We start from the raw sequence: 71,272 nt of genomic DNA, 5'->3' as shown, positions 1-71,272 counted from the left end.
GGTGATCCCAAGCAAACAGGGGCAGTGGAGCAGCCCAAGCCCTTCCTTGCCTGCAAAGCAAAGCAGCCCCTGCACAGGTTCTGGAGTCCCACCTCTGCTCCCACCATGGGCGTTTGTTTGTGTCGGGCTGGCTGCCCCAGCCCCAGCCTGGGGCAGGGTGGGTGCTGGGGCTGTTGGCAGGGCCAGGAGCCCAGTCCCATTTCATCAGCACCCCAGCCCATCCCCCCAGCCCTGCCAAAAGCAGCCTGGCAGCCGACTGAAGGATCAGCTGCATCCGCCCCAGCAAAGGGGGGAACCTTTGGTTCCTGGCCAGGCTGTGCAATGCCCAAATCTGGGAGCATCCCCCTGCGTGTGGACTCATCTGCACATTCCCTGTGCAGCCTGGCTTTGGAGAAGGTGCCAGAATCAAAGTCCATCATCCTCAGCTGCCGGTGACCAGGTGGAGGAAGAGGTTGTCATCCTTGATGTCATCCTCCGTGTCCCCAGCAGCAGCAGCAGCCCCACCTGGTACAGCTTCTCCAGGGGCTCCTTCTCCTTCCCTGGGGTGAGCCCAGGCTGTCAGGGTTCTGCCCAGGGCCCCAGCTGTCAGGGAACCAGGACAAGCAAAACCAGCTTGGATGGTGGCCACCAGTGCTAGGCAGAGCAGCTGAGCTCCAGTACAAGGGCTGCGTGTTCCCATCTGATGACCCCTGGGCAGTGACACAGGCAGGACAAAATGTCTGGGTTCCTTTGCTTCTCATTGCCAAGGCATGTGTGGAGCTGTAACTTACCAGGGCCTTGCATCAAAGCGTGCCTGTGGCTCTCTCCCTTCTTCTAGGGCAGATCAATATCCTGCAGCCAGGGATCACAGAACAGCTCTTCTAAAGAGGGCCTGTCCAAGTCCAGCATGGATAAACACCGCCTGATCAGATCTTGGCACTCTGGGCAGAGAAACCAGAAACCGCCGGTCAGTTGGAGAAGGCTCCTGTTGGCTTTGCCCCACTATTCCCGTGCCCAGGCCATGCTGGATGTGCTCAGAGCTGGGCCTAAACGTCCCCATCAATTCCCTGTTTTGGAGGAGAGCAGGAGAGCAGGACATGTGCCACCTCCTCAGCAGCTGCCAGAGCGGGATGCTGACGAGCTGCTGCTGTCTCCCAGCACTGGTATTGCCCCCGTGGCCAGAGATGAGGATCCACCTTGAGAGAGCCGTTGTGGCAGCGAGAGTTGATGGTCCCAGCTGATGTTCTGGCTCCTCCTGAAAGGGTGCTCCCCGCAGACCATCTGGTGCAGCAGGATGCCCAGGGACCAGATGGTAGCTGGCTTGCCGTAGTACCAGCCAAATTGGGTCCATTCTGGTGGGCTGTATGACCGTGTTCCTATGGAATACAGATGGGGTTCATCAGGGGGACGCTGCTGCTCCCTGAGCCTGGCCCCAGCATCCCTGGGTGTGTGGGGGCTGCCCCAGTGGCACACGGGGTGACCGCTGCCCTCTCGCCAGCACCTGGGACTTGTGTACAGACTCGGGGATGGAAAAGAAGCCACTGGTGCTGGAAGAGGGCAGCAGAAGTCCTGTCAAGGCCCGACCATGACAGGAAAAAACCCACTCATTGCTTGGGAAAACCATGCCCTCATCCTCCCTGCCTGCACTGCCCCAAAAACATTATGAATCCAAACCAAACCAGGTGAGTGGAGCAGTCCAAGCCCTTTGTCACCTGCACACCAAACCGGCTGGGACACAGGTTCCGGCCCCCCTCTCTGCTACCCCCACCCACGGGTGTTTTGTCAGGCTGGCTGCCCCAGCCCCAGCCCCAGTCCTGGGCAGAGTGGTGGGCAAAGGCTGCCAGCAGGGCTGGAAGCTGGCTCCCCACCCAGCCCTGCTCAAAAGCAACTCAGCTGAAATCTCAGTGCCATGAAGGGCAGCAAAAGGGAGAATCCCCGCTGCCACACCCAGCTTGGGCTGTGAGGTGTTGGGCCATGAGATGACGGGACTGAGAGCACACCCCTGCGTGGGCTCACCTGCAAAACGAGTGTAGGCTGTGTCTTGCAGGTAGGTGCCGCAGCCAAAGTCAATCAGTTTGGCCTGCCCGGTGGCCAGGTCAACCAGGATGTTCTCTGGTTTGATGTCTCTGTGCAGGACCCCGCAGCTGGTGCAGTGCCGCACGGCCTCCAGCACCTGGCGGAACAGCTCCCGCGCCAACTCCTCAGACAGGAACCCCTGTTCCTGAATTAAATGGTGCAGGTCCTGGCAGCTCTCCGGGCGTTCCAGCACCATCAAGACGTCACTGGGGAGCTCCTTCCACTCCAGCAGCTGGACGACACCGGGGAAGCCAGTGGACACCTTGGCCAGCAGCACGACCTCCAGGGGTGCGCTGGTGCCGTCGGGCTGCAGGAGGAGCGCGATGCCGTCAGTGGGGCTGATGCCGCGCCGGGGGTCGGGAACCCCTCACCCGGCCCGGGATGCTCTGCGCCTTGCGCTGGCCCCACGCCTGCTCTCCCTCAAGGTGTCCTGGTGGCTTCCACCCTGCCGGGCCTCGGCTCATCCCCGCCCAGCTTCTGCCGCTGGCCCCGCTCACTCACCAGCTCGCCCCAGTGCCAGACGCAGTTCCTTGGCACCCTTTTGATGGCCACCTGCAAGCCAAGAGCAGCAGCGGGCTGAGCTCGCCACCTGCCCTGCCCAGCCCCATCCACCCCCTCCTTCCCTCCTCCTCCTCCACCTCCTCCTCCTCCTTCTTCGCCTCCTACCCCTCCTCCTCCTCCTCCTCCTCCTCCTCCCCCTCCTTCCCTTCCTCCTCCACCTCCTCCTCCTCCTCCTCCTCCGCCCCCTCCTCCTGTGCCCGCCGCCGGCTCGCCGCTCACCGGGGCGCCGTCCAAGAGCCGCGTGGCTGCGAAGACGCTGCCGAAGCCGCCTCTGCCCAGCAGCGAACCCAGCCGGTACCGCTCCTTCAGGCCCTGCTGCGCCTTCCCTGCGGGCGGGACGCGGCTGTCAGCGCTCGGCCCGGGGCCAGGAGCGGCCCCCGAGCACCCCCCGAGCGCCCCGGGCCGGCCCCCCCGAGGCGTTCTGTCCCTGGAACGGGACAGGGCGGCTCGGGGCCGGCGGCCGCGGTGCCGAGCGGCGGAGCTCGGGCCGGGGAAGCCGCAGCGGGGGCGGCGGGAGCGGCCGTGCCGCGTGTGTCCTCCACGGGGCCCGGGAGGAGCCGGGGCCGGGGCCGGGACTGGAGCCCACGTCGGGGCCGGGGCCGGGCTCGGGCCAGGCGGAGCCAGAGGGCGGCGATGCCGCCCCAGCCCCAGGCACTGATGCCCGCCCAGCAGCGCCACCGCCAGCACGCCCAGAGCCGGGCGGAGGCGAGACCCCGGCGGGATGGCCGGGGACGGGGACGGGAACCGGGGCGGGAACGGGGCCGGTGACGGGCTGGGGACATGGCCCAGGCCAGCAGGGGAGAGGGAGACTGGGAGAGGAGGGGACACCGTGAAAGGGAGAGCCGGAGAGGGTGCGGGACAGCGGGAGAGGGAGAGGAGATGCGAGGGGGTCGATAGACTATCTGCTTTCGATGCTGCCGCTGCTGCCGCTGCTGCTGCCGCTGCTGCTGCCGCTGCAACTGAAGCTCCGGGGACGTTTGTCCCCGTGTCCGTTTTTCCGTTGCCCGCTCGCCCCCGCGCCCAGCCCCCCGCTCCCCAGGGGCAGCCCCTGAGCCTGTCCAAACACGGGAACTTTGCCCTGTTCAGCCCAGACCCAGAGTCTGGACTCCTGCACAGGGGCATAGGTATCCCCTTGAGCGCTGCTGTTCCTTGTCCCTGCTGAGGATCAAAACCTATCGGAGCACATTCCCTGAATGCAGAATTTGTACCTTACCCAGGCACTGCACTTACCTCTCCAGCAATGATTAAAAAAACAAAAAAAAACCAAAAAAAACAAAAAAAAAAAAAACCAAAAATAAAAACCAAAAAAAACAAAACGAAAATGGGGAAGGCAAACTGTGAAACTGTGTGTAGCTCATGGTATTTTACAGGGTCTAAAATTCGCCAAGTAATGAATCTTAGTGATGAGATCTATTTGGATTAAGGGGATGGAGCAGTAGTTCAAGATGGAAAAGAGGAGCATAAAAAAAACAGAGAAAAACATCTTCAGTTGTTTCTTGCCATTTTCATTTCATTTCTTAAAAGCTGTTTCAGTTTTCCCAGAATCTTCTCCACACTCCTGTTTGCTCTTTCCAAGAACCTTTCCTGGAGAACGAGGTGCAGCTTCTGTCACAAGATGTGCCACCAGCTGCACTTTCTCTTGGCTTTCCACAACGTGTGTGCAGCTCAACTCTTGCAGCATAGCAGGGCAAATGTTTGAAGGATTTGACAGCTTGTTCTTTCTTTTCCTTGTGGGCTGGGCAGTTGTGCCATTGGTAAGGTTTTCATTGTTACTGTTTTACCCTAAGAAACCATGAGGGGCTACCAGGAATTGTCAGGGAATGCAAGCCGGACTGAATGCAGAGAAAGAATCTGCAGAGCCTGCAGCCAGAAATGGAGAGCTGTGTGATAATCATTGCAACATCCCCATGGGCATCTTGAAAGTGAGCTAGAAGATGAAAATGCTCTGACAGAGGGCATTTGTTTCTGAGTTCAGTGTAGAGGATTCCACATCTAGTGCATTGGTTCATAAATCAAGAGTTCAGTCAGTTCATGGAAAGCACCAGAACAAGCTGGACCTCTCAGCCTTAAACACTTCAGTTGTTCAGGGACCCCCCAGGACTTTGGCGTCCCCCTGACCTGTCCGTGCACCCCCAGATTTCTTCCACAACCCCCTGTGATGGTGGGGGTGGGAGCCGAGTGCTGGTGCCCCCCTGCCTGCAGCAGATCCAACGGTGAGGGGAGTTTGGGGGGGTCCCTGAGCATTTGGGGTCCCCTGGGTTTTGGGGTGACCCCCGAGCCCCCCAGGATCTCCCTGAACACGCTGACACTGCCCGTGCGCAGTGAGAAGGTTCATACCCGGCACGGGGTCCCAGCTCAGTCACCGGCATCGCCCAGGAACCCCCAAACCCTCCTGGGACCCCCAAACCCCCCGGGACACCTCGACCTCCCCGGGACCCCAAAACCATCCCTGGGCCGTCCAAAAACTCCCCAAGACCGCAAAAACCCCACACAGACACCCCCCAAACCCTCCCAGGACATCAAAATTCCCACAAGACCTCCCAGCACGCCCCAGACCCCCCTGAGAAGGTTCGGTCCTGGCAGGGGTTCCCCATCTCTGTCACCGGTAGGTACCCCAAACCAGCCTTGGGTTTGCCCTGGGATTGCCCAATCCCCCCCTTTGGGAATCCCTAAAACCCCCCTGGGAATCCCCCCAAAATCCACCAGGACCCGAAAAACCCTGGAGATAGACAAAACCCCCCCAGGAATTCTTCACGAAAGTTTATACTCAGCACGGGGTCCCCATCACCATCATTGGCATCACCCGGGTACCCCCAGATCCTCTCGGGACTCCCAAACCCTCCTGGGACCCCCAAACCCTCCCAGGTATCCCTAAATCCTCCCAGGACTCCCAACCCTCCCCGGGCTCCGCTGCCGGAATCAGCAGGAGTGGTGTTGGCCACTTCAGGGGAGTTAGAGTGGGACCCGACCAGAGCGGGGGCCCTTAAACCCCAAAAATCCACCCTGGGGGGCAAAACATCCCCTACAGCGGCTTGGAGTGAGTCCCCCAGAAAAATGTCACTTAAAGCCGTCATGATCACCCCTGAAAAGGGGCTTGTGGGGCTGTGGCCCCACAAACACCTGAAAATGGGGAGGAAAAAACACCCTTGAAGTGGTGAGGTCCCCCCAAAAATCCTTAAAAAGAGAAAAGCTCCTCTTCAGAGGGGCCTGAAGACCCTTCAGGGCCCTCGAGGAGGGACAAGATCCCCTCCTCTGCTGGGGCCTCTCTGAGCCGGGAGCTCTCCCGTTGGCTGCCCTCGGGGGAGCCCCGAACGACGGCGGCTCCTGGGCTGAGCCCCCCTCAGCCGGGGCTGCGGAGGGAACTGGGGGGCCTGGGACGGGGCCTGGGGGTCCTGGGGTGACCTGGGGAAGCCTCAGTGGGTCCCACCTCCCCCTGTGCCCCCTCTCCCACCCCCTTCCAATTGTTCCCCCCAAACCTCCGCTCCCCCAGCTGGGTTTGGGGTGCTGCTACCAACACCCTGACCCACAGCGTGTCAGGTCGTGTTCTGACTCTGTCAGCAGTTTGGTTTTTTTGTTTGTTTGTATTATTGCAGTTATCTTTTAACTTTTTCTAGTAAAGAACTGTTATTCCTATTCCCATATCTTTGCCTGAGAGCCTTTTACTTTCAAAATTATAATAATTTGGAGGGAGGGGGTTTACATTTTCCATTTCCAGGAAGGCTCCTGCCTTCCTTAGCAGACACCTGTCTTTTCAAACCAAGACAGATTTTGGTGCCCAACCTGCAGCCCGAGGGCATCGAGAGGAAAAGGGAATAACAGTTCTTGAGGAACCTAATTTTTGTGTGCTGCTATAGAAACCTCGTTAAGCGACACCATGTGGTCCAGCTTACCCTGGTTTGGGTAGCAGCACATGGTTGTGGCTGTGCCAGCGCCCCCACCGACCTCCAGCCCTGGGAACCTGGAGCAAGCGGAAACCACAACTTTGCAAATGCTACCTGTGCCTTTAGCAAATGGAAAGAGAACTGGGGTGTGAAAAATAAAGCTTGTTTATTTTCAGAAAAACAGCAAAGAAAACACAGAACACATTTACATTGTAAGAATATTTGTAACAACAACTATCTATGGAACGTATATACCCAAGAACATATCTAACAAAAGTCTATGAAACGTATTTACAGAAGCCAAAAAAAAACCCTAAAACCTATAGCCTAAAGACAACAACAAACTCTACAACGTATGTACAAAAGGGTGGCGTCTCTGTCCGGGATCTCCATCGGTCCTTGAGGAAAAGCAAGAGGCACAGTCACTCCAATCAGGCAGAGAGGGCTCTTCCATGTGCCCCCAGGCTGGCCCAGCAAGCGCAGCACAGGCTGGGGATGGCCACCAGAACCCAATGCACCGGGTCCCACATCCCTGAGCAGGGACCACCCAGCCCAGTCCCAGCCTGGCAGCAGGGGACCCGCTCTGCCTGTGGGGACCACATGCCTGTCCTGCTGCTGGTATTGGTCTTCATCCCAAGATCATGGCCTCTTCCTCATCTTTCTCATCAATGTCCATGTCCTCAAGGTACTCTTCCATTTCCACGTCCATCTCCTCTTCCACATCTACCTCCATCTCTTCTTCACCACTCTCTTCTCCATCCACTTCCATCTCCTCCTCTGTATCCATCTGCATGTCCACCTCCATCTCTTCCTCTCCACTCTCTTCTCCATCCACTTCCATCTCCTCCTCAGTATCAATCTCCATGTCCACCTCCATCTCTTCGTCTCCACTCTCTTCTCCATCCACTTCCATCTCCTCCTCAGTATCAATCTCCATGTCCACCTCCATCTCTTCGTCTCCAGTCTCTTCCCCATCCACTTCCATCTCCTCCTCGGTATCAATCTCCATGTCCACCTCCATCTCTTCGTCTCCACTCTCTTCCCCATCCACTTCCATCTCCTCCTCTCTATCAGCCTGCATGTCCACCTCCATCTCGTCCTCTCTGTCTGTGACAGCCTGCAGAGGTAGCAACACCTCAGAGTGGGGTCCCTGTCCCACCCCATCCCCACAGAACTCCAGCCCAGCCGGGCAGCTGGGGGGTGTCCACCTCCATGGAATGGCACCGTACCTTCCTCAGGACAAATGTGAGCATCCTGCAGGGACGGATGACAAAATCCAGGCAACAGAGAGCTTTCAGGACTGATGGGAGCATCAGGGCGCAGGTGACGAGAAGGGTGACAGGGAGCATGGTGAAGGGTGAGCTGGCACGAGGGCTGGCACAGGGTGGGCTGACACAAGGGCCAGTGGTTGTGTTGTGCTCTTTGCTGGACGCTGGAGGTTCCATCTGGAACATCACATCTGTGACATCACAGTGGATCTAAAGAGCATCTTGTTCCGAGCTGAGCAATCTTCCCCAGCCCATGCTGCTCACAGCCCTGTTGCCAAGGATGGGGCATGCACAGCCTGGGCCAGTGCCTCAGCAGCCTCAGTGTAAAAGAGCAGCTTCCTCAGATCCAACTTCAGTCAGCCTCCTGCAGTTGAAAGCCATCCCCCCTTGTCCTGTTGCCACGGGCCCGGCTGAACACTGTCCCCGTCTTTCCTGTGGGACCCTTCCAGTCCTGCAGAGCTGCAGTGAGGCCTCCCCAGTGTCTCCTCTTTCCAGGCTGAGCATCCCCAGCCCCACTTGGACGGCAGTCAGGTAGATCAGGGGGAGTCAAGGCTGAAGTCAAACAGCATCAGGAACTGAGAGGTGGAAGCTTTAGGCCCAGGTTTTCCTCTATAATAACAGTGGAGGGGAAGATGGTGGGACACTGGCTCTGTTCTAACCGGTGAATATTTTCTTTTTTTTTTTTTCCTTCTTTTCTGTCATGCTGATGCAGGTGTTGCTGTTTGCAAGGAAGCTTGGCACAATGTCCATTGTCTTCTCCATTTGTGAAACACCGAGCAGAGTCTGGGCAGGCTGATGATGCAGAGCAAAACCTGCAAATACACCGGTGATCCTGAGCCTGGAGGATGCAGCTAAACCTGGCCAAAAATAATTTCTGGAAAGTCAAGCCTGGTTTACATTTTCTTGAGTTTGGCTATTCCTGAACCGGGGGAGGGGGCTTTCTGGGGAGGGGGTACCACAGGGGTTCCCCTCCCCCGTTTTTGGGGGGTCTCCCATGGTGCCCCCTCCCCAAAAAGCTCCGCGGGCCCCCTGAAGCGGCTCCTGTTCCACCGGCTGGTGCCCCCTGATCCAGGACGGCCCACGGTGAGTCTGGGGGGCTCAGGGGGGATTTTGGGGGGATTTTGGCGGCATGTATGGGCTTTGGGGGATTTTGTTGGGAGATTAGGGGGAATTATTGGATTTTGGAGAGAATTACTGGGTTTGTGGGGTTATGGGGGTTTTGTGGGATTTGATGATTTTGGATTTTGGGGATTTTTTTAGGGTTTTGGGATGGTTATTTCTTGGGGGGTTTATTGAAATTTTTGGGAGGTTTTTTTTTTTTTTTTTTTTTTTAATTTTGGTGTGTTCCACTGGGATTTTGTTGGATTCTTTGGTGTTTAGGAGTTTTTTATTGGGACTTTTGGGGGATTTTGGGGGGGTTTCAGAGGAATTCTGGGGGGCTTTGGAGTTGTCCCAGGGTTTGGGGAAGGGCCGAGAGGCACCAAAATCTGCTTTAAACCCCTGAAAGTCCCAATAAACCCCATGAAATCGCAATTAAATTTCACAAATTCCCATTAGAACACCCTCGAATCCCAATAAAAGCTCACAAAATCCCAATTAAACCCCACAAATCCCCCCCCAAAAATGTCTCCAAAACCACAAGAAGCCCCACAAAATCCTCACGAGACCCAAAGAAGTCTTGGCAACACCCAAAAAAACCCACAAACCCCCCCCAAATCCCCACTAAAATTCCTAACAAACCCAAATCCCCAAAGAATCCCACTAAATGCCCCCACAATTCCAATAAAATGCCTCCAAATCCCCTAAAAATCCCAATAAACCCCAGAAATAATTCCAGAGGATCCCACAAAATCCCCACAAAATCCCAGTAAAACCTTCCAAAATTCTAAAGAAAACACAAAAAATTTCAATTAACCCCCAAATACCCCCAGGAAAACAACTTCCCACTCAAAGCACCAATAAAGCCCCTCAAAATCCAAACTCCCCAAAATCCCCCAACTCCCTCCAAACCCAATAACTCTCCCCAAAAACCCCAACAATTCCCTGTAAACTCCCAACACGATTCCCCAAAGCCCAAAAAAGCCCCAAATGCCCAAACCCCTCCCGAGCCCTCCCTGGTCCCTCCCGGTCCCGCCCAGGCCCGTCCGGGGCCGCGGCCAAAACTGCCCGGAGCGAGAGCGGAGGTCCCGGAGCGACCCCGGAGCCGATCCCGGGCTCGGCCTCGGGCTCGGCCCCTTTGGGGGATTTTGGGCCGAACCGGGCAGGTTTAGGGTGGGCTTCAGATCCCTTGCGGGGATCCCGAGCCTTTTTGGGTGGATTTTCAGCCCCTGTGGCTGATTTGAGGCCGAATCTGGTGGGGTTTAGGGGGGATTTCAGACCCCTTTGGGTGATTTTAGGCCCATGGGGGTGGGGCTGGGGCCCATTTGGGTGAGTTTAGGAAAAACTGGGCCCATATGGGTGAATCCTAATCCTGTGTGGGTGATTTTAGGTCCCTTTTTTGGGTGTTTTGGGCCCGTTTAAGTAGGGTTTTTTGCTTCTTTGGGCAATTTTAGTTTGAACCAAGCCTTTTTAGGGTGATTTTAGGTCTTCTTGTGTTGGTGTCAGGGACATTTTGGTGATTTTAGATACCTTTGGATGATTTTAGGCTGGACCAGATACTTTCAGGGTGGATTTTAGTCACATTTGAAAGATTTACGGGTGATGTTAAGCCATTTCTTGAGGGCTATAAAACACCTGGGGCAGTTTTAAGCCCCTTTGGTTGGATTTTAGAGCCCTTTGGATACTTTTAATCCCATTTGGTTGATGTCAGGCCGAACCATGTGGATGTAGGCTGCATTTGATGCCCTTTTGGGTGATTTTGGGTCAAACCGGGCTTTTTTAGGACAGCGCGTCCCCTTGGCCCCGGCCCTTTCCCCTCACGGTTCCGCCCTTTCCTCGCTCCTTTCCCCTCACGGTTCAGGATCTGGGAGCGGGGGAGGAGGAGGAGGGAGGGAGGAAGAGGCGCAGCGGCAGCAGGGAGCAGCCGGAGGAGAGGAGGGAAGGAATCGCGTGGCCCTGGCGCTGCCTGAGCTCGCAGCACCCCGGGAGCATCGCCCCCATCCCGCAGGTGCCCGGGGAGGGGGAGCTCGGCCCAACTATCCTGGGGGGTGCCTGAGTTTGGGATTTTTTTGGGGGGATGTTTGGAGCTGGCAGGGCTCCAAAGCCGAGCCGAAGATCCAGGGATCAGATCCAGGCCCTGCTGCTGCTCCCTCGGGATCAGCCCCACTTTGGGTGTTGCTGTCAGGGCCAGCAGAAGCGGTGGCTGGAGCAGCGGGTGCTGACGGTGCCCCAAGCCCCGGGGCTGGAGGGGTCCCTGGGCTGGGGCTGGCAGGGAGCTGCTCCAGCCCGGAGTGCACTGCTGAGTGCTGTGCTCTGGGGCTGGGGCTCCCCGCACAGGGGACTGGACTGGTGTGCCACAGGAGACAGAGAAGCTGCAGCTTCAGCATAACTGAGGTGGGTGCGTGGGCTGGGAAGAGTGGGGAGGCTCAAGGGGATTCACTGAGCTCATCCTCCTGCAAGGACGAGGAAAAGGGAGTGGGAACTCAGCAGTGAGGAGAGCTGAGGGCTGGAGAGCAGCTCTGAATGACACTAAAATCCCACTGGAGCTCTGAGACATTGCTGCTCCTCAGCCAGTGACAGGATGAGTCCCTAAGCCTGGGGCTCGGCCTTCCTCATGGTGAGGGGCACCAAGGAAGGCAACGGTGTGATGGAGACTGCCATGGGCTGGGAACTCACTGGGGGACAAGAGGGAGCAGTTGGGAAGTAAAAGGCAGGTGGGAGAGAGAACAGTTCAGAGAAGGGCTGAGCTACAGCTTGAGCAAGCTGCAAAATGTCATTTGGGGTCATCCCAGATTGATTTCATTTCAGAAGTTATTGAACAAGTTTAATTTTTGGGTGGTGTCATGTTTGTCCTTGGAGGTGTACACTCTGCACACTTGAGCTGTGTTGCTGAAATGCTCCAGCAGGTCTGTGCTGCAGGTCACCCCATTTCTTCTTTGGCTGATTGCGGCCCGGTGCTGAGCTCCAGCAGAGCCCTGGCAGAGCCCAGAGCAGCCTCAGCACCCGCAGAGCCCGGCTGCAAGGAGAGAAACCAGAAAGCGCCCGTCAGCTGAAGGCTCCTGTCCCCTTGTCCCAGCCGCCTGCGGTGCCCAGGCCATGCTGGCCGTGCCCAGAGCTGTGCCCAGAGCTGCCCATCCCTGCTGCCTTTGGGAGCAGAGCAGGAGGGCAGGACATGTGCCCAGCCTGCAGCCAGCCACGGCACATCCAGCCCTCAGCAGCTGCCCAGAGCAGGATGCTCCTGTGCTCGCTGCCATCTCCCCAAAGCTCTGATCCCACCATGCCAAGCAGACAAGACCCACATCACGCTGGAAGAAAAGCTGGTCCCAAACGATGTCCTCAGCCTTCTCCAAGGGCACGGCCCATCCACGCCACAGCTGCTCCCAAGCACTTCCCCATCCAGACTGGACCCCACCTGGAAAGCTTCCTCTAGAAAAACACACAACAAATTATTGAAAATAGATTACAGACAAAAAGGGGAACAAGAAAAAAGGTCAAAAATCTTGTCTCAGTCAGGGGCTTGAGGAAGGCCCAACCCCTGCATGCCAAGGAAAAACCCACCCACAGGTGAGGGAAGCCCAGGCTTGCTCCCTTCCCCCCTGCACTGCCCCCCAAAATAACGGTGATCCCAAGCAAACAGGGGCAGTGGAGCAGCCCAAGCCCTTCCTTGCCTGCAAAGTAAAGCAGCCCCTGCACAGGTTCTGGAGTCCCACCTCTGCTCCCACCATGGGGGTTTGTTTGTGTCGGGCTGGCTGCCCCAGCCCCAGCCCGGGGCAGGGTGGGTGCTGGGGCTGTTGGCAGGGCCAGGAGCCCACTCCCATTTCATCAGCACCCCAGCCCATCCCCCCAGCCCTGCCAAAAGCAGCCTGGCAGCCGACTGAAGGATCAGCTGCATCCGCCCCAGCAAAGGGGGGAACCTTTGGTTCCTGGCCAGGCTGTGCAATGCCCAAATCTGGGAGCATCCCCCTGCGTGTGGACTCATCTGCACATTCCCTGTGCAGCCTGGCTTTGGAGAAGGTGCCAGAATCAAAGTCCATCATCCTCAGCTGCCGGTGACCAGGTGGAGGAAGAGGTTGTCATCCTTGATGTCATCCTCCGTGTCCCCAGCAGCAGCAGCCCCACCTGGTACAGCTTCTCCAGGGGCTCCTTCTCCTTCCCTGGGGTGAGCCCAGGCTGTCAGGGTTCTGCCCAGGGCCCCAGCTGTCAGGGAACCAGGACAAGCAAAACCAGCTCGGATGGTGGCCACCAGTGCTAGGCAGAGCAGCTGAGCTCCAGCACAAGGGCTGCGTGTTCCCATCTGATGACCCCTGGGCAGTGACACAGGCAGGACAAAATGTCTGGGTTCCTTTGCTTCTCATTGCCAAGGCATGTGTGGAGCTGTAACTTACCAGGGCCTTGCATCAAAGCGTGCCTGTGGCTCTCTCCCTTCTTCTAGGGCAGATCAATATCCTGCAGCCAGGGATCACAGAACAGCTCTTCTAAAGAGGGCCTGTCCAAGTCCAGCATGGATAAACACCGCCTGATCAGATCTTGGCACTCTGGGCAGAGAAACCAGAAACCGCCGGTCAGTTGGAGAAGGCTCCTGTTGGCTTTGCCCCACTATTCCCGTGCCCAGGCCATGCTGGATGTGCTCAGAGCTGGGCCTAAATGTCCCCATCAATTCCCTGTTTTGGAGGAGAGCAGGAGAGCAGGACATGTGCCACCTCCTCAGCAGCTGCCAGAGCGGGATGCTGACGAGCTGCTGCTGTCTCCCAGCACTGGTATTCCCCCCGTGGCCAGAGATGAGGATCCACCTTGAGAGAGCCATTGTGGCAGCGAGAGTTGATGGTCCCAGCTGATGTTCTGGCTCCTCCTGAAAGGGTGCTCCCCGCAGACCATCTGGTGCAGCAGGATGCCCAGGGACCAGATGGTAGCTGGCTTGCCGTAGTACCAGCCAAATTGGGTCCATTCTGGTGGGCTGTATGACCGTGTTCCTATGGAATACAGATGGGGTTCATCAGGGGGACGCTGCTGCTCCCTGAGCCTGGCCCCAGCATCCCTGGGTGTGTGGGGGCTGCCCCAGTGGCACACGGGGTGACCGCTGCCCTCTCGCCAGCACCTGGGACTTGTGTACAGACTCGGGGATGGAAAAGAAGCCACTGGTGCTGGAAGAGGGCAGCAGAAGTCCTGTCAAGGCCCGACCATGACGGGAAAAAACCCACTCATTGCTTGGGAAAACCATGCCCTCATCCTCCCTGCCTGCACTGCCCCAAAAACATTATGAATCCAAACCAAACCAGGTGAGTGGAGCAGTCCAAGCCCTTTGTCACCTGCACACCAAACCGGCTGGGACACAGGTTCCGGCCCCCCTCTCTGCTACCCCCACCCACGGGTGTTTTGTCAGGCTGGCTGCCCCAGCCCCAGCCCCAGTCCTGGGCAGAGTGGTGGGCAAAGGCTGCCAGCAGGGCTGGAAGCTGGCTCCCCACCCAGCCCTGCTCAAAAGCAACGCAGCTGAAATCTCAGTGCCATGAAGGGCAGCAAAAGGGAGAATCCCCGCTGCCACACCCATCTTGGGCTGTGAGGTGTTGGGCCATGAGATGACGGGACTGAGAGCACACCCCTGCGTGGGCTCACCTGCAAAACGAGTGTAGGCTGTGTCTTGCAGGTAGGTGCCGCAGCCAAAGTCAATCAGTTTGGCCTGCCCGGTGGCCAGGTCAACCAGGATGTTCTCTGGTTTGATGTCTCTGTGCAGGACCCCGCAGCTGGTGCAGTGCCGCACGGCCTCCAGCACCTGGCGGAACAGCTCCCGCGCCAACTCCTCAGACAGGAACCCCTGTTCCTGAATTAAATGGTGCAGGTCCTGGCAGCTCTCCGGGCGTTCCAGCACCATCAAGACGTCACTGGGGAGCTCCTTCCACTCCAGCAGCTGGACGACACCGGGGAAGCCAGTGGACACCTTGGCCAGCAGCACGACCTCCAGGGGTGCGCTGGTGCCGTCGGGCTGCAGGAGGAGCGCGATGCCGTCAGTGGGGCTGATGCCGTGCCGGGGGTCGGGAACCCCTCACCCGGCCCGGGATGCTCTGCGCCTTGCGCTGGCCCCACGCCTGCTCTCCCTCGAGGTGTCCTGGTGGCTTCCACCCTGCCGGGCCTCGGCTCATCCCCGCCCAGCTTCTGCCGCTGGCCCCGCTCACTCACCAGCTCGCCCCAGTGCCGGACGCGGTTCCTTGGCACCCTTTTGATGGCCACCTGCAAGCCAAGAGCAGCAGCGGGCTGAGCTCGCCACCTGCCCTGCCCAGCCCCATCCTCCCCCTCCTTCCCTCCTCCTCCACCTCCTCCTCCTCCTTCTTCCCCTCCTACCCCTCCTCCTCCTCCTCCTTTCCTTCCTCCTTCTCCTCCTCCTCCCCCTCCTTCCCTTCCTCCTCCACCTCCTCCTCCTCCTCCTCCTCCGCCCCCTCCTCCTGTGCCCGCCGCCGGCTCGCCGCTCACCGGGGCGCCGTCTGAGAGCCGCGTGGCTGCGAAGACGCTGCCGAAGCCGCCTCTGCCCAGCAGCGAACCCAGCCGGTACCCGCTCCTTCAGGCCCTGCTGCGACTTCCCTGCGGGCGGGACGCGGCTGTCAGCGCTCGGCCCGGGGCCAGGAGCGGCCCCCGAGCACCCCCCGAGCGCCCCGGGCCGGCCCTCCTGAGGCGTTCTGTCCCTGGAACGGGACAGCGGCGGCTCGGGGCCGGCAGCCGCGGTGCCGAGCGGCGGAGCTCGGGCCGGGGAAGCCGCAGCGGGGGCGGCGGGAGCGGCCGTGCCGCGTGTGTCCTCCGCGGGGCCCGGGAGGAGCCGGGGCCGGGGCCGGGACTGGAGCCCACGTCGGGGCCGGGGCCGGGCTCGGGCCAGGCGGAGCCAGAGGGCGGCGATGCCGCCCCAGCCCCAGGCACTGATGCCCGCCCAGCAGCGCCACCGCCAGCACGCCCAGAGCCGGGCGGAGGCGAGACCCCGGCGGGATGGCCGGGGACGGGGACGGGAACCGGGGCGGGGACGGGGCCGGTGACGGGCTGGGGACATGGCCCAGGCCAGCAGGGGAGAGGGAGACTGGGAGAGGAGGGGACACCGTGAAAGGGAGAGCAGGAGAGGGTGCGGGACAGTGGGAGAGGGAGAGGAGTGCGAGGGGGTCGATAGACTATCTGCTTTCGCTGCTGCCGCTGCTGCAGCTGCTGCTGCCGCTGCTGCTGCCGCTGCAACTGAAGCTCCGGGGCCGTTTGTCCCCGTGTCCGTTTTTTCCGTTGCCCGCTCACCCCCCGCGCCCAGCCCCCCGCTCCCCAGGGGCAGCCCCTGAGCCTGTCCAAACACTGGAACTTTGCCCTGTTCAGCCCAGACCCAGAGTCTGGACTCCTGCACAGGGGCATAGGTATCCCCTTGAGCGCTGCTGTGCCTTGTCCCTGCTGAGGATCAAAACCTATCGGAGCACATTCCCTGAATGCAGAATTTGTACCTTACCCAGGCACTGCACTTACCTCTCCAGCAATGATTAAAAAAAAAAAAAAAACAAAAAAAAAAACAAAAGAAAAAAAAAACCAAAAAAAACCAAAAAAAAACCCCCAAAAAAACCAAAAAAAACAAAACGAAAATGGGGAAGGCAAACTGTGAAACTGTGTGTAGCTCATGGTATTTTACAGGGTCTAAAATTCGCCAAGTAATGAATCTTAGAGATGAGATCTATTTGGATTAAGGGGATGGAGCAGTAGTTCAAGATGGAAAAGAGGAGCATAAAAAAAACAGAGAAAAACATCTTCAGTTGTTTCTTGCCATTTTCATTTCATTTCTTAAAAGCTGTTTCAGTTTTCCCAGAATCTTCTCCACACTCCTGTTTGCTCTTTCCAAGAACCTTTCCTGGAGAACGAGGTGCAGCTTCTGTCACAAGATGTGCCACCAGCTGCACTTTCTCTTGGCTTTCCACAACGTGTGTGCAGCTCAACTCTTGCAGCATAGCAGGGCAAATGTTTGAAGGATTTGACAGCTTGTTCTTTCTTTTCCTTGTGGGCTGGGCAGTTGTGCCATTGGTAAGGTTTTCATTGTTACTGTTTTACCCTAAGAAACCATGAGGGGCTACCAGGAATTGTCAGGGAATGCAAGCCGGACTGAATGCAGAGAAAGAATCTGCAGAGCCTGCAGCCAGAAATGGAGAGCTGTGTGATAATCATTGCAACATCCCCATGGGCATCTTGAAAGTGATCTAGAAGATGAAAATGCTCTGACAGAGGGCATTTGTTTCTGAGTTCAGTGTAGAGGATTCCACATCTAGTGCATTGGTTCATAAATCAAGAGTTCAGTCAGTTCATGGAAAGCACCAGAACAAGCACTAGGACTGGGACACACTGGGAGCCACTGGAAATGTGCTGGGGGTAACTGGGACCACGCTGGGGGCAACTGGGGACAAGGGTGAGTGACTGGGGCCCTGCTGGGAGAGACTGGGGTCATACAGGACTCATACAGGGATCGTACTGGGAGTGACTGGGACTAATTTAGGGGCAACTGGGAGAACTGGGAAAACACTGGATGGCACTGGGAACAACGGGGACAGCGCTGGGGACAAATTGTATCATAATGGGGATTGACTGGCAGCAACTGGGCTCCTGCTGGGAGCAGCCCCTGGCGGGCCCCGGGAGCCCTGCACCCCTTTCCTGGCCATGCCGGCCCTCCAGGCACCCAGAGCCCCCTTTTCCTTCACCCAGAGACCCCCTGGACCCCTATTCCTGCCTTTCCTAGCGCCCAGCCCCTCCTTTCCTCAACACCGAGGACATCTGAGACCCCTATTCCCAGCCAGCCTGGGTTTTCCCACCTTTTGCTGGGAATGGGGACACCGGGGACCCTTGCAGTCCTCTTTGCTGACGATAGTGACACAATTAAGCTCGCCCAAACTCCTCCTGGATCTCCCCTAAGCCCCCAGTGGGGATTCCTGGGAGTTCCCCTGTGTTCCCCCTTTCCCAGGACTTTGGGGGTCCCCCTGACCTGTCCGTGCACCCCCAGATTTCTTCCACAGCCCCCTGTGATGGTGGGGGTGGGGGCCGAGTGCTGGTGCCCCCCTGCCTGCAGCAGATCCAACGGTGAGGGGAGTTTGGGGGGGTCCCTGAGCATTTGGGGTCCCCTGGGTTTTGGGGTGACCCCCGGGCCCCCCAGGATCTCCCTGAACACGCTGACACTGCCCGTGCGCAGTGAGAAGGTTCATACCCGGCACGGGGTCCCAGCTCAGTCACCGGCATCGCCCAGGAACGCCCAAACCCTCCTGGGACCCCCAAACCCCCCGGGACACCTCGACCTCCCCGGGACCCCAGAACCATCCCTGGGCCATCCCAAAACTCCCCAAGACCGCAAAAACCCCACACAGACACCCCCCAAACCCTCCCAGGACATCAAAATTCCCACAAGACCTCCCAGCACGCCCCAGACCCCCCTGAGAAGGTTCGGTCCTGGCAGGGGTTCCCCATCTCTGTCACCAGCAGGTACCCCAAACCAGCCTTGGGTTCGCCCTGGGATTGCACAATCCCCCCCTTTGGGAATCCTGAAAACCCCCCTGGGATCCCCCCAAAAATCCACCGGGACCCCAAAAACCCTGGAGATAGACAAACCCCCCCCAGGAATTCATAATGAAATTTATGCCAAACACGGGGTCCCCATCACCATCATCGGCATCACCCGGGTACCCCCAGATCCTCTCGGGACTCCCAAACCCTCCTGGGACCCCCAAACCCTCCCAGGTATCCCTACATCTTCCCAGGACTCCCAACCCTCCCTGGGCTCCCCTGCCAGAATCAGCAGGGGTGGTGTTGGCCTCCTCAGGGGAGTTAGCGTGGGACCCGACCACAGCGGGGGCCTTTAAACCCCAAAAATCCACCCTGGGGGGCAAAACATCCCCTACAGCGGCTTGGAGTGAGTCCCCCAGAAAAATGTCACTTAAAGCCGTCATGATCACCCCTGAAAAGGGGCTTGTGGGGCTGTGGCCCCACAAACACCTGAAAATGGGGAGGAAAAAACACCCTTGAAATAGTGAGGTCCCCCCAAAAATCCTTAAAAAGAGAAAAACTCCTCTTCAGAGGGGCCTGAAGACCCTTCAGGGCCCTCGAGGAGGGACAAGATCCCCTCCTCTGCTGGGGCCTCTCTGAGCCGGGAGCTCTCCCGTTGGCTGCCCTCGGGGGAGCCCCGAACGACGGCGGCTCCTGGGCTGAGCCCCCCTCAGCCGGGGCTGCGGAGGGAACTGGGGGGCCTGGGACGGGGCCTGAGGGTCCTGGGGTGACCTGGGGGAGCCTCAGTGGGTCCCACCTCCCCCTGTGCCCCCCCTCCCACCCCCTTCCAATTGTTCCCCCCAAACCTCCGCTCCCCCAGCTGGGTTTGGGGTGCTGCTACCAACACCCTGACCCACAGCGTGTCAGGTCGTGTTCTGACTCTGTCAGCAGTTTGGTTTTTTTGTTTGTTTGTATTATTGCAGTTATCTTTTAAGTTTTTCTAGTAAAGAACTGTTATTCCTATTCCCATATCTTTGCCTGAGAGCCTCTTACTTTCAAAATTATAATAATTTGGAGGGAGGGGGTTTACATTTTCCATTTCCAGGAAGGCTCCTGCCTTCCTTAGCAGACACCTGTCTTTTCAAACCAAGACAGATTTTGGTGCCCAACCTGCAGCCCGAGGGCATCGAAAGGAAAAGGGAATAACAGTTCTTGAGGAACCTAATTTTTGTGTGCTGCTATAGAAACCTCGTTAAGCGACACCATGTGGTCCAGCTTACCCTGTTTTGGGTAGCAGCACATGGTTGTGGCTGTGCCAGCTCCCCACCGACCTCCAGCCCTGGGAACCTGGAGCAAGCGGAAACCACAACTTTGCAAATGCTACCTGTGCCTTTAGCAAATGGAAAGAGAACTGGGGTGTGAAAAATAAAGCTTGTTTCTTTTCAGAAAAACAGCAATGAAAACACAGAACACATTTACATTGTAAGAATATTTGTAACAACAACAATCTATAGAACGTATATACCTAAGAACATATGTTATGGTTTGACGCTGGCGCGATGCCAGCACTCCCATGAAAATGCACTTTTTAAAATAATTGCTGTGAGATGTGATCAGGAACAGAGCAGAGCAGGCTCAAGCTTAATAACAAAGAAAAGAACTTTATTAAACTACTACTACTATAAAAACACAGACACTCAATCCTGGACGAAGACCTTCCAAAACACTCTTCCTCCTCCCAACTAATTCCCACCTAATTTCCAAATGGAACCACAGTGAGACACCACCCGGGATCCTGATCAAGTTGCCACCCTTCAGATATTCAAATACTCAATCTTTCAAGGGAGACAGGAGTCTCCCCTGTGCCACAGACCCCCCAGGAAACACAATTGCCACCCTTGTGTTTCCATGTCACACATGGCAACTGCCCAGAGAAAATCTGCCGTGGTGACACTCTCCTCTCCATGTCACAGTGCTCTCACCACCGTGCATGGACAGACTGCTCATAGGGCTCCTTTAAGGATGCTTTGCCATGGACCAAAAGAGACAACAGTTCAGTTTCTCATTGCGGGACTACAGTCCCCCCCATTTTCCCCTGGGGCTGAGGGTCCAAGAACAGAGGTCTTCTTCTCCTCTTCTTCTTCCTTGAAGATAGAGGGCTTCTCCACACTTTCTCCAACTCTCCTCTGTTCTCTCTAATCCTCTGCTGGTAATCACTAATACAAGTCTCTTGGCTCACCAAACCACCCCCCTAAGTGCAGCTTCTGTCAGGAGAATTTGGTTCAGTCTATGGCTAACAAGAAAAGTCCAGCCACAAGCCACTCCATCATCTCCTTCCAACTCAAGAATTTCTTCTTCCATCATCTCGGATCCCACACTGTCTCTCTTCTACTTCAAATCAAGGAGGAGTAATATTTTACAAAGCCTTCATTTCTCAGGAAAGGGTTAAAAGCTCAGACTCCCTGGACGGCTGATATCTCTGCCCAGCAGCCGATTCCCAAGGCCAAGGCTGGGTGCATTCCCCCCCCCCCCTTCTCCTCCGCGCCGGCAAAGTTACAGGTGCCATCCGCACTTTCTGCCTCTTCCCGCTGGGGGGGATGACAAAGACATCTCCACTTCTCTCCACCCTTCTGTCCACAGGAGCTGGCTCGGTTCCAGTCCTTCAGCCCCCTCGGCTCACCTCGACCAGGCCACATGGCTTCCCCTCCCCCACCCAGCCCCATGGCTGGGCAGGGGAGATCTGCACAGCACCCTGACCAGAACCAAAGAGAGCGAGCTCTTGGGAGTTCCTGCTTTTAACCCCCTGTGTTCTCAGAGGCGTATCCACACCTTTAGTGGCCACTTAAGGTGCCAATATCCAAACTTGACTACTGATTGGTTTGACCCAACTTCCTGAAAGAATTCACTTCCATGTCAAACCACAACAGCATATCCAACAAAAGTCAATGAAACATATTTACAGAAGACAAAAAGAAGCCCTGAAACCTATGGCCTAAAGACAACAACAAACTCTACAACGTATGTACAAAAGGGTGGCGTCTCTGTCCGGGATCTCCATCGGTCCTTGAGGAAAAGCAAGAGGCACAGTCACTCCAATCAGGCAGAGAGGGCTCTTCCATGTGCCCCCAGGCTGGCCCAGCAAGCGCAGCACAGGCTGGGGATGGCCACCAGAACCCAATGCACCGGGTCCCACATCCCTGAGCAGGGACCACCCAGCCCAGTCCCAGCCTGGCAGCAGGGTACCCGCTTTGCCTGTGGGGACCACATGCCTGTCCTGCTGCTGGTATTGGTCTTCATCCCAAGATCATGGCCTCTTCCTCATCTTTCTCATCAATGTCCATGTCCTCAAGGTACTCTTCCATTTCCACGTCCATCTCCTCTTCCACATCTACCTCCATCTCTTCTTCACCACTCTCTTCTCCATCCACTTCCATCTCCTCCTCTGTATCCATCTGCATGTCCACCTCCATCTCTTCCTCTCCACTCTCTTCTCCATCCACTTCCATCTCCTCCTCTGTATCAATCTCCATGTCCACTTCCATTGCATCGTCTCCAGTCTCTTCCCCATCCACTTCCATCTCCTCCTCGGTATCAATCTCCATGTCCACCTCCATCTCTTCGTCTCCACTCTCTTCCCCATCCACTTCCATCTCCTCCTCTCTATCAGCCTGCATGTCCACCTCCATCTCGTCCTCTCTGTCTGTGACAGCCTGCAGAGATAGCAACACCTCAGAGTGGGGTCCCTGTCCCACCCCATCCCCACAGAACTCCAGCCCAGCCGGGCAGCTGGAGGGTGTCCACCTCCATGGAATGGCACCGTACCTTCCTCAGGACAAATGTGAGCATCCTGCAGGGACGGATGACAAAATCCAGGCAACAGAGAGCTTTCAGGACTGATGGGAGCATCAGGGCGCAGGTGACGAGAAGGGTGACAGGGAGCATGGTGAAGGGTGAGCTGGCACGAGGGCTGGCACAGGGTGGGCTGACACAAGGGCCAGTGGTTGTGTTGTGCTCTTTGCTGGACGCTGGAGGTTCCATCTGGAACATCACATCTGTGACATCACAGTGGATCTAAAGAGCATCTTGTTCCAAGCTGAGCAATCTTCCCCAGACCAGGCTGCTCACAGCCCTGTTGCCAAGGATGGGGCATCCACAGCCTGGGCCAGTGCCTCAGCAGCCTCAGTGTAAAAGAGCAGCTTCCTCAGATCCAACTTCAATCAGCCTCCTGCAGTTGAAAGCCATCCCCCCTTGTCCTGTTGTCACGGGCTCGGCTGAACACTGTCCCCGTCTTTCCTGTGGGACCCTTCCAGTCCTGCAGAGCTGCAGTGAGGCCTCCCCAGTGTCTCCTCTTTCCAGGCTGAGCATCCCCAGCCCCACTTGGACGGCAGTCAGGTAGATCAGGGGGAGTCAAGGCTGAAGTCAAACAGCATCAGGAACTGGGAGGTGGAAGCTTTAGGCCCAGGTTTGCCTCTGTAATAACAGTGGAGGGGAAGATGGTGGGACACTGGCTCTGTTCTAACCGGTGAATATTTTCTTTTTTTTTTTTTTTCCTTCTTTTCTGTCATGCTGATGCAGGTGTTGCTGTTTGCAAGGAAGCTTGGCACAATATCCATTGTCTTCTCCATTTGTGAAACACCGAGCAGAGTCTGGGCAGGCTGATGATGCAGAGCAAAACCTGCAAATACACCGGTGATCCTGAGCCTGGAGGATGCAGCTAAACCCGGCCAAAAATAATTTCTGGAAAGTCAAGCCTGGTTTACATTTTCTTGAGTTTGGCTATTCCTGAACCGGGGGAGGGGGCTTTCTGGGGAGGGGGTACCACAGGGGTTCCCCTCCCCCGTTTTTGGGGGTTTCCCATGGTGCCCCCTCCCCAAAAAGCACCGCGGGCCCCCTGAAGCGGTTCCTGTTCCACCGGCTGGTGCCCCCTGATCCAGGACGGCCCCCGGTGAGTCTGGGGGGCTCAGGGGGGATTTTGGGGGGATTTTGGCAGCATGTATGGGCTTTGGGGGATTTTGTTGGGAGATTAGGGGGAATTATTGGATTTTGGAGAGAATTACTGGGTTTGTGGGGTTATGGGGGTTTTGTGGGTTTTGAGGATTTTGGATTTTAGGGATTTTTTTAGGGTTTTGGGGTGGTTATTTTTTGGGGGGTTTATTGAAATTTTTGAGCGGGTTTTTTTTGTTTGTTTTTTGTTTTTTGTTTTTTAAATTTTGGTGTGCTCCACTGGGATTTTGTGGGATTCTTTGGTGTTTAGGAGTTTTTTATTGGGATTTTTGGGGGATTTTGGGGGGTTTTAGTGGAATTTTGGGGGGCTTTGGAGTTGTCCCAGGATGTGGGTAAGAGCTGAGAGGCGCCAAAATCTGCTTTAAACCCCTGAAAGTCCCAATAAACCCCATGAAATCGCAATTAAATTTCACAAATTCCCATTAGAACACCCTCGAATCCCAATAAAAGCCCACAAAATCCCAATTAAACCCCACAAATCCTCCCCCAAAAATGTCTCCAAAACCACAAGAAGCCCCACAAAATACTCACGAGACCAAAGAAATCTCAACAACAACCTCAAAAAAACCTAAAAACCCCCCCCAGATCCCCACTAAAATTCCTAAAAAACCCAAATCCCCAAAGAATCCCACTAAATGCCCCCACAATTCCAATAAATTGCCTCCAAATCCCCTAAAAATCCCAATAAACCCCAGAAATAATTCCAGAGGATCCCACAAAATCCCCACAAAATCCCAGTAAAACCTTCCGAACTTCAAAAGAAAACACAAAAAATTTCAATTAACCCTCAAATACCCCCAGGAAAACAACTTCTCACTCAAAGCATCAATAAAGCCCCTCAAAATCCAAACTTCCCAAAATCCCCCAACTGCCTCCAAACCCAATAACTCTCCCCAAAAACCCCAACAATTCCCTGTAAACTCCCAACACGATTCCCCAAAGCCCAAAAAAGCCCCAAATGCCCAAACCCCTCCCGAGCCCTCCCTGGTCCCTCCCGGTCCCGCCCAGGCCCGTCCGGGGCCGCGGCCAAAACTGCCCGGAGCGAGAGCGGAGGTCCCGGAGCGACCCCGGAGCCGATCCCGGGCTCGGCCTCGGGCTCAGCCCCTTTGGGGGATTTTGGGCCGAACCGGGCAGGTTTAGGGTGGGCTTCAGATCCCTTGCGGGGATCCCGAGCCTTTTCGGGTGGATTTTCAGCCCCTGTGGCTGATTTGAGGCCGAATCTGGTGGGGTTTAGGGGGGATTTCAGACCCCTTTGGGTGATTTTAGGCCCATGGGGGTGGGGCTGGGGCCCATTTGGGTGAGTTTAGGAAAAACTGGGCCCATATTGGTGAATCCTAATCCTGTGTGGGTGATTTTAGGTCCCTTTTTTGGGTATTTTGGGCCCGTTTAAGTACAGTTTTTTGCTTCTTTGGGCAATTTTAGTTTGAACCAAGCCTTTTTAGGGTGATTTTAGGTCTTCTTGTGTTGGTGTCAGGGACATTTTGGTGATTTTAGATACCTTTGGATGATTTTAGGCTGGACCAGATACTTTCAGGGTGGATTTTAGTCACATTTGAAAGATTTACGGGTGATGTTAAGCCATTTCTTGAGGGCTATAAAACACTTGGGGCAGTTTTAAGCCCCTTTGGTTGGATTTTAGAGCCCTTTGGATACTTTTAATCCCATTTGGTTGATGTCAGGCTGAACCATGTGGATGTAGACTACATTTGATGCCCTTTTGGGTGATTTTGGGTCAAACCGGGCTTTTTTAGGACAGCGCGTCCCCTTGGCCCCGCTCCTTTCCCCTCACGGTTCCGCCCTTTCCTCGCTCCTTTCCCCTCACGGTTCCGCCCTTTCCTCGCCCCCTTTCCCCTCACGGTTCAGGATCCCGGAGCGGGGTAGGAGGAGGAGGGAGGGAGGAAGAGGCGCAGCGGCAGCAGGGAGCAGCCGGAGGAGAGGAGAGAAGGAATCGCGTGGCCCTGGCGCTGCCTGAGCTCGCAGCACCCCGGGAGCATCGCCCCCATCCCGCAGGTGCCCGGGGAGGGGGACCTCGGCCAAAATATCCCGGGGCTCCCTGGGTTTGGGGTTTTTTTTGGGGGGATGTTTGGAGCTGGCAGGGCTCCAAAGCCGAGCCGCAGCTGGCCCTCGGGGGGACATCGGTGGATCCCCGGGAGGTGTTTTCCGGGGGTCTCGGTGGGCGGTGAGGGCAGCAGAGCCCCGGCGGGGGGACACCGGTTTTGGGGAGCCCCAGGAGAGCCGCGGCTGCCCTGAGCGGGAGCCCAGAGAGAGAAGAGCCCCAGAAGCCCCAGCGGGGACCCCGAGAGGGGGGGACCCCTGGCAGTGCCGGCACCCCGGCAATGGGGGGTGCTGGGTCTGGAGGGGCGGCATGGCCGGGAAAGGGGTGCGGGGCTCCCGGGGCCGCCAGGGGCTGCTCCCAGCAGGAGCCCAGTTGCTGCCAGTCACTCCCCGTTATGATAAAATTTGCCCCCAGCACTGTCCCCGTTGTTCCCAGTGCCATCCAGTGTTTTCCCAGTTCTCCCAGCTGCCCCTAAATTAGTCCCAGTCACTCCCAGTAAGATCCCAGTATGAGTCCAGTATGATCCCAGTCTCTCCCAGCAGGGCCCCAGTCACTCACCCTTGTCCCCAGTTGCCCCCAGCGTGGTCCCAGTTGCCCCCAGCACATTCCCAGTGGCTCCATATGTGTCCCAGTCCTAGTGCTATGATGGGAAATACCAAATGCACTTGAGGCATCACCTACGGTTAACACAAAAGCTGTGGCTATGTTTGTGGTGGGGTCATAGGTAAAGTTCACTAGGTTCCACCGGGATTGGAATTCCTTTTCAAAATCAGCGGCACTGTCCCAAACTATTTTCCAAATCTCAGTAGGAAAAGTGCCTTCTTCACCTTCTCTTATAATCGAGGCAGCAACCGACTGCATCCATAATTGAGCCTGGATACAGCTGAGAGCTAAAGAAAGGTTCTTTTGTGTGGCACCGAGTGCATCAATTACCAATTTGTGATCATTTACGCTTGCTTCCTCCCAACTTGGTAATATGTTTGATAGCAAGCACTGATGTCTTCCCAAGGCCAGTAAGGACGACTGCAGTGGTTGTTGGAATTTGGTCAAATCTCTAGTGGTGGCAGCCAATGTGTTCATTAATACTTCTGAATCAATGCTATTTAGAATTCCCAATCCTGTTCCCACAGCACCGGTTATGTCTCTTAGCATCCGTCTTTTAGAAGGGTTCCGCTGTCGCAACCAGGTCGTCCAATCCTGAAAAGAAGTTTACAAAAAAGGTGAACAAGCTGGCTGATTTTCTGAGACATTTTTTTGCATCAGCAATTTTACTTGTTTGAGAGACCACGCTGGATTAAAGAATATTTGTTGTTGACCTGTTTTCCTGATTATGTATGGTCCAATTCCAAAAATTTTCAGGCCAAGCGTAACTGGTGGTTGGGTGGTAGGTGTCACAACATTAACATCAAGTTCTCCCCAGGATTTAAATCAATACTTTAAACTTAAAAAAAAAAAAAAAAAAAGCCATTCAGTATTTTTAGACCAAAGCCAAAATTCTTCTAGAGTTTGTGTTAATGTGAAATTGTGCCAGTCCTGTACGCTTGGGTGCGTAGAAACCTTTTCGTGCTTCAAAAGATCCTTTTACTTTTTTTCTGCATGCTACCACAATTATTTCAGACCACTCAGCTGGTTTCTGCCCAGGGGGTTGTGGCAGGATGCAGAAAAGTATCACCAGTTTTATCATGGTTTAGGTGGTCTTCATGTCCCTTGGAGTTCTTCTGTAAAAGTAAACACAACAGAATCCTGCCCCCGAGAGGCAGAAAAGTTAGAATGATGGAATTATCCAGCATGTATTGATCCGATGCTCTTTCCCTAGAGCACCAGAGGCTTCCCATGGATATTTATTCAGAGGGGGTTTTAGCACAAGTGGTACTAGCCCTAGAGTAAGGGAGGTCCAGCAGCACAGGTTGGCCAGGGTAATGTGCTGGATTGTTGGGATCATTTGGTGCACAGCAGAGGAGTCAGAGTAGATACAGACAAGAGAGGTATTCTGTGCCACACGCTGGGAAACACTCCAAACTGCTATCAGCTCCCCAGCCTGAGCACTGCTTTCTCCCCCAGTAATAACTAGTTCACCAGAGGAAAAGTGGGGGGCTGTTGCCCTGTATCTCCACACCTTCCCCTCTCGTTTTGCAGAGGCATCAGTGAACCAAGAATTTGCTGATTGTTCAGGGGAGAAAGGAGGGGCTACTTTGATTCCAGAGGCAGGTTTGTCATTGCTGCTATCCAAGCTCTCAGTTGCATCATCAGGAGCACACAGCAGCCTGGAGGGTGAGGAATGCTGGATCTGTACCACTGTGTGCTCATCCTTCACCTTAATGTGGAGCTGCCCCCAAAGTGGCCATGTATCACTTTTACAGTTCTCCTATTGGGTATATCTTGGAGCAGCTGTTATATGTGGCTTTCCATGGTGATCCTGTGGGAAGCAGCCATTTGCCTGCTGTGATATCCACACAACTAATACTAACTCCTCATTCTCTTTGGTTTTATTAGGTTTTTTTATCTATTTGTTTGATTGGTTTGCGTGGGTTTGTTTGTTTGGGTTTTTGTCTGTTTTGGTTTGAGCTTTATGTTTGCTTTTTTATGAATGACTGGTGAAGTTGGCATAGCCAAACTCAAGAAAATGTAAACCAGGCTTGACTTTCCAGAAATTATTTTTGGCCGGGTTTAGCTGCATCCTCCAGTCTCAGGATCACCGGTGTATTTGCAGATTTTGCTCTGCATCATCAGCCTGCCCAGACTCTGCTCGGTGTTTCACAAATGGAGAAGACAATGGACATTGTGCCAAGCTTCCTTGCAAACAGCAACACCTGCATCAGCATGACAGAAAAGAAGGAAAAAAAAAAAAAAAAAGAAAATATTCACTGGTTAGAACACAGCCAGTGTCCCACCATCTTCCCCTCCACTGTTATTATAGAGGCAAACCTGGGCCTAAAGCTTCCACCTCTCAGTTCCTGATGCTATTTGACTTCAGCCTTGACTCCCCCTGATCTACCTGACTGCTGTCCAAGTGGGGCTGGGGATGCTCAGCCTGGAAAGAGGAGACACTGGCGAGGCCTCCCTGCAGCTCTGCAGGACTGGAAGGGTCCCACAGGAAAGACGGGGACAGTGTTCAGCCAGGTCCATGGCAACAGGACAAGGGGGGATGGCTTTCAACTGCAGGAGGCTGATTGAAGTTGGATCTGAGGGAGCTGCTCTTTTACACTGAGGCTGCTGAGGCACTGGCCCAGGCTGTGGATGCCCCATCCTTGGCAACAGGGCTGTGAGCAGCATGGGCTGGGGAAGATTGCTCAGCTCGGAACAAGATGCTCTTTAGATCCACTGTGATGTCACAGATGTGATGTTCCAGATGGAACCTCCAGCGTCCAGCAAAGAGCACAACACAACCACTGGCCCTTGTGTCAGCCCACCCTGTGCCAGCCCTCGTGCCAGCTCACCCTTCATCATGCTCCCTGTCACCCTTCTCGTCACCTGCGCCCTGATGCTCCCATCAGTCCTGAAAGCTCTCTGTTGCCTGGATTTTGTCATCCGTCCCTGCAGGATGCTCACATTTGTCCTGAGGAAGGTACGGTGCCATTCCATGGAGGTGGACACCCCCCGGCTGCCCGGCTGGGCTGGAGTTCTGTGGGGATGGGGTGGGACAGGGACCCCACTCTGAGGTGTTGCTACCTCTGCAGGCTGTCACAGACAGAGAGGACGAGATGGAGGTGGACATGCAGGCTGATAGAGAGGAGAAGATGGAAGTGGATGGAGAAGAGAGTGGAGACGATGCAATGGAAGTGGACATGGAGATTGATACAGAGGAGAAGATGGAAGTGGATGGAGAAGAGAGTGGAGAGGAAGAGATGGAGGTGGACATGGAGATTGATACAGAGGAGGATATGGAAGTGGATGAAGAAGAGACTGGAGAGGAAGAGATGGAGGTAGATATGGAAGAGGAGATGGACGTGGAAATGGAAGAGTACCTTGAGGACATGGACATTGATGAGAAAGATGAGGAAGAGGCCATGATCTTGGGATGAAGACCAATACCAGCAGCAGGACAGGCATGTGGTCCCCACAGGCAGAGCGGGTCCCCTGCTGCCAGGCTGGGACTGGGCTGGGTGGTCCCTGCTCAGGGATGTGGGACCCGGTGCATTGGGTTCTGGTGGCCATCCCCAGCCTGTGCTGCGCTTGCTGGGCCAGCCTGGGGGCACATGGAAGAGCCCTCTCTGACTGATTGGAGTGACTGTGCCTCTTGCTTTTCCTCAAGGACCGATGGAGATCCCGGACAGAGACGCCACCCTTTTGTACATACGTTGTAGAGTTTGTTGTTGTCTTTAGGCCATAGGTTTCAGGGCTTCTTTTTGTCTTCTGTAAATATGTTTCATTGACTTTTGTTGGATATGCTGTTGTGGTTTGACATGGAAGTGAATTCTTTCAGGAAGTTAGGTCAAACCAATCAGTAGTCAAGTTTGGATATTGGCACCTTAAGTGGCCACTAAAGGTGTGGATACGCCTCTGAGAACACAGGGGGTTAAAAGCAGGAACTCCCAAGAGCTCGCTCTCTTTGGTTCTGGTCAGGGTGCTGTGCAGATCTCCCCTGCTCAGCCATGGGGCTGGGTGGGGGAGGGGAAGCCATGTGGCCTGGTCGAGGTGAGCCGAGGGGGCTGAAGGACTGGAACCGAGCCAGCTCCTGTGGACAGAAGGGTGGAGAGAAGTGGAGATGTCTTTGTCATCCCCCCCAGCGGGAAGAGGCAGAAAGTGCGGATGGCACCTGTAACTTTGCCGGCGCGGAGGAGAAGGAGAGGGGGGGGAATGCACCCAGCCTTGGCCTTGGGAATCGGCTGCTGGGCAGAGATATCAGCCGTCCAGGGAGTCTGAGCTTTTAACCCTTTCCTGAGAAATGAAGGCTTTGTAAAATATTACTCCTCCTTGATTTGAAGTAGAAGAGAGACAGTCTGGGATCCGAGATGATGGAAGAAGAAATTCTTGAGTTGGAAGGAGATGATGGAGTGGCTTGTGGCTGGACTTTTCTTGTTAGCCATAGACTGAACCAAATTCTCCTGACAGAAGCTGCACTTAGGGGGGTGGTTTGGTGAGCCAAGAGACTTGTATTAGTGATTACCAGCAGAGGATTAGAGAGAACAGAGGAGAGTTGGAGGAGAAAGTGTGGAGAAGCCCTCTATCTTCAAGGAAGAAGAAGAGGAGAAGAAGACCTCTGTTCTTGGACCCTCAGCCCCAGGGGAAAATGGGGGGGACTGTAGTCCCGCAATGAGAAACTGAACTGTTGTCTCTTTTGGTCCATGGCAAAGCATCCTTAAAGGAGCCCTATGAGCAGTCTGTCCATGCATGGTGGTGAGAGCACTGTGACATGGAGAGGAGAGTTTCACCACGGCAGATTTTCTCCGGGCAGTTGCCATGTGTGACATGGAAACACAAGGGTGGCAATTGTGTTTCCTGGGGGGTCTGTGGCACAGGGGAGACTCCTGTCTCCCTTGAAAGATTGAGTATTTGAATATCTGAAGGGTGGCAACTTGATCAGGATCCCGGGTGGTGTCTCACTGTGGTTCCATTTGGAAATTAGGTGGGAATTAGTTGGGAGGAGGAAGAGTGTTTTGGAAGGTCTTCGTCCAGGATTGAGTGTCTGTGTTTTTATAGTAGTAGTAGTTTAATAAAGTTCTTTTCTTTGTTATTAAGCTTGAGCCTGCTCTGCTCTGTTCCTGATCACATCTCACAGCAATTATTTTAAAAAGTGCATTTTCATGGGAGCGCTGGCATCGCGCCAGCGTCAAACCATAACATATGTTCTTAGGTATATACGTTCTATAGATTGTTGTTGTTACAAATATTCTCACAATGTAAATGTGTTCTGTGTTTTCATTGCTGTTTTTCTGAAAAGAAACAAGCTTTATTTTTCACACCCCAGTTCTCTTTCCATTTGCATCAGGCACAGGATCCCGAGAGGATCTGGGGGTACCCGGGTGATGCCGATGATGGTGATGGGGACCCCGTGCTGGGTATAAATTTCATGATTAATTCCTGGGGGGGGTTTGTCTATATCCAGGGTTTTTGGGGTCCCGGTGGATTTTTGGGGGTTCCCAAGGGAGTTTTCAGGATTCCCAAAGGGGGGGATCGGGCGATCCCAGGGGGAACCCAAGGCTGGTTTGGGGTACCTTCCGGTGACAGAGATGGGGAACCCCTGCCAGGGACGAACCTTCTCAGGGGGGTCTGAGCGGTGCTGGGAGGTCTTGTGGGAATTTGGATGTCCTGGGATGGTTTGGGGGGTGTCTGTGTGGGGTTTTTGCGGTCTTGGGGAGTTTTTGGAGGGCCTAGGGGATGGTTTTGGGGTCCCGGGGAGGTCTGGGTGTCCCGGGGGGTTTGGGGGTCCCGGGAGGGTTTGGGGGTTCCTGGGCGATGCCGGTGACAGAGCTGGGACCCCGTGCCGGGTATGAACCTTCTCACTGCGCACGGGCAGTGTCAGCGTGTTCAGGGAGATCCTGGGGGGCCCGGGGGTCACCCCAAAACCCAGGGGACCCCAAATGCTCAGGGACCCCCCCAAACTCCCCTCACCGTTGGATCTGCTACAGGCAGGGGGGCACCAGCACTCGGCCCCCACCCTCACCATCACAGGGGGCTGTGGAAGAAATCTGGGGGTGCACGGACAGGTCAGGGGGACCCCCAAAGTCCTGGGAAAGGGGGAACACAGGGGAACTCCCAGGAATCCCCACTGGGGGCTTAGGGGAGATCCAGGAGGAGTTTGGGCGAGCTTAATTGTGTCACTATCGTCAGCAAAGGGGATTGCAAGGGTCCCCGGTGTCCCCATTCCCTGCAAAAGGTGGTTTTGGGTTAAATCATTATTGGAGTACTGTAAGTAAGAGTTGAATTTTTTAATTTCATTTTTATTCTATTTTATTTAAATTAAAATTTATTGATTTGTAGTTTTATTATAACTCGTTGAGAGGACAGCAAGGACATTCAAGGGTAGGAACATTTTTTCCTGGCTGGTGACTGGAATTTCAGACCCTGGCAGTGTGTGCAGAACCACACAGACTGGGATCAAACATGGGCTGGGATCACCTGGACTGAGATCCTATGGACTGGGACCATATGGAATGGGACCATAGGGATCAGGACGGTACACACTGGGATAAACTGGGTTGAGATTATATGGACTGGGACCACATCGACTGGGATTGCACAGACTGGGATCCCATGGACTGGGAAAAATCATTGGCTACCATTGGCTACCATCCACATATAAAGGTGGCCACCTCAAGTTCTCTTGATCCTTTTTGGGTGTCCCATCCCCCTCTTTCCCCCGCCTTCCCCATCGTTCCCCCAATCCCCGCTCCCCTCCCCCGTGTTTGGTTTTGGGGGTTCCAGGCCCCTCCTGCTCCATGGGGGGGTCCCGATCCCTCTTTGGTTTAATTTGGGGCCCCCGACCCCTTCTCACCGCGACCCCCGCGGCCGGGGGGGCTTCCAGCACCACCAGTGCCACCAGTCCGGCCCCAGCTGCCCCCGCACGCCCCATCCCCATCCCCAGGGTCACCTCCCCCCTCCCCAAATTCCGCTCCCGGGGAGCGCTGGGCGCTGCGGGTCCGCCTGGCGACTGAGGAGTCATCGAGAACAAGCGATCTGATTGGCTGGAAATGGCCCCGCGCAGTCTCTGATTGGCTAGCGCATTGAGAAGCGTTTTGATCTGCCTGGCAACCGATGAGTCAGAGCTACCCGGGCGCTGATTGGCTGAAAATCGCCGGCCCGGCAACTGAGTTGTCAGCAGCGCCGCGCGCTCTGATTGGCCAGGAGCTGTTTTGGGGTGGGGACGGGGGGAACTGGGGACCCCCCGGAGCCTCCCGGATAGCTCTGAAAGACCAACACTGAGATTTCTCAACAAATGCTTGTCTGTTACAGTGAAACCAACTTCCTGAGTGTAAATTATTCACATTCAAGGGTAAAAGGATCGGAGTGGATGACCCAGAAGATTAGGACATTTTCTTGCATGGCACTTTTCTCCTTCTGCAGGACAAGCTGTTTCTGTTATTTGGAGATCAAATTTGCCAAGAAAGTTAAACTCAGCCAAGAGATCTAAAGGCCTTTTTGGATCACTATTTTGCTGCTCTCCCTATTGCTGTTATCAAAAAGCTTCTTCTAGATTTCCACATCATTAGTTCAGACCAGAAGCACAAAATACAGAATTCAGGGCTTTCAGATGATCAGCCACCACAGATTCCAAACTATGACTTGCACCAAATGGGAAATGGGCACCTGAACTCAGAACCTTCTTTCAATGCCAGTCACACCACCCATGATGGAACTGTCTTTGGGTTTGTGTTTTAGGGATGTTCTTTCCTCATCTGCAGTGCTCATTGAGTAGCCTGGGAAATTCTTAATGCTCTGTAATTGATGCTGTTACCCAATAGTAAAAAGTAGAATTGCTCAGGGTTACACATATAGGGGAAAGTAAGAAATAATTGGAATTGAACTAAGAGAACTTTCTTCCTAAATCAAAAGACACCATTTGAGGGAACAGTACGTTACAGGTTCACCCTTTCTGTGAATTGCCTCATACATTTTTAGGTAAAACAGTGAAATCTGCTATTGCTTCTATCTTCCTCTTTAAGATGCAAATCCCCTGAAGTAGCCACAGAGGTGAATTAGTTAGCACCCTCACTTAGGGGTCAAATTCATCCATTTCTGCATTTTCTAGAAACCTTGGAATTTGGAACTCTGTCCTAACCCTGCCTATTATACATTCCCAGCTATCAGCAGCAAGTCTCTGGGCTGCTTTTTTTCAGTCTTTCTCATTATGTATTTTGATGCATGATTCATACAATATTTGATTTACCCCTTCATTAACTTGCCTCAAACAGAGAAGGTTGAATGCTATTAGGTCAATAGCATTTGAAAAATTTCCTTCTTTTTGGTCGATCTATTCAGTGAATCAATATTCTTCCTACTCATCCAGTTCTACTCTCAAGGGAAGTCAGATGTTCATGGCCCTGACCTTAAATATTGGCCCTTAGCACATCACTTAAAATGATAGACAGTAATTACCGAATTGGTGGACAGAACTGTCAGCTGAGAAAAAAAACAGGGAGAGACAAAGGTGATTGGAAAAAAAAAATCACAGACACACTGAGATCAGGCTAACAGGATCTCACAAAAAGAGTGATATGTTGTAGCTTGCCTCTGATAACAAATACTTTGGAATCTAATACTTTTATGAAAGCCTATGTATGTTTCGGGCTGGAAATTCTGATTATAAAGAACTTTGATTCAACTCCTTGTATATCAGACACATTATCCCTTCCCCCCATCAACTCTTCCAGTCAAACCCTTGGAAGCTTAAGAGCTTTAGGCTCATCTTCACGAGACCAAAAAGATACTGCTGCTATCTGGTATGAATTCAGACCAGACTCCAAGAAGAGAGCATCCTCTGAACTATCTTCAGCACCATTGCCTCATTTCAGATGAACAGAACTGATTTAACCTTTTAATTTTTACTCAAAACAAAAGAACAACAACAACAACAACCCAGGAGCTAGAGTGGTCACCTGAGCTCTTCAGTACCACAGGATCCACATTTGCACAGTTCAAGACTCATAGATTTAGGATTCTTAAGTCCTTAGTGATTCTGGTTACCCAGCTCATGAAGTCCTGAAAAGAACTAGGCTTGCATAGGGCAGGTGCTCTTACTCCAGCAAAGTCACATGGCTTCAAGATATTTGCTCCACTGCTTCCAGTCTTTGCTTTTAAAATTAAATTACAGCTAATAAAAATTTAAATCATCATTGAAAAGTATTCTCCCCCAGCATTTTTGTGGCTGGTAAACATTTTGTTGGCACAAGGCATTTTGCAAAAGAGACATTCTTGTCGCCCTGATTTCTTAGGAATTTCTAAAGCCTTCTGAATTTACATTCTTGTAGAGAACTTTCTCACGCAACTTTCTGTAAACAAGCTATTGTTTTGCATTCTTTCATAGAGGCGGAGAAATTTGATGTAGTGGTAGTTTGTCCAGTGTCATTGGAGAGGTGGCGCGTTCACCTTCCAATCCACTGGCACCTTTTGAGAACTATAAATGATTGGAGTCAGAAAAAATAAATTAGTCTCTTCATGGTGACCAAAGCTGTGGTGCGTCGTTTTTCCTTGTGTCCTCTGGTGACACATTCTAATCCAGCCTACAAAACAAAAGCTGTGCCTCACTACTGACAAGAAGCACAATACTGCTGCAGGCATTTTAATATACAGCAATTCTTTTCTGTTCCTACCTGTCTCTGAGACCAACAAAATTAATCAATGAAAACGTGAAGCATACTCCAGATATATTTCCTCCTTATCTCCATCTGAGAATGCCCTGAAATGCTCCTCACATAATCCATGTGATTTCCTATTGGCCTGCCACCTCAACAAACGAGGCTTTGCAGCAGGGCTTAAACCAGCAGCAGAGGGTCCAGAGAGGTCTGTTAAAAACATATATGAAAACAAAACCCCATCAGCAACTTAAGAGAAAATTTTCAGTAGGAATTACAAACATCAACTTCCCTGTTTTGATGATACCTTGAAAAAGGTATCAATTTCTCAAAACAATGCCCCCTTTTCCATGCCCTCTTCTGCACATTCAAGAGAATTTCTTAACCAAAGCAATTACTCCAAGGTCAATAGAGGTGGACAAGTTGTGCTGTTCCTGGTCCAAGAAGAGCAGGAAAGCTATCAGTTTTCAACACTCATATGAAAAGACACATAATTGTGAGCACAATGTAAAGATGTCTGGTTTTGCCATAATTGTGTTTTCACAGGAGCAGGGAAAAGGAGGTAATCTTCCATATATCAGAGAAAATCGGAAGGTTCAGAAAATTCTTTGCGTTGAAATAGCACGTAGGTTATGATGAGTTTTTAACTAAACTTTTTGGCTGTGACAATACAAGTGACACTGTGGGCCTCAATTGACACAGACATTGCCACCTTATCTACTTCTCCCCTACCTCCCACAGCCAGATTTGCACAGAACACATTGTGGCAGTCAACACAAACACATGAAGCCCCCAAACTCTTACTGAACGTTACTATGGAAGGAGAATTTAGCAATGGGGAATTTAGTTTGTTCTTCAAAGTATTCCAACTGAATTGAGGTTGACATGCAGGGAAAAAGATATTGCTTTGCTTAAAACAGTTCCCCTGCCACTGCTGAAAGCTCTTCCATGGTACTTATCTCTCTGCTTTGGAGCTCAGGAGAAAGAGCAACACTGGAGACAAGAGCACCCAGCTGGCACATCAAGGATTCCCAGGCAAAGCACTTGCCATGTGCCTTCCCCAAGGTGACCTCCACCCACAGTCTCCTCTACACATCTTATTTCATTATAATTCTGCTTATAAATCAAAACTAAAAGCAAAAAACTCCCCATGGATGTCATTACAACTCAGCATAATGATATATTTTACTTGTATAACTCCTTCTACACTGTGCTACTCTAGAACAGATGCCTTCTAATTATTCTATTTAGAAATAAAGAACCTTAATTTGAAATATTTACCAGTCCAGGATGGCATTTTTTACTCAATGCCAGTTCTAATTTTTCATGTAAGTCTTAATTAGCAGATACAGTATTTTTATTTCAGGCAGCAATTGCAGGGTTGATTAAAATTAAAAAATACTTAAAGAGAAGATGGCATTGATAAGTTCATTTTTACAAGTATACATTTACATGCTTCAGATACCAATTATCAGCATAATCAGCAGGGTTATCACAGCAAGTCTGTGACTTCTAAGTCTTTGACACTTGTGGCAAGGTTCAGGACAATTTTAGGTTATCAGGTGGGGGAATTTTTCTTATTCAATATCAAATAAGTCTATCAAAGGTCAGATCAAACATGGCTTTGCTTTAAAAAAATTAGCTGAACTGCTTAGTCATAACAAGTACCAGGCCTACATTAAATATCTTAATATTTACCCTTATGTGGTAGTATTGTGAGATGATGGAAAAGTAGCAGACTTAGCCTGAAGATGTATAGCCTGCTTCTGGACTGCTGTCAACCTCAATATTGAGAGTCAGAGCAGAAAACCTCAGTAACGTGGTAGATCTTTGATGACCCCTCTCCTCAATTATGCACACAAGTGGGTGACTTAAACTGGACTGTAATAGAGAAAGATCTCCTAAGATCTAGGTAAGATGGTGATTGAATGGCCCTTTCTCTTCCTGATCAAACAGGGAAGTCAAACTCTGTCCTTTAAGCAGTTGATTTTCCGCAGCTATCCACCACATGAATAAAAGCCCTTGAAACAGTTGGTCCAAAAGGAAGTACATCTCACCTGTCAAGAGAGATGTGGCAAGAATAGGTGTGCAGACTGCACTGGCTTTTAAGTGTTCATGAGCTCTTTGTGCAAGCATGAAAACATTATCATCAGCTTCCAGATCAAACTGCTGCACAGAAAAATACTATCTGCAAGAGGGAAATCATTCCTGCAGACTTTAAGAAAGAAGCCTTCCTGACCCTTTAAATTCAGGAACAAGTTTTAAAAAGGAGCACGTGAAAACTCAGGGTTAACAGAGTCACTAGTAACGGTCTGTCGCCAAGGGCTGTGTCAGCAGTTCAGGGAAGATCTGTGTGGATACAGTCTCCAAGAACTCTTGAGTCACTTGGAGCATAGAAATCATTGTTCCTTTTCCACAGTAGATGCTACTTGTTACTTAAGACAGAATTTGAGATCATTCCAGTTTTCTAAGGCTCACTGTCCAGTCTGAGCTGGCAGACCCCCATTGTTCTCGGTGTAAGAAGACGAGCAGCTCCAGAGGGGATCACGGGCTTGGCAACAGGCTCCAACCTGCAGCTAGCCAAAACTGACATGCCACAGTTAAATACAGACTGGTATTAAATACTAAATTAAATACTTCTACACCAAAAAATGAGCCCTCTTGAACTGCAGAGCCACTGCTGGATATGTAACCTAATAGTTACGCTTGACAGGTTTCTGGGTTGTAGAAATGCAGTTTCAGCCAGCATTGCCTACGCTGACTGAAACTCAAAACCAGATGCACAGCAGAGGAAGACAGCAGCTTAAATATACAACTTGGCCTAGTACAGAACCTGAAGACCAATAAAACTTTTTTAGCCCATGAAAGAGCAAGATGCCAGCACAAGACAAGAAAACAAACTCGGCTGGATTCGATTATCACCTTGCCTTTCTCACGGACAAGTCAAGCCATGGACAAGCCAGCAATATCAACACTGCAGCAAGTGTAGTGCCAATGAAATGTCAACATACAGAAGCTAAGTTAAAGAAGAATTCCCAATTCCTACTGGTTTTAGCACAAAACTTCTCTTACAAGGTAAACTTTTACTTCAGCACCTAACTGCACAGGGGTATCAACTAGAAAGTTGTGTATTGGAATTTACAAAGAAGTTCCTCAAAACCCAAGACCTTTGTCTGAATATTTCATTCAGCAGCACTGAGTTCAGCAGCAGACAAGAGCAAAGTTAGCTTAACTCTAAAAATTAGACCATTTTTTTTATTATCAAGTGATAAAATTACTTTTTGTCCCACTTTACTCCCATACCTCCTGTCTCTGCCAAGACTGAATTCCTTAAAAACTTTTTTATTAAAGGTATCTACTCTAAAATAATTTCCCCCAGGAATAATTACAAAAGAAAAAACTGCCATTTATATTTAATCAAATCTGAAAAAAACCTTTACTGTAACCAAAGGTAATTTAGCCATCCCACCCAGAACTTAGCATGCAATGCCAGTGATAAATTTCAGGAAGTTGCCTGGGTTGTGTCCATCTTCTTTTTAAAAAATAGAAGTTTGAGAAACTTCCTATTGTATTTCAAAACAGAGTTTCAACTGAAAAGCAGACTCAGCAATGTTTCCTTCACCCTCTTAAACTAATGAAGGCCCAATCTACAGGTCATTAGGAGACAAGAACTGTTCCAAAATGACTGTGAGCTTCATATCACGCTCTTTGAGAAAGCAGTAATTCTTTTTTTGTGCCATACTTTCAGACTAGCAAGGGGAAAAACATCTCCCCATCAGCACCAACAGTAAGGTTCATGGTCCTCAGTGAGTACTGGATTTCAAAGGGAGTTTCTTCCTCAGTCCAACTTCAGATACCTTGTGGAAAAACAACTGCATCTAATACTTGGCATAAGTATCGTGGCAAAAGAAATAACTGTCTTTAAAAATGCTGCTCTCTCCATAAGGTGGAGTAGTCAAGTGCCATAGAGAGGAGAGTCCCACATTGCAGCGGAGGATGGAAGGTGGTGGAGTTATGTAGAATTCAACATGGACACAGCCCAGCTCACAAGCCCATCCAAGTGGGGGATGGCAAAAGAAAGGGACATTAAGGCACAAGAACAAATATCACAAGATATCTTGGTGGTCTTTTAAATTGAAAATTTATTTTTTTACAAAAGGACATTTATCCATAGTTATGTTTTGGGGCTTTCCCTCTCCTTTTGTTTTCTTGGATTTTTTTATCAAGTGCTACATTTTTCCTTTGGAAAGTTAGTGCTTTTCACACATACTAGAAGAACAAAACATAGTTAAAAATGGCTTTGTCAAACATCCATTCAGGGTCCCTTCATCACTGCACTTAGTTCCCTCCAGTTCCAATATTGAACAGGCCTGAGTGGCACTCCTGAAATGGGCACAAATATCTTTTTTGTACATTTCCCCACATAATCAGAGTCCAACGTGTAATGTATTCTCTGGGTTTACTGTTGTCAGTTCACTTATTTGCAGTTTTAGTGCTATTCAGCCCCTCATGCTGAGCTGCCTTTCCTTACTGTGAACGGCTCCTGGATTTGTATTGCACTGCTATTTGGTTTGCCTTTAAAGAAGAAGAAACTGGGGGAGGAGGGGAGTGTTATTCTGTTTTCAAACAGACAGGCCACTTGTATCTTTGGAAAATAAATGTGAAGACGCTCAGAAGCATGACTGTTATTTTCTTTTGAAATGGCAAAAGAGATTTTCATTTTTAGCTTTGTTTTGCCAAAGTTCAGGAAGAGCATTCAGTGAAGTGGTGAATTCAAACAATTGTCTGGACTGTGAGCAGAATGAGAGAGTCAGGGAGGAAGGGACTGTTCCCAGAGCTGCTGGTAAGCTGGGTGCATCACTCACCCCACCCTGCATTGCTCTTGGTCTCAGCTGCTTAGAACTCCTCTGAGACACATTGTCTGGTCTGTGGATCTTCATCATCTAAAGGAATTGTTCCAGTTGTCTGCTCTGGCTCCCACCACCAAGGAGTTCAGAGCCAACCCTTGAAGTACAGCACAAATTATCTTTCAATAATCCATAGAAATCCCATGGTTTCGATCCCTCCTATTATTTGAGATTTCACCCATTTTCCTCATTCTTCCAGACCTCTGCCCAAATATCCTCTTCCCTCTTCTGAATGCCCCCTGGACACGTCCCCTTGGCAATCCCTTTGTCTCCTGCACAGACCTGGGCCAGATATCCCTTCAGCTCCAAACTGTCTTCTTTGTCAGCAGTTGTGCCAGGGGAGATTGTCAATCGAGCAGAAATTTTCTGTGCAGTGGGAACACAACCATGACTTCCTCTTCAAGGACTACAGCAGCTCACCTGCAGCCAGCTGAGCTCCCATTTTTTGCAGGAGAAGTGCAGACATGGCAGCCAGGACCCACATGTCCCTTGTCACACTCAGTAGGTGGTACATAAAGGCCAATTTTCTAAGCAGCTGTTTTGTTGGTAACATTTTGTGAAGTGGGCTGCGCTTTCCAGGTGAAAAATCCAACCATGCAAAAAACCTGCTGGAACACCACATTTCATGCTTGGGATATGGGATTTGCAAGGCAGCTGAAATGGCAACCTTTGCTCTCAGCTACTCCACTGATTGAAGCTGTTAATGCTGCACATGCGTGAACAGAATCCAAAACTAAGGCCAAACCTGCCAGAGCTGAGGCAGCTTCCCCCATCAGTAGAGGAAGAATTTGTAGCAGCTTAGAATCTACAATTCAAAGGTTTAGTTGGAACAAGCAAGGTTTTGATTTGGAAGAACTGGAACTGAAGAAGATATGGGCAGATTTTCAAGCCAAACCCCCAGATCCTAGCTCTTTAGTCTGGGGCTGGTTAGCACTCATATTAACCTTGCATGGCTGCCCAGACAGAGGCACAGGTGATGCAGTGTTTGCTACTCAGTGATGTTTCCCACAGCCATCTCCCTCCCAGCAGAGCTCTCCACAGTGTGAAGTCTCTGGCTTCTGGCCCTGATGGTCCAATACAATGCTTCCTTAAACTGCTTTTTCTTCTGCCCTCCTTGCAAGGACCATCTTTATGGGTGAACATCTGATGGGCCACGCTAATCGGGCACTCTCCAATCCAGCTGCTCAGCCTGCAGAGCCAAAGGGAGGCTCAGTTCTAAGACTGCAAATGGATTTAATAACCACTTGCAAAACAATCCTAACCAAATAGAATCCTGCCCCTTTAATGGTTTGAAGCATTTTTCATGTGCAGCTTCAATCCAGGAAACTAATGAAAACAACACAAACAAAAGGAGATTCAGCTTCTGAACAACAATACAAATATCTGCAGACAATTCAAACAATTCTTGCTGCTTTAATTCCCTGGAGATGTAACTGCATATATTACACAAAGCAAAGGTATTAAAAACCAGTGTTTCCAAGCAATGAAATTGCTGCCATAAACATCCCTGGATCCACTTTCTGAACTACTCTAAATAGCCCATCTCTGTCTTGGTTTGCTGTCAGGTTTCCACCGATTTGGTGAGCATTTTAACACTGCCTCACCTCTCCACTTTCCTTGGGATTTTACCCTGCATCACTCAGGATTGCCGAGGCTCGCCAGCCAGGTCCATGTTCCCAGCACATCTTGATCATCCTGCCCACAGGAGCTCCCAGTTCACTTCCCTTCACATCCTTCATGGCTTTACTCAGGTGTACCTTCCAAGTATCATCCGCTGTCCAGCACCTCCCACACTGGGCCCTTGTGCTATGTTCTGGACATTTCTTCAATATAAATACCAATGCTTCTAGCATTTCTAAGTGTTCATTAGCGTGGTGCCCAGATATTAAGCAGTGTCCTTTCAGCTTCATTAAATATAATAAAGCCAAATCCTTTCATAAGACACTTTTTGTGATTGACTGCTCTTCAAATATATGAAGAAAATTACTAACTGGGAATTTTCTGTCAGAATAATTTGCAGGTAGAAAGATTCTTAAAATGAATTTTCTATAGATCCTTTTCAGATCCTCTTTCTTCTCTCCTTTCTGCATCTAAAAGGGATTTTGTACCAGTGGAGAGGGGATGGGGGGGAAAAAGAAAAATCAAACCAATACCTGCCTACTGAATCTGACAAGAGACATCCAAGCAGACTGATGAAAGCAGAATGCCCCAATTTCTCCTTCTCAGCTGTACAACCTCCTTTACTTTTAAGTGTACTCATGGATCTCTGTGGAGATGGCCCTGACTGCCTCCATTTCTGGCAACTGGGTTGGAAAGCTCCTCCTGGCCTCACATTCATATCTGTAAATAAATTGGGAATGGGGCATGAAGCATCTAAGTAAGCAGCAAGAGAGCTGTATTTCATTCCAGTTCTTCCTGAGTTTTTAAAACCCTTAGGAAAAAACAAAACACCAAACTTTGTAACATACTCCTAATTATTTTAATATTAATGAAAACAATGCCAGCCAGCTCTAATGACAACTAATCCCAAGCAGTTCCCATCTTGGCTTTGTTTAGAATATTGTAAATACTGCACCCACAAACCAACCAATTGCCAGGGACTGTGCTTGGTAACCACATTTCACATTAGCTTAGAGGGAGCTCTGAGAGTCAGAGACTCTAACAGCTAGAACATCAGAATACTGAAGTGTTATTGTGCTATTTTCTATCATCTCCCACATGAGAAAACCTAATCTTCTCAGTAAAATGCTTTCCTGTTCTACCCTTTTGACCAATGTGATTTTCTAAATTAAAGTATTGACACTACATAGTCATAAGACAGGGTATTTAAACAGGAAAAAGCTGAGCAGGTACAAACTACCAGTCAGCAACTCACCCAGTAGGAGCATTATTATTAACCACATTATTCTTTCAAGGAATGAATCCCTCAGCCCTGTAAAGAATTTAAGCCAGACTTAAACAGCTACATTCAATCAATGAGAACCCACAAATATTTACTTCTTTTCCTGACCCAACGTTTACTCTACGTATCCCAAAAGAATCTTAAAACTCCTTTTTCCCAGACCGGTAAACCCTTCTTTACCCAAGGAGTCCTTGCATCCCTATTCTCCAAAGTTCCAATTACTTGCAGAGTGAAGATCAGCAGAATTTAACTGGCTCACTGAGAGAATCAGTTTTTCAGCTGATGCATAGCAGCAGTTTAGCAGTGAGGATCAGCAATACAACATGCTGGCTTCAAAAAAAAAAAAAAAAAAAAGATAAAAGGAAGAAAGGATAAAAAGCTTGGCCTATGAATTCAACTGGAAAAGGGAAAACAAATAAATATTGGAAACAAGCTGGGTCAAAGACGCTGATTTTGAGTGATCTCACAAAATTTAACAGAGGAGAAAAGGCAAGACTTTACTGTTAGTAAACAGCTACTTTAGCTTTCAATTAACTGCCAATTCACTGCTCATCTTCTCTGCAGCTGCAGGCCCAAGAGCCTGACTTTATCTGCAGTGCAATCCCTGCACCCACAGATTCCTCCACCTGTGAGTGATGTTTCTCTGCATTTGCACCCTTCCTTCAGCCAGTTTATTCCCAGCTCCAGCCCAGCAGAACCCAAGGAAGCAGGAAGGTAGCTCAGAGGAGAGAGTTTCTATCTGTACTCCACCCAGAGTAACAGGCAGAAAGTGTGAACTCCTGAGCTGACCTTGTATCAACCCCAGCAGGAGCACTGCCTAGGAGGTGCAGATGTAGTACTACATATATTCACACAGACTCACATTCAAACAGAGGTCACCAGCTGTGCTCCCCATTCCCTGAACCCCCAAAATCAACCCTTTCTTCTGGACCCTTCTTTGTCATGAGCAATTCCCCACCTGCTCTCCTAGACTTGCAATGTGTTCACCAGTCTAATTTGAAGTGGAGTGCCAAGGTGTACCTGCCTCATCTCTGGTCTGTTTGTGGGAGACCAAGAAGGCAGGGTGCACAAAAACTGCAACAGCTGAAAAACCCTAAAAAACTCTCCCCAGCTGGACAGCCTGTCAGCAGGAATGAATTACAACAAGGGGAGCTGCCATAGAGCTATCAACACAAGGGATTTGGGATCAGCTGACTGGTGTTGACAGGGTCTCCTTGACCTTAAGCACTGAGGAAAATCCATAAACCACACTTTCCTTACATGTCCACATGCAAAAGAAACAATTGAAAAGAAGAAAGAGATATGGACATCCTCAGGACAGGATCACACTGGAGCAGGTAAGCAAAGTGTCCAAATGATTTAGGAGCCTTGACCATAACTGCTCTTTCCACAGTGCCCAAGTGAAACACTTGAACCCCACTTCCTCCTTCAGTTCCTCCATCATTTCTAAGCAATAGGTTCACACTGTCATGCTCTGGTTTCCACACGATTTCCAAAGCAAGCCAGGCTTTTGCAAGCTGCCCTGTGGGCTGCAGGTCTCACCTGCTGCTGCACTGCCTGAAACTCCTGGCTGACCTGGACCAAAGTTTACTGACATGTGCTGTAACACAGAAAAACCTGGAAAAAAGCCAGGCAGCTGGGTGAAAAGAGACATCCAAGAAACATCCCCTGGGAATTACCATTCTACAGGAAAGGCCAAGATTGCATCTTACTGAACACCTGGGAAGCCTGTAGAGCAAATTAGGAAGAAAAACAAAACAAAACAAAACAAAAAAAAAAAAAACAAAAAAAAAAACAAAAAAAAACAAAAAAAAACAAAAAAAAAAAAACAAAAAAAACAAAACAAAACAACAAAAAAAAACCCTCATGAAGTCTTGGCCCAGGGGAAAGTTTCAATCAGAGCTGGCAAGGAAGCACAAGACAAAGCCATTGGAAACCAAGCTCCATTACTTCTACCCCACACAGAACTACTTATTTAAAGCATCTCTTATTTGAAGATCTCAGCAATTTAATTAAGCAAATGGCCCTCAGAGGCAGGTAAGTGTCATGATGCTTATGTTACTGATGGCTTGCACTGAAGCACAGAGCAGTTAATTGAGTTCCCCCTGACCACACAGGAACCCATGAGTCCTGCCTTTCTGGTCTTTTTCTCCAACTAATAAAGGCACTCCACTTGGTTCACATTTGCAGGTCTTTACAGCAGTCCCACAACACAAGACCCAGGCAGCCCCTTCTGCACAGGATGTAAGAAAATGACCTTTTTGTTCGTACTGAAATGTTTCAAGAAACAGGCTGAGATAAGAAACAGACTGAGGTCAGTTTGTTCTGTAAATGTGTAACCGCAAAGGCATGTGGGCGGACCTATGCTGCAATGATATGTGCTTGAGAAAATCCCCAGGTTCCAAGGACAACCGTGAGGAGGAGGAGACGCCTTCGTCCCGCGACCACCAAGAGGCAGAGGAACGACCACCTAGCAACGGGGGGCGCAGGCGCAGATCATACTGGCGCGTATCCGGAAAGACGGCGGGATAAAAGGAGACGGACTGGGGGGGGGCGGCGCGGCTGTTGGCGGAGCGCTGACTCCCCTGCCGTCCAGCGCTGTTTTTGCTTCTGCTCTCATACATAGACTGTAATCAATAAATTTCACTAATTGGCATAGATAGCCTCTTGTGCTCATTCATAACAATTTGGTGCCGTGACTCGGATCGTGGACCTGGGGAACCCCTCTCTGGGGGAGGCGCCCCAAATCCACTCCTTTGAGTGGGCCCAGTTTGGGGTTTCCCCTTCGTCCCGACTGACGAACCCAAAACGTTGAGAGGGAAGCAAAGGAAGGGTAACGGGCCCAGGAGACCCCCTTCAAAGTTTGTGCACAAAGTCCGGACGAAGACGCAGGACGCGTGAGTATAACGGAATCCGTTCGGGCGGGGGTGGGATCCCGGAGTGCGGCGAGTGTGTGAGTTGTGTGAGAGGGGAGCTGACAGTCTGACTCCCCAAGCGAATGAGGACCCTTAGTAGTGCATTTCCCTAAGCCCGCGAGGGCCTGGGTCACGAACCAGGGGAAGCGATTGTGTTGTTGAGTGACTGAAGGCACTCCGGAGGATATGGGGCAGGGAAAGAGTAAATCCCCCTCCCCGGCGGGGGTAAAGCTTCCCCCAATTCCTAAGGATAGTCCCTTAGGGTTCATGCTGAATAATTGGGAACACTTCCCTGGAACTCCGGGAAAAGATAAGGCAAAAATGATACATTACTGTATAGAAATATGGGGAGGGAAAGAGATTTCCAAGAGAGTCTTCTGGCCAATATTTGGGTCATCGGAGGACTGGGTAAAGCAACTCTTGAATTTATGGGTGGCCAGTAAAAAGCCTCCTAATCCAGAGGAGATGAGTTATGCCCAGGTCTGGGTTGGGCATCCAGAAGTTTTTGTGTATAAATTATCTGAAAAGTTAAGGAATAAGAAAAAGAGACAAGCGGAGGATTCATTAGTAATCCCACCGCCGTATGCCCCTCCACCGAATGCGCCTCCTCCCCCGAATGAACCCCCCTCATCCGGAGAAGAAGACTCAGGTGATGATCAGCCCTCTGGCTCCCGGAGGGAAGGGGGCCCAGTAACACGCAGTCAAACGAGAGGCGGACTGTACCCTTTAAGGGAAATGCCAATGGGAGGGCCACAACCGGGGATAGGGTTTATCTCTGTTCCCCTAAGCTCGGGAGATGTTAGAGATTTCAAGAAGGAAATGGGAAGTTTGCTAGAAGACCCCCTGGGAGTGGCTGAAAGAGTAGATCAGTTTTTGGGTCCGAATATGTATACCTGGGGGGAGATGCAGTCCATTTTAAACATTCTATTTACGGCAGAGGAGAGGAATATGATTAGAACCGCAGGGATGAGAGTTTGGGATGCCGCACCGGGACATGCTAATGACCCAGCAGATACCAAATGGCCCCTCCAGAATCCTAACTGGGATAATCAAAATGCAGCCCACAGGGCTAATATGCAGCATTTCCGAACCATTTTAATCGACGGGATTCGGGAATCGGTTCCAAGGGGCCAGAATATTAATAAGGCATTTAATGATAGGCAAAAGAAGGATGAGACACCTACGGAATGGCTAGAGCGATTGAGAAAGAGTCTCCAACTCTATTCAGGATTAAAGTTGGGTGAACCGGCAGGACAGGCCATTCTCAAGGTGCAGTTTGTGTCGAAATCCTGGGATGATATTAGAAAAAAGTTGCAGAAATTGGAAGACTGGCAGGAAAGAGAACTATCCGAGCTGCTCCGGGAGGCTCAGAAAGTGTATGTTCGGAGAGAGGAGGAAGGACACAAAAGACAAGTTAGAATGATGGTTGCTGCGGTACGTGAAAGCAGGAAGGGAGACGAGAAACAGAAGCAGGTCCCTCCGAAAGGGATGGAAGGGAGAGATAGGCCAGGAAGGGGTGAGGGGAAGACTTGTCACTACTGTGGCAGGAGAGGACATTTTAAGAGGGAATGTAGGGTTAGAATTAGAGATGAGAAGGAATTCAAAGAAGATTAGGGGAGTCAGGGGCTCTATTTTATGGGGACCCAGAGATATCACAAAGAGCCCTTGATAAAATTAAAAGTGGGTCCCCAGGGCCAGGAGATGGAATTCCTGGTCGATACTGGGGCGGAAAGGTCGACCCTTCGGTTTCTACCCCCGGGTTGTGAGCTATCCCGTCACACTGCTACCGTAATTGGGGCAAAAGGGGAACCATTTGAGGTACCTGTTATTAAAGAAGTAATAGTGGAATCAGGAACCAAAATGGAGGTGGGAAACTTTTTACTGGTACCTGAAACAGATTTTAATCTTTTGGGAAGGGATTTGATTGTAGAATTAGGGATCCGAATTGAGGTAGTAGAAAAGGAGCTGATGATAAGACTTTGTCCGCTCCGGGTGGAGGATGAAAAAGAAATAAATCCGGAGGTTTGGTATAATCCGGACACAGTAGGGAAATTGGCAATAACTCATTTTACGGTAAAAATTAAAAACCCTGAAATTCCAGTCAGAGTAAAGCAATATCCCATTTCCTTAGAAGGACGAAAAGGCTTGAAGCCCGAGGTCGAGAGGTTAATAGATAAAGGATTACTGGAACCATGTATGTCCCCCTACAACACCCCTATACTGCCAGTAAAAAAGGCAGACGGGTCTTATCGATTAGTGCATGATTTAAGGGAAATCAATAAACGAACAATTGCCCGATTCCCAGTGGTAGCTAACCCATATACCCTGTTAAGTAATCTGGGGCCGGAAAATCAGTGGTATAGTGTTATTGATTTAAAAGATGCATTTTGGGCATGTCCTCTAGATGAGGCCAGTAGGGATTTTTTTGCCTTTGAATGGGAAGACCCCGACACGGGGAGGCGACAACAATTAAGGTGGACGGTATTACCCCAAGGGTTCACCGAGTCCCCGAACTTATTTAGACAGGCCCTGGAGCAAATTTTGCAAGACTATAATACAGACCCAGAAGTGAAATTGATTCAATATGTGGATGACCTGCTGATCGCAGGAAAATGTGAAGACAAAGTCCAAAGGGAAAGTATAAAATTACTTAATTTCCTAGGACTAAAAGGACTAAAAGTGTCTAAAGCAAAACTGCAGTTTGTAGAAGAAGAGGTGAAATACTTGGGGCATTATTTAAAGAAAGGCGAAAAAAGGATCGACCCGGATCGGGTACAAGCGATCCTCTCCCTTCCTTTACCACAAAGCAAACGACAGATTAGGCAGATATTGGGGCTCACTGGGTATTGTAGACAATGGATTGAAAATTATAGTGGAAAGGCAAAATTTTTGTATCACAAGTTGACCCAGGGTGGACACCTTAAGTGGACAAAAGAAGAGGAATCCCAATTCCAAGAGCTAAAGGAAACCCTGGTTCATGCCCCAGTTCTTAGTCTTCCAGACTTGAACAGACCTTTTCTTCTATTTGTGAATGTTGCAGATGGAGTAGCTTATGGGGTACTTACTCAAGAATGGGCAGGGAAAAGGAAGCCAATCGCATATTTATCAAAAATCTTAGACCCTGTGAGTAGAGGATGGCCAGGCTGCCTGCAAATAGTTGCAGGAAGCGCGATGCTGGTAGAGGAAACGAGGAAAATTACTTTCAATGCAACATTGAAGGTACTGACCCCACACAATATACGGGGTGTAATGCAACAGAAGGCAGAAAAATGGATATCGGATGCGAGGCTCCTCAAGTATGAGGGAATTTTGCTGGAAACCCCGAATTTCACTTTAGAAACCACTTCCCTGCAAAACCCAGCCTCGTTTCTTTTCGGGGAACCCGAAACTGACACCTTGTCCCATGATTGTGTAATCACTATAGAAGAACAGACTAAAATTAGACCCGATTTAGAAGAAGAAGAGCTGGAGGGGGGAGAGAAGTTGTTTGTGGATGGTTCCTCTAGGGTAATCGAAGGCCAGAGAAAATCGGGATATGCTATAGTGGGAGGGCCAAATTTGAAAATAATTGAATCTGGTGCCTTAGATAAATCCTGGTCTGCCCAAGCCTGTGAATTATATGCAATATTGAGAGCCCTAGAATTACTAAAAGACAAAGAGGGCACTATATATACAGACTCTAAATATGGGTATGGAATAGTGCATACATTTGGGAAACTGTGGGAAGAAAAGGGCTTAATGAACTCACAAGGAAAAGACTTAGTGCATCAAAGGCTAATAGTGGACCTCCTAAAAGCCTTGAGGGGCCCCACTAGAATAGCCATAGTCCACCTTAAGGGACATCAGCGGGGGATGGACTGCCGGAGCAGGGGCAATAATGCAGCAGACCAGGAGGCCAAAAGAGCTGCACTACAGATATTCATCTTAAGAAAGGAAAAACAGAAAAATCCAGGGGAAGCCACAGGAGATTTGGGAGTAGCTTATCAAGAAAAGCTTGTGTTTACTAAAGAAGAACAAGACAGGTTCGAAAAGTTGGGAATAAAAGAGATATCAGGAAAATGGCAATTGAATGATGGTAGAGAAGTCTTGCCGAAGGCAGTGGCTCGACAAATGCTCAACAAAATGCATTAGAAAACGCACTGGGGTGCTCAAGGGCTCGTAGACCACTTTGCCACTCAATATATGACCATAGGTCTTCATGACCTGGCAAAGAACATCACCAGGGGGTGTCCAACTTGTTTGCGGGTAAATAGGAGAAATTTAAGGAAATTGCCTCTGGGAGGGAGGCCGGTGGCAAAGATGCCCTTTGCGCACCTGCAGGTGGATTTCACCGAACTCCCTCGGGTGGGGAGAGTAAAGTATCTTTTGGTTATAATAGACCACTTAACCCACTATGTGGAGGCGTTCCCCACGGCGAAGGAAACAGCCCGAACAGTAACTAGAATCTTATTAGAAGAAATAGTACCCCGATATGGAGTTCCCCAGACCATAGACTCCGATAAAGGCCCCCACTTCACCTCAAAGATAACACAATTACTGGCAGACACCCTGGGTATAAGATGGGAACAACACACTCCTTGGCATCCCCAAAGTTCGGGAAAAGTAGAAAGGATGAATGGGGAAATTAAAAAGCAACTGACTAAGCTAGTATTGGAAACTAAAATGTCATGGGTAAAGTGTCTTCCATTAGCATTGCTAAATATTAGAACTCAGCCACGGGCTGATGTGGGGGTATCTCCATTTGAAATGCTATACGGGATGCCCTATTCCCTTGAACGAGTTCATACCAATCCGAATATTGCAGATCAAAGCATCAATAAATATTTAAGCATACTAATGAAATATAAACAACAATTATGGGAAAAAGGAATGTGGGCTCAAAGACCACCACTAGATCTTGTATTACATCAGGTACAACCTGGCGATTGGGTCCTTGTCCGAGGCTGGAGGGACGATTCACTTACTCCGAAGTGGGAAGGACCATACCTCGTCCTAATTACCACTGATTCGGCAGTCCGAACAGCAGAAAAAAGATGGACGCTTGCCAGCCGAATTAAAGGACCAGTGGATCCTACCCAGTTCGAACCTAGATCCCAGCAAAAGAAGGACTGGAGAGTTAAAGGGAGACCAGGAGATTTGAAATTTACCTTACAGAGAGAGAACTCACAGCTTTGATGGACCTTGCGGGTTTTGAGGACCTATGGGTGGGGAACAATTGGGATTTGCAGAAGTGGCTCACTGGAGACTCCGAAGCTCCAGGTTATTGTAAATATTTAGAAGATTTAGCAAATCAACCTTATTATAGGCCTGTAAGACTAGAGAACCGAGGGGAACCTTGGACTGGAGAAAGTCACGCCAATCAAGACGACATTAGAGTGAAATGTAGTTGGCTAGACTGTAATTGTTATCCATTTGTATGCTTTATTTGCAAAATTTGTAACGAGCGGTGGTGGACCCATTGTAGGAGGGGAAGGGCTCCTAAAAGCGTGTGTCAGCGTTGCTGGAGGGTGCAGCGTAAAATAACTCAGGAAGTACTAAATTGGAAAGTAGCCAACCGGGAATTAAAGGCAGGTACCCCTGCCTGGTGAGAAATTTATACAAAAGGAATAAATCCTGACTTTCATTGCTATCACTCCAACGAACCCTCGGGGCCGTTCCTAACCGACATAGTAATAGTCAAGTGTCGGAAGCTCTTTAAAGAGCTCAGGTGTGACATCCCACAATTAAGAGAGCATAATTGGAATACTCGAAGATACAAGTGGGAGAGGGAAGGCATAACCCCTGAAGAATATCCCTGCTGTCGAGAAGATGGTTTACCCTGTAGCTTGTAGCAACCAAGTTGACAGGCAGGACAGAGGGATACCTCACGGTGGGGAAAAGAAATGCCCCTCTATCCAGTGGAGAATGTCGACCTGTATAATAGAAATCCGACCGGGCTCACAGAGAGATAGCACAAGAGAGAATTTGAGGGAAAAAAAGAAGCTAATGTCACCAATGACCATATCCTACAAAGGATTCCACCTAGCTCTGCAGTTAGTTATATTGCTCTTAAGATGGCATGTTTGTGCTTGTAAATCGCATGAACCTTTTAAATGGACTTTAAGCAGGTAGGAGACTCATGACACCCTACATGAACTACAATCTATCATTTCTTCCGGGGCTCCGAACTTTGTTGCAGGAGTATGCAACATGACCCGAGCTCCCTCTTGTGGGAAGCTTTTGAATATAACATCGTTCTATATGTGCCCGGCTTCAAACCCCGGGAAGGCGTACTGTCATTGGCCAGGGCATTATTACTGTGCCTATTGGGGATGTGAAACCATAGCATTTGGGTTTACCCCAGGAGGAGGACCTGACAAGTACTTGAAGGTCAGTTATGGCCCTTTCGGATGTAAGAAGCCTGCGGCATGGATTCCTGGTTGTGTAGGGAAGGTTGACAAGTGTTGGGGAAACTGCACGCATTTTTATTTCAATGTCACCCAACCTGATGACGTGGGATGGTTGGTAGGAAAAACTTGGGGAATTAGACATTGGCAAGAGGGAAGAGACTTGGGAAATTTAATCCAGATAAAAAAGGAGCCGATTCCCCATGATCCCAGCCCGGTGGGTCCGAACCCAGCAATAAATGGAAAATTAGGCGTTAAAGAAGCATATTCAGGTGGTAATAAAAGTTCGGGGAGTACCCTTGAAAACACTACTGGTTCAGGTCAGCAGGTGCCTACTAAAAAATATACAGCATTGTGGGAAGTAATGCAAGCCACCTTTACTGTCCTAAATCATACCTATCCAAATCTCACCGAGGGGTGCTGGCTCTGCTATATGATAAACCCTCCCTTTTATGAGGCCATAGGAATTTCCGCCAAAGCTAGAAGAGTGAACGGAATAAACCCTAAAGAATGCTTGTGGAAACAAGAGAAAGAAGATAAGACCCCAGGAGTAACCTTAGCACAAGTAAGCGGGAAAGGGAGATGTGTGGGAAAAGTGCCTGTGGATATGCAGCATTTATGCAACACAACAACCAACATTAGAGGGGGTAATAAAACAGCCAAATGGCTTTTACCTGCACCCAATACCAAGTGGGTATGTAACACCCTCGGAGTTACCCCTTGTTTGTCCATAGACCATTTCAATGAGAATTCAGACTATTGTATACAAGTACTAATAGTCCCCCGCATATCATACCACCCCAGGGACTATGTATTAGAACATCAGATGACTCCTGAGCACCACCTAGTAAAAAGAGAGCCCTTGACGGTTCTCACTGTAGCTGTATTGCTAAGCGTTGGGGGAGCTGGGATTGGGACCGGAGTAGCCTCCCTGGTAAATCAACAGCAAGGTATGAGAAATTTGCGCATCTCAGTAGACGAGGATTTAAGCAGAATAGAGAAGGCAATAGATGGGCTGGTAAAATCGGTCAGATCATTATCTGAGGTTGTGCTACAGAACAGGAGGGGATTGGATCTATTGTTTTTACAACAAGGGGGCCTATGCGTGGCCCTGCGGGAAGAATGTTGTACGTACGCAGATCACACTGGTATTGTAGTAGATACTATGGCAGAGCTACGCAAGCAAATTGAGCAAAGGAAGAAAGAGAGGGAGTCCCAGCAAAGCTGGTACGAGACCTGGTTTACTCACTCCCCTTGGCTCACAACTCTCTTATCCACAATTGCAGGACCTGTAATTTTACTGATTTCGGCGTTAACCTTTGGCCCCTGTATTCTTAATAAAGTAGTAGCCGTAGTGAAGAGCCGTTTAGAAGCAGCCCATTTGCTTATGATTCATACTAAATATGAACCCCTTACAGGGGAGGCGGGTGACGATTACTTAGAACTTAGCAGGAAAGAACTAATCCGCTTTAACGAACAAAAAGAAGGTTAAAAAAAGAAAAAGGGGGGGAATTGTAAGAAAATGACCTTTTTGTTCGTACTGAAATGTTTCAAGAAACAGGCTGAGATAAGAAACAGACTGAGGTCAGTTTGTTCTGTAAATGTGTAACCGCAAAGGCATGTGGGCGGACCTATGCTGCAATGATATGTGCTTGAGAAAATCCCCAGGTTCCAAGGACAACCGTGAGGAGGAGGAGACGCCTTCGTCCCGCGACCACCAAGAGGCAGAGGAACGACCACCTAGCAACGGGGGGCGCAGGCGCAGATCATACTGGCGCGTATCCGGAAAGACGGCGGGATAAAAGGAGACAGACTGGGGGGGGGCGGCGCGGCTGTTGGCGGAGCGCTGACTCCCCTGCCGTCCAGCGCTGTTTTTGCTTCTGCTCTCATACATAGACTGTAATCAATAAATTTCACTAATTGGCATAGATAGCCTCTTGTGCTCATTCATAACACAGGAGGCCAGAACACTGCAATGACCCGGCAAGTCCTGACTTCTCCTGAGCCTCTTCCCACTTAGCCCAATCTAAAGACTGCCACACCACTCAGCAGATCTGCTCAGCTGTACCTCTGCTCTGGTTCTGCACAAAGAACCACAGCCATGTCCAGGAGAGGCCTTACAGCTGGGGGCAAGAGCAGCTGGCAATGCTGGGCAACAAGCAGCTCCCACCTGTGCCTGTGAAACCTCTGCCTGGCAGGGGGCTTCAGCCATCCTGGGCACAGGCTCTGGAAACCACCCTGCAGGGCCAGCCCTGTGCCCATGGGCAGCCACTCTGGCCTTGGATGCAGTCCCAGAACTCAGAGCAGATGGAGTTCCTCCTGTAGATGCCCAGGACACTGGTAATAAAAGCCTGTCCATGTTTCCATCAGCTGTCCATAGTAATTAGGATTTAATTTTTGCTTTAAGTAATTCCATCATATCAGGTCTATTTATTGCCAAATTGGGGGTTGTTTTTTTTTTCCCCAGCTTTTAACCTTGGGATTTTTCTTCAGGGCCAAAGCACTCAAAGATAAGACTTACCCAAAGTCAGAGCACTGCTTCCCAGCTGACTAGAGGTAGGCAGATAGCCCCTCTGAGACCAAAAATTAAAATATAAGAGTATGAAAAAAAACCCAGATCCTCACATTCCTAACTTTCTATCTCCCATAGCTATAAAAGATGTTAAATGTTCATCACAATCTGCTTCTTTCAGCAGCTGGAGAGCTGGATTTTGGTAACTAAATGTCTTGCATGGAATAATTTCAGTTCCCGTGAGAAATCAGAACCATAGAATGAAAAACTCCAGCCTTGAAATCTATCATTCATTAAAACAGTACCATTGTAACATCATTATGGCTAAATATGGTTTTAGCAAATAAAACAGCATGAGATACAAACAGCAGAAGGATTAAATCAAAGAAAAGAAAGAGTCTGTGTGCATGGAGTAAATATTTAAGTATGACAAATTATAAAGATTAAACAGAACAAAAAACATAGGCGGAGAAATATATTTTGATTCTCTTAGGCCGCATAAATTTGTCACTGGAAACAGAATCATCTACAGTTGGACCAGGCAAACTATGGGATGTCTGACAGCAGAAAACAGGCTCTTGTTGAGCAATTTCCATATTTGTGGTCTGTGAGTCCACACAGCCCCTACAGCCCACAGAGAAATTAACTGCTGGGCTCCCACCCTGCACACAGAGCTGGAGCTAGAGAGATGTCCACTCACCCAAAGATAAAGCACATCAGCTTCATTATCTGGTCCTGTGACAGTCTGCAGGACTCTTCTGATGCTAATGATGCAACTGCAGTGGGCCAGTGTTTAAAAAAAGCCCAAAACACATTAAACCCATGCTCAGCTTTGTATGGGTATTTATTTTAATTGAAGCACTGCTAACATTTAATTACAAAGTAATAAACCCACAGCTGGATAAGCACTAGTTAACACACCCATGCCACTTTACTGAAGTGAAATTTGTTCAGTCTGATAACAGCAGTTCAATTAAACTTAAGGAATGCTGGTTTTTCTGCAGCTATTCCTCATCTAACTCAGTTATTCAGAGGTTAAGTGGAAGACTGCTTTGTAACTTCTCAGAGACTGTAAAATTCTAACTGATAAAAGGAAGGAAGCACACACTGTGTCACTTCCAAGCAATGTCAGTAACTGGTGGATGCAAAGGAGAATTTCTGATGATGCTGAAGGAAACACACAACCACATTGTGCAGCTGCTGTTTCGAACTCTGAGACATCTCCTGGATTATCAAATGTGTTCTAAAAGGCATCCTGTTCAAGGGGAGGAAAAGGGGTAAAGAGAAAACTCCCTAGACTGGAACTTACTCTGAGCATAACAGCCCTGGGTAAAATGTTTTAAGGGGTGCTTTTTGGTTTTTATTAAACCATGCAAGGTTCAAACAATGGCAAGCTAAGTGCTCAGAGAACATAATCATCTTCATCAGGAAAAACTCATCTTCCAACATGTGTAACACAGGCAAGTGCAGGAACTATTCTCTGCTTATGTTCTGCTTCTTGCAACAAGAGCCAAAATTCTCATCAGGGGCAGGGGTCTGCCTGGCTGGGGAACAGCTCTCTGAGGAGGCACACGGGTCCTGGCAGGCACGGAGCAGGAACATGAGCCCAACCAGTGATCAAGGGAAGGGATTATTCCTTCTCCTCAGCACTTGTTAGACATCACCTACAGTTTTCTGCACTCCCAGTGCAGAGAGCCTTGAATAAAGTGGAGCTTGCTCAGGGCAGCAGTGTCTGGACAGTGGGGAACACCTCTGCAGAAAGCCAACACCAGCAGGCTCTGCTCAGCCTCAAGAGGAGATGGCTTTGAGGGGCTCCAGCGTTGCCAGCCGGAGCCCATCAAGAAGAGGCAGGCTTGTCACAGTGGGCAATGAGAGAGCAGGTGCAAGCTGAAACACAAGGGCCTCAGCATGGATGCAAGTGAAAACATTTCCCCTGGGAAAGTCAGGCAGTGGGACAGGCTGTCCAGAGAGGTCACACAGCTTCCAGCTGAAGAAGTTTTCAAGATCCAAGAGGGAATAACTCAAAGAGCTCTTATCCACCTGACTGGACCTCAAACTATCCCTGCTTTGAGTAGGAGATTGTACTAGAGATGCCCTGAGGTCTCTCCCATTCAGGGTGTTCACATTCAAATGTGTGAGCACAAACACAAAACCCCAGGGGTTTCTCTCAGGACTGGACATGCAGACTGGTGGTTTAACTCGTGGACTTCTGGGATGCAGTTTTATTTTCCTGAACATGTGGCATGCATGCATTTGATTCCACACAGCAGGAGGGGAAGCTATTCCATTGATGCTTTTTCCCATAGCAGTGTAGCTGGTACTATGGCAAGTACCCCATGTGTACTGGAGGGCAGGAGTAAGCACTGGAGTAATAAATAACCAAAGTCATATTTTCTCCTTCTAACTTAACTGCTCATAAGTTAACACAGTTCTTCATTTGAGTCTTTTCTCTGCCACAGCCAAGCAGCCTGTGGCAAGTCCATCAAGGTCACACTGATGACCTAACACAGGAGGATGGAAAACTGTACTGTATTCCTAGCCTCTTACTCCTCCTCCACTGCAAGTGTCTGATTTCCATTTCTCAGACTTTCACTGAATGTTGCGAGAGGAAATAAATAAATAAACAAAACACAAAAAGCCATCAGAAGCTTTGTGCAATTCATGTTGATTGTGAAGAACTGACCTCCCTCCAAGAGCTCAGCTGCTCCACAGCTGGGAGCCTGTGCTCCTCCCTGCCTATTTCATTTTGATAGCCCAAGACTCCCTGGAGTGTTACTAACAGATTTATCCACTATGTGGGTTATCCCAACAGCCACCAATAAATCTTATTATCTCTCCTCAACAAGTCTTGGATAGCATGAGGGATTGATGCACTAAAACTTGGTAGAAACATGGAGATAAACACCTGCCATTCCTTTCTGTCCTTGTCTCTACAGCACCAGCAGTTTAGAAGTGACAACCCATTGCTTCCCTTTTAGCACAGCTGTTCTAAAACTGCCTAACCAACAACACAGGCCATGCAGTAATCATCTTTCCTTCCAGGGGGAAATAATGACTTCCCAGAGCTCATCTCCCACCACAGCTCCTCTTCTTAAAGGAAGTACATGGATAGTGGTCTTAAAATTGGGGATCGTAGATGTCTAGCAGCAGCATCGATAGCAGTGGTACCCAGCTTCTGGTTCCTGGAGACTGGTATGCAGAAGAAGGGTGTACATGAAGCTGTCATGCCTTCCTTGGGAGGAAAGAAAAGACTCACCCAATCAGAGTATTCCATGCTCAGCATTTTTACCTACTGATCAGCAGGGCATGCAGAAACCTGACTCAGAGACTCCGACAGAAACCTACTCATCCTGTGGACAGCTGCTGCCTCAAAGAACTGGCACTGCAAATAGACACCAGTGGAACAAATTGAAAAAGGCTGCCCATCAGGATTAGCAAACTAGGAACCCAACCAGGTGCCCCAATTCCATCCTTGGTTTCCATTCAAGATGGATCAGTTCCCCAGCATACAGGCATCTGAAATCCACAACCACTTCATCTGCTAGAATATAAATATCTACCCAGTAGATAAAAGACCTGAAGGGTGTAATTCAGATTGTTATCAATCCAAAAGCTCCTGTAGATTTTTTTCAACAGTTTCTTAGACCCTGTCCAACCCAGGGCACGGGCAGGACAGAACATCCCTTTCTACTCTCTCAACACTGCAACCCACAGCTCATGCTCAGGAAAAGCTGCAAGTGTACACATACACACAATCCTTCAATGTCCTTTCTCAGCTGACCTTCTTTGGTACATGACAAAAGACACATGTATATTAAAGGGAATTCAAAGCATAAGAGAACACATAGTGAGCTGTAACCTCTAGTTTAAGAGACAGGTTATCTTTCTGATAACTCCTTTGTTATTAGTAAAAAGAGTTGGTCAGAAAACCTATGGCCTTTTTTGGCAAGAAAACACATCAGAAAAAAATAATCCTCTCTGAAAACAGTAATTGAAATTTCTGGATTGAACTTTGATTTGATTTCTAGACTGAGTTTTGCTTTGACATTGTTTGTAAAAATAGTGTTTCTTTACATTTCATTTCCAAACGGCATTTAAAGCATAGGTGGAGCGCAGAAGAAAAGGGAATAGGGATGACTACTTTTGCACTTTCTATCTCATGTATTTAGAGTAGAAAAACTACTAGGGGCCAAAATTAAAAATGAATGACAGAGTTGGGATGATGCTGGCTTTTGACTGGAACCAGGAGTTAAACACTATATCCTTCATTTAATCTGCCTAAAACATACAATGCTGTCAAAGCAAACACGTTTTTGCAGTAGATGTTATCTTCACTTCCAAAGAACATTAGCATTTGAAATATTTTGTACTGAAGAAAAAAATAATTCCATCTTCTTTAAAACCCTAGAAATAATTAAAACAACAATTCATCAGTTCTGCATGGTGTAAAGGAAAACAGATGTCCACTATGCCACATTAGTTTATCACATTGGAAAGTGAAACATGAAGCAAATAGGAATTTATTGTACAAGTATTATCACCACAAATTTGTGTCCTCTTTTACCTTGGTAGTAAGTTAATCTCCTCAACTTGTAATATTTAAGGAGCACACAGGAGGGCATGGAAGTAGATTCACTTCAGAATGGCAGGTGATGGTGTTGCATCATGGTGAAATTAATCTCTAATCTTCCTACCTTTTTAGGGCCACAAAACCAGGAGGTATTTGTTGTAAGCTAGAGCAACCACCAGAAAAATGCCCCAGGACTGGGAGGGAACATCAGCTCCTTCCTCCACCACAGCTGCCATCAGTGACTGCTGCTGAGAAGCCAGCACAAGGCAGTGCTACCCAGCCTATCCCTCAGCATCATCTGTAATAAAACAAAACCAGGCAACACAGAAACTCCACAACCACTCATCTCAAAAACACCACACACAACATTCTCATCCTGAAGTGTTTATTTCTATTTGAATGTCCTTCAGTTTTGCTCAGCTCCTGCCACAAACTCTGGAGCAGCAGGGAGAAAGCACTTAACCTATCAACCCCGATGTGCTGTGCCACACTCACACCTACGAGAGCCACGGGGTGCTCAGCTTGCTGCCAACCTCAGCAGAAACTAACAGGGCATCTGAGCTGGGTTTAAGGAACTGGTGGCCTAGGGGGCATTTCAGCAAGCTCCACTGGGTTTGCTTTGGCATCTGAAATAAGAGTTTGTCCGGTGCATCCTCTCCCAGAGGAGTAATCGCCCATAGCATTAGCAGAGTTAAACACTTCACTATTCCAGCCCAGCACAGATTTTAGTCTATTAGCTGAAAATGAGATGCCTCCATCCATGCTGTAAGAGCACACACACTCCCCTGCCTACATATATATATAAAGTCCTTTCATTTTATGATCAGTACAATAGCTCTGTGATAGAGAAGGCTATAATATTTTATTAGTTAAACTTGTTCACCTGGGAATCTATACAAATCACTGTAATCTTGCCTCACTAATGTTTGTTATCAATCTTCTCAATAAAATGAGAGCAAAATATTGCAGAAGTCTCTCTCACTGAGTTTACTATTTTTTTTTTTTATATTATTTATTTTCCACCCTTCTCTCCCCCTCTTGCCTGGGCTTCTGTCCAAAGTCACAATGAGTTGAGAATAAGACTTTCAGAAAGTATTTTCTAATTCTTTAATCACCTAACTTTGGCATACTCTAGTCATTTGGGCTGGAGCATTTTGATATAAGCGGATCCCATGTAGCTACAGAATCAGGTCAGCAAGGCAATTAATCATCTCTGCATTTACACTGTCAGCAAAACAATACAAAAACAAAAGAGAGGATAGAGGAGATGGGAGGAGGAACACCGTAACCCAGCTCTGATGGGCAAATAATTGTCTTGGCTTTGCTTCTGCAGCCACAGCAGAAAGGTGCACCGCTCCCATTGATTAATCACTTTTGCAGAACCAGCCTCCAGGAACACACAACAGAACGTGGGAGGCTCAGTGTCCACTGGCATCTCAGCAGCAGGCTGCAGCAATTTCCTGTGCTTAGCTCTTCTTGCACTAATAGGGGCCTAGTATCCTAAAACAAGGAGCTGGATCCCTCAGCTTGTAAATACTATGTCGTGCCTAAGGCTTGATAACTACAATGTTGTGCTTGTGTTGAACTCTGTGGGAGCAGGACCAGTACAGTCGAGCATTTGCTGTTTTATCCACAGCCTGGCTGTGTTCCCACCACCTGCTGCCCCACACATGCCTCTCTGCTTTCCCCTATACAGGAAACGATCAGTGGCTTTCAAATTCTCCATAATAGTGCCCCTCTAACTATCCTGTTGATCTGTAAGCTCAGAGAAGCACATACCAACAGCTTCCACAATAGCATGAGCAGGCTGCCCAAACTGGCTTGTAAATGGTCTTCAAATTGAATCCCAACAAAAGAAATACCATTCTCCCCCTTTCCACTCCAGCACCCTTGGGAAAGAGATCTTGCTACATCCAGGAGTAAACTGGGGCACAGAAGGGGTAAGGGCATGGAAATTTGAGAATCAAGGAGAATTTTCCTGCTTGGCCACTCAGATGAGCAACACCCTAGAGGCAGAATAAACTCACCAGCACAAAGCTCATGGTGAGACACATATCTATCTAGGTAGTTCTAAACAGGGTGTGAGCAAGCCACAGGGTGATTATCCCCCTCAATTTGCGGGTATTTTAGCATGCTCAATGCTTCTGGAGTACATAGCCTAGAATAGACATTGAAAGGGAAGGATCATAGGATATGAAGTTTGGGAGTCAGTTCTCACGATGCCTATCACACAACAGGTTTCCTCAGCCAAACACTTTCAGGTAAGAACTTCCCTCAGACATTATCCATTTCCTGTACCTACAACACACATTCCTTGACAAGAATCCAAAAATTACCCTTGAAAAACCTCCCAGAGGCCAAATACTCATGAATTAACTCCTGATTTCAGGGCTACTTGCTGTGACATCCAGTGGCCTGGATATCCACACGTATCACACACATAGATGTGCAAACTCATAGATTTGAGGACTGGGGGAAAACTCAGAAACCATTTTCCACCACTCCAGGCAGCCATTCAGAAAGTTCAGTGAACACCACCAGACTCCTTCCCTGCATTCCTCTCTTCCAGCCTCACAGACCATGAAAACCGGCTCTCACCAGTGCCTTCACTGCCCTGGTACAGCCAATAATAAGTTCAGTCGGTTAAGAATTACTTACATTGAACCAGGATCAATAAAGCTATAGTGTGACAAAGGCAGTTCAGGCAGGTTTTGCAGGGGCATAACTAGGAGTGATGGGCTGAAATGAAGCAGAAGGAAAATGCTGGCTGAATAGCAAGAGAAATTTGCTTTGCTAATGGGTCAATCAATTAGACCAAGCACACAGCTCTCAAGGGAAGCATGCAGGGAAACCTGTCACTAGGATCACTTAAAACTGGAGTGAAGGAGCTCCGGAGGTTGTCACTGCATAAGCAATTCTGCACTCTGCATTTCACCAGCACTGCAATTCCGTGTAGCCAATGGCATCAAGGCTGAAACTGCCCAGCTTACACCACCTCCTGAGGCAGGAACAACCCTTGCACAGCTCTCTTTACCCTTCTCTTGTATTTAATCCTCCCATACTCCCAGAATGGCATTCATTGTCACTGAATTTTGGGGTCTTAATTATCTGAAATCTAGCTATCTTATCAGCAAGCACTGATAGAGCGAGCTAGTGAAATAGGAAGTTTTGATAGAAAGTACTGAGGTCTCTCCTACAGCTATCCAGAGAGTCAGAAATAATAATTGTCCAATTCTTTGAAAGCTCAACTTTTACTGAGTTACCTGTTAGACCACAGCTCCTTAAAAACATCAAAATGATTAGCTGCAATCATGTGAATGTAACAAAAAAGACCTTTGCTTGTTTACCAAGCAGAACAGAGGATACAAAACAATAGGACTTTTGTTTCTACTGTGCAAATACCACGGAGTGAAAATTAAAAGACTGTGCTGTGAGAACAGCAAATGGATAACCAAGATCTTAATAGAATTGCACTGAGTATTAAGGAAACATTTTTCAATAGACACATCAGACACTTGAAGTCCTCTCCAACGAATATGGTAGGGCAAACAATTTAGAACCAGCAGTATGGCAGCTCTTGCTCTATCAGTGCAGGGCTACATGTTTCCCACAGCAGCACACATCAGACCTTTTTGACTTAAAGAGACCATGACCTGCTCTGTTCTTGTCGTGTCATTCCTTATCAACAGTCGGATTTGAGCCTTGGCCTGCCAGCATGGTGCTCCCATCAAGACATCAGTTGTTACTGAAGGAGGAGCCAGGGACAACCAAAGCTACAGGAACAGCACAAACTTTCAACAGGCAAGAGCACCAGAGAAACAGAGAGAGGTCCATAAGGCAGCACAGGAAGTGAAAGTTAGGAGCTCAACAGGGCCTAGATGGACAAGTGACCTGAAACATGGGACAGAGGACACTGCTCTGGTCAGGAGTCACAGCCATCAAATCATGTTTGTCCTGACACTACTCCAGATCATGAATACTCTCCAGCTTGGAGATGTGCCTTGAAGTCAGTCTTCTGCTAATAACAGTGCTTCATCTGCTTTTTCTTCAAGTGATATGAGTCTTCCTCATCCTATCAAGATCAAGAAGGTCAAATATCCCATTTTTCACCCAAACTTCTCAGACATGCTAGCCCAGACTGACTCTAGGCTCTAGCCAGGCCTATCTTGCCACAGCCAAGGTACCATTTTGACATCTGAATCTTTGCTTGCCCTCTTTTAAATGGCTCACTGCATTTCTTTAAGGTACATTTTGAAACAAGGCACAATCTCCCAAGCACAGACTCCAGGCTGCTGTAAGTTAAAAGACAAGCAGCTTGTCTAGGCACATTCTCACTGCAGATTCAGACCTGTGAAGAAACCAGTATCTCTATTTCTCCCATAGATGGTGCTAATAATTTCTCTCTCAGATATTCATAAATAAAAAGTGAGTTTCTTTTGTGGCAATGCTGCAGTGAGAGCTGTGAAATGGGGCAGAGAAAGCAAAGTACAGAGTCCCAGAGGGACCCCTAGGGATTCCCATAATAAAGATGGGAAATGAGAATCCTGGCTCACCCCAGCAGTGCTTTCTAATCTCTTTCCTGTAAGTGTAAAGTTCCTGAAACCTTTCCCGAGTCTTTGCAGCACCCTTTTCCTCGTGTGAGCAAGGATGAAAAGTGTGAAGCTGGTAAAGGCTTTTGAGGAAAAGTGAACTGGCTTATCAAGGCAAAACAGTGGGAACAGCAGCTTCCATCTCCTGTCACTCCTCTGGAATGAATACAACACCGAAGTTCTAGCAACAACAGTTGCTTAGCATTATGGTTATCAATCAACAGCATGTTTTCACAAAGGACGGCTGGGGTTAAAACCATTTTCCAAATTTCCTTGTTTGTTTTTCCCCCAAATGCATAAACAAAGATCTGCTTAAATATGCCTCAAAGTGTTAGAAATCTACATCAGGGCTTGAGAACTGGGTAATTTAGAAAGAAATTAACTTCTGTAATTCACACAAAAAAAATAAAAAGCAAGAAAACAGAATTTGCGAGTAGAATAAAATTACTGAGAATAATTAAAATTATAATTATATAAAATTATTGAGAATAATTGCAATGTTAACAATTTCAGTTGTTTCAAGAGCTCTTAGGAAAATTATTGCCTTGGCTGCGTACAACCATCTTATTTTTGTTTTTAGCACACCAGAGCTGTTGCATTTGTCCTACAACTTCTCATCCTAGGCTAGACCAGGAAAGTGAGAGCAGGAATCAGGCAGAAAACATCCCTGTGGAACACAAAGCAAATGAAAACTGCGTCCAGCCAAGCACGTTCCCTGCAGAGGAAGCAGCACTCACGGACAGCGCCCAAGCAGTCTGCCAGAGAGCCTCTCTGCAGAAAACAGACAGCAAGGGAGCAAGAGATGAGACTAAAGTCACCCTCTGCCTGGCATCTCAGAAGGAGCAGTCTGGAGATTCACAGAGAGCAGATCTGCACTGCCCCACATGAATGTGCTGAGCACAAACATACTGAGGGGGAAAAAGGAAGACCAGCAGACCCAGACGGGGTGTGTGCCTTGGTACATGTGGTACCCCTCGTAACACAGGAGTTTGTATTTGCACAGCTCAAACCTGTGAGCCCAGGAGATCTTCCCCATCTAACTTTGCACCTTAAGAGGGTATTTTAGTGCACCACAACCTCTGCAGAACCCAAGAACTGATGGATTCCACGAGGAGCAAGGAAAGGATTTTCACGCTCACGCTACGATTCAAGGAACTGAGTTGACATGAGGCACAGGGATTCTCTGCTAAGCACAGGAACTCTGCAGGAGAGGAGGGAACTGAGATTTCCTGAGCCTCAGCTTAGAACCACAAGCACATGAACTATCCTGCCTCACTTCTGCCTACAGTACAGCTTCCCCAATAAAAATACATACATCCCTGAGTACGAAATCAGATGCAAATCCCTTGCTCTACAGAACTCTGAAATTAGCATGAGGGAAGAGAAGAATACTCTTGAGCTGCAAGTGAATAGAAATCAAGCTATTGTACAGCATCTGTTGCTGATTACCTCATGCTTGTTTAAGCTCTGAATATTAACCACAGTCATTATGGAAGGCTCTCTTTTGACAGTGTGTCTTATGGTTCTTTACCAAGAGAAAATGGGTGCAATTTTAGCCAGTGTTAATCTGCTTTTATCAGAGAAAGGAAACTAATCGCACTTTATGGGAAGGATAGAGAAAGGCAGGCAATGAAATTTCTGAACTTCCCCCCTTCTTCCATCTAAATCTCCACCAGTTTCCTCAAGCCCCTGCTCCCCACTCACCCCACATCAGGGGCACCTCAGCACGGCTGCCCTGAGCATGTGCCCCGCATGGCAGCACAGGGGAGTCCAGAGGCAGCTCCAACAGCCAGTGTGCACTCACAAGAGAGCACTCCTCCACTGAGGGACACGATGGGAGGTTAAATTAAGTTCTTACACACCCTCTGAAAGGAAGAAATTACATTTTAGGACACATCCTAATATATCCTGCTCCTTCTGAAAGTACTTTTCTTTCATGTTCCCCAAGGAGAGAAAGTACAGTACTGAGTAAAAGTGTTACTGTGTTACCAGCACTGAGAATTAGGGATTAAGGGCTCTTACATTAACTGTTGTTTGTTTTAAGATACAGCCAAAAAATTTCCAAGTGGCTCAAAAATCATTTTACTGCATCAACTTTTATATGCATTGAAAATTCCAAAATAATTACTTTATCACCCAGTGCTGCCATTTGAATTGAATCAAGGTCCATTTTCATTTAACACAGAAATGTCAATTAGAGGTGAGGGAGTCATTGATTTTTTTGGTTTGCTGGCCAGGTAGAAAAAAATAATTGAGGAAAAAAAGCACCTTGTGTCAGTCTTAATTTTTTTTCCTCCCTGGAAATGCAAACCTGAATGCAGCTTTGCATCTGGATGAACAGGATCCAGTACACACAGCTTTTAAGACAACAGCAGTTACCTAAACAGTTTGAGATGCTGTGCAATTCCCATAAAAACAGTTTGAGATGCAGTGCAATTCCCATACCTGGACATCAGGCAGGACACGTTTCCCACAGGAGGCCCTTACTCTGTGAAGCAGCAGCCAGAAGTAATGCCATCTCAGGTGTCCAGCACACAGAATCAAGGTTTTTGTATCACGGGATCATTTTAAAATGTAGAATATAAGAATCGGAAATCCGTTCCAAAAATGTTGCCTGATTCAAACAAAAAATGTTGCATTTAAACTTTCATGATTTGGGCTTGTTGAGGGCTATTTCTCAGGAGCCTTGAATCAAAGGAAAATCAATATGAGCCTACAAAATGCTCTGGCCAAGCTACAATAGCGTTTTCCAGAGAAAGAAGTCTTTAATGGGGCAGTTTCATTCCCCTCGCTGGAGCTCTGCACAACGCGAGCGTTGTATTCACTCGGCCGTGGTATGAAAGGCCCAGAGGGTGTGAGATTGTCCAAGGCCAATGCTGACTTGGAGCCCTTCATATGTAAGCTGTGTCACAACTCAATAGGTCTCTAACCCCTCCAGAATGAATTAAGGACTTCTGACCTCCTTGCTTCCCCCTCTGGACTGACTTCACTGTGGTCGCCACATTAGGGAAATACAAACATCTTATCTGAAGTCAGGAGGAAAGGGAGAAACCCATTTTCTACTACAAAGTACCGTATTAAGAAGATGGAAAGGTATAACCTGTCACCCTGATTTCTTAGGATTTTCTAAAGCCTTCTGAGTTACATCCTTGTAGAGAACTTTCTCACGCAACTTTCTGTAAACAAGCTATTGTTTTGCATTCTTTCTTGATGTAGCGGTAGTTTGTCCAGTGTCATTTGAGAGGTGGCACGTTCCCCCTCCAATCCACTGGCACCTTTTGAGAACTATAAATGATTGGAGTCAGAGGAAATAAATTAGTCTCTTCATGGTGACCAAAGCTGTGGTGTGTTGTTTTTCCTGGTGTCCTCTGGTGACATCTGGGAGCCGCCGGCGCGTACTACAGCTTAGGTCGGGTCAGAGTGTGCCTACCCCCCCTCCTCTTTCGCGTTTTGCCTGCTGTGTTAGTGATGGAAACCTCTATCGGTTTCGGGGTGGAATCTCTGATGTTGGATCTCTGGAGGGATGTCCTGGAGAGGAAACGTGTTTCCGTCTCCTGGAGTGATTTTGAAAGGCTGTTCTTGTGGGCGAGGCAGCAGGGGTTCTTTTCTGACCCTAGTGAGGCGCTGTCCCGAGAGATGTGGTCTCAAGTGGGGGCAGTCTCATGGACGCCCTGTTTGATGATTGCTCTGTGGACGTTGGGCCATTGCTGGTGCAATGGAAAATATTAGATGCGGCTTGGCCGGGGTCTGATTTTGTAGCTCTTGGAGCTCTTTGGGGCGGACCGTGCCGTCTCGGACGTGGACGACGGGGAATTTGAGTTCATGCAGGATGCAGGCGCTTCCCCTTCTCCCCGAGGCAGTGAGCCGCTGGAGCCGGCTCGGCCGCCTCGCCCCGCCCCGCGCCGCAGACGCAGAGAGCCAGGGGAAAAATCGCCCTCTCTTTGTGCCTTCCCGGCGCTCGGGGGCGAAGCGGGGCCCGTGGATCAGCCCCCGCCTCTGACTGCGTCTGATTCGGTGACAACACTTTGTCCAAACTGCGGTGTTTCCACGACATACCCCTGGGGGCGGCGGGAGCGGGCTCGCCCGCTCCGACCCCGGGCTCGTCCTGCGGGGCAGCGGCGTCTCCCGTTCCCGAGCCTGCGCAGCCTGCTGGGCGTGCGGCGGCAGTGGGAGCCGCCGGGCGTGCGGCGGCAGTGGGAGCCGCCGGAGCCGGGGCGCTGGCCGCTGTTCCGTCGGGCCCCGGCCCAGCAGGCGGGCAGCCCGCCCCGCTCCGCCCGGCGGGGGCGGTGCCCGCTGCGCGGCTCCGCGGCACGGCTCCGCCGCTCCTTGGGCCGTGCCGGGCTCCCTCGTGTCGGCCCGCGGTGCCGCGGCTCCGCACACCGCGTCTCTCTCTGCGCCCCATCCCTGCCCCGCGCCGGGGGCGGGGGGCGCCGCGCCGGGTCTGCGTTCCGCGCCGGCGCCTGTGTCCGCCGCGGTGCCCTCTGCCAGCGCTGCGGCGGGCGGCACCGCCGAGATGCCGGCTGCTTCGGCCCCGCTCCCCCGCCTGCCGCGGGGGCTGAGGCTGCGGCGGGGCGCGGGGCTGTTTACCTTGAGCGCGGCTGCTGACGCGGCCGGCGGGAGACCGGTGGGTTCCCGTGGCCGCGGACCCTCCCCGTCGGCTCTGTGGACCCTCCCCGCCTGCCAGGTGACCGTGCGTCCGAGGCACCGCGGGCGGTTTTGGCAGGAGGTCCTGGGTAAGGCTGAGGAGATGTGCGACTCTGCCTCCTCGCAGCGCCTGCAGGATCGCGGAGGAGGCTCCTCTGGCTCTGCTGATGCTGCGGGGAGCGTGGTGTCAAGTGATGCTGCGCTGCCTCGCAGTCAGGCGGCTGCTGCTGTCCCTGTGGAGCCCACGGGACGGGACACGGCAGGTGATGCGACCTTGCCAGGGGGGTCCCCAGGCTTTCCCTGTGCTTAGGGGCGTTACTCTCGGCACCCATCAGCCTTTATTGTTTAAGATGGTGAAAGAAATCCGTGACACCGTTGCCCAGCGTGGTGTCGGGTCTGCTGAAGTTATGCAGACGATCGGAATGCTCCTTGCTGAGATGCTGACACCTTCCGACATCCGTTCTGTGGCACGTGCTCTTTTTGACTCTGTGCAGTTTGAGGTTTTTGAGGCCAAGTGGGCTCGTTTGGCGGCCAGCGCAGTGCAAAGGAATGCTATGCTCGGGCCGCAGGATCCCCTCGTGAGGATGACCTCATGCAACAAGCTCTGTGATGTCACAGCCCAATCTGTGACCTCACACAACCCACGCTGTGCTGTCACACAGCCCCTCTCTGACATCACAGCTGCTCTGTGCCTCCATGACACAGCCACAGAGGTGCTGCTGTCACAGATTGGGCTATGGCATCACAGAGTTTGTTGTGTGAGGTCATCAAGCAGCTAAGGCGTGATAGAGGGGACTGTGTGACATCACAGAGCAGGCTGTGACATCATGGCATGGCTGTATGGCATCATAGAGGGGGCAGTGAGGTCAAAGTGTGTGCTGTGACATCACAGAGTGGCAGTATGACATCACAGGGAGGGTTTTGTGACATCAGAGAGTGGACTGTGACATCATAGAGTCGGGTATGAGGCCACAGAGCAGATTCTGCCCAAGAGCTTACAGAGCTCAAACTTAACAGGACTTAACTTATACCTTAACCTTAACTTCCACCTTCAACTTCACAATTTAGCAAAAGAGCAGCACTCTACAGTATTTAACTGAACTTATAACCTATGACTTTGCAATTTAACTGAGAAATAACATTTAACAATATTCAACTTGGCTTATATTTTAAATGTAAAAACTTAGCAAAGAACAACTCTTAGCACAAATTAACTAAGCTTAGACCTTGTGATTTAACCTTACTGACAGGCCTGACTGGCTCAGCTATCCAAGGCACTCAGACCCCTCAGAGAGCAGCATTTCTGCCACATTTCCCAAGCACAGGCACTCCTGTGTGCACACAGACACAAAGAGTCAGTGCAAGGCACCTGTGAGAAATTCCCCTGAGGGCAGGGAAATGCTCCCTGCCAATGCTTTGGCATCTCCCCAGCGGGGGAAGGGCTGAGCCTGGAGGAGTGGGGGGATCGGCCCAGGCTCCCTCGTTGTTGGGGATCCCCGAGTGCAGCAAACGGAGAGTTCCGGCTCGGAGAGGCCCCCACCCGAGGGAGTCGCTGGCCCAGGAGAGCTCCAGGGGCTCCTTTTGGAGCGCTGTCTGTAGGGCCCCAAGAGAGGGGCTTCAGTGCCAGCAATGTTTCATCTGGCCGCACTTGGCATCCACAGCTTTCTTTGGCAGGGTGAGAACAGGGCTGTTGTGCCACCGAGGGAACAAAAACACTTCCCGGGGCTGCTCCTAAAGCCGCCAGGAGCTGGTTGGGCAGCAGCAGTGCCTGGAGCAGACAGTGTTGTGATGAGCTCCAAGGAGCTGAGCCAGGGGCTGTTGGCCAAGGCCGAGGCCCAGCGAGCATTTCTCAGCTGGCAGGGCGGCCGGAGAAGGTGGAGGCGGGGGGAATAATTCACGCCCTCAGTGTGCTCCCAGTCGCTCCCAGTATTTCCATGTCCGTGCCCCAAGTGCTGCTCCCAGCCCTGATCCGTGGGGATGGGAATGTCCCGCTCCCTTGCCGGGGCAGGGTCACACCTGAGCCAGGTGTGCAGGGCAGGCCCTTGCCCTGACCCCCAGCACTGTCCCAGCTGCAGGATCTGCTTCCCACCGGCCCTCTTCCTCCTGCGGCCCCGAGCCCAGCTTGGTGCTGAACAAAGGGGCTGGGCCGGGGGCCATCCCCTGGCGGGGGCTGCACGCCCCCCTGCCCCCTCCCCAAATTCCCTCTGGGGGAGCAGGAGCTGGGGCTGGA

At 50.0% G+C, this 71,272-nt stretch overlaps 2 long non-coding RNA genes across 2 annotated transcripts; both read right to left on the bottom strand.

Annotated features, from left to right (window-relative positions):
* Positions 1 to 12,886: 12,886 nt before the first annotated feature.
* Positions 12,887 to 13,829, bottom strand: LOC137466104 (uncharacterized). Its single transcript, XR_010994989.1, has 3 exons — positions 13,654 to 13,829; positions 13,249 to 13,398; positions 12,887 to 13,060 (listed from the first exon to the last, which is right to left on the bottom strand). It is a non-coding gene; the product is annotated as an uncharacterized lncRNA (long non-coding RNA).
* Positions 13,830 to 27,745: 13,916 nt separating this feature from the next.
* On the bottom strand, positions 27,746 to 28,421 carry LOC137466103 (uncharacterized). The gene is made up of 2 exons (XR_010994988.1): positions 28,311 to 28,421; positions 27,746 to 28,195 (listed from the first exon to the last, which is right to left on the bottom strand). It is a non-coding gene; the product is annotated as an uncharacterized lncRNA (long non-coding RNA).
* Positions 28,422 to 71,272: the final 42,851 nt, after the last annotated feature.

Source organism: Anomalospiza imberbis, unplaced genomic scaffold (genome assembly GCF_031753505.1).
Source record: "Anomalospiza imberbis isolate Cuckoo-Finch-1a 21T00152 unplaced genomic scaffold, ASM3175350v1 scaffold_139, whole genome shotgun sequence".
NCBI classification, from domain to species: domain Eukaryota; kingdom Metazoa; phylum Chordata; class Aves; order Passeriformes; family Viduidae; genus Anomalospiza; species Anomalospiza imberbis.
The sequence above is the reverse complement of the archived record's forward strand: the minus strand, read 5'-3'. Positions and strand labels throughout refer to the sequence as shown.